Consider the following 72,089-nt stretch of genomic DNA (forward strand, 5'->3'; position numbering starts at 1 on the left):
TGGCATCGGTGAGATATGTGATTCGTGTAAGACCATAGCTGGGCTATGGCATCGATATGTGATATGTGATCCGTGTAAGACCATAGCTGGGCTATGGCATCGATATGTGATATGTGATTACGTGTAAGACCATAGCTGGGCTATGGCATCGATATGTAAATATGTGTAAGACCATAGCTGGGCTATGGTGTCATTATGTGAAGATGTGTAAGACCATAGTTGAACTATGGCATCGAGAAAATGAAGTACTCAATTCCGTAAGACGTTCACTAATTTGACAAAGTTTTGGTAAGTGTTACATGGAACTATGTGATATAAGGAAGTACAAGTTGATATGACATGAGTATAGAACTTGGTTGATGAATGAATTCATTTGTGATTATATAATTGTTCATCTTGAGTGTACTCTCCATATGTATTGATATTTCAAATGATTTAATGAATAAATTTTCGACATGGAAGAACTGAACACGAGACAAATAATTATGAAATTGAACTCGAAATTCATGAAAATGACGGTTATTGATATATGGAGACATGAGACATTGATATATGAATATGGAATATGTTTGATAAATGTGTTCATTCATAATTATGGAATTATGTATCTCATGTGTACCATTTGAATAAAGATGATATTTCAAATACTTTGGTTATTTAATCTCAAATATGAAATAGTATGAAATCAAAATAAGTTGTTATGAAAGTATATTTAAATTACAGAGATATGGCTGATATATATTAATTGATTAGTCAATGTCAGCTATAAATGATATAACTGTAACTAGCAATTGGTATGGCTTGTATTTAGTAAGTTTAAGATTCAAATTATTATGATTTTATCATGATTGATATGGCTATGAAATGAACAAACGATGATAATTATAAGGCTTGGTTGAATACCTTAAATTGATTCATAAATGTATTAAAATGATGGTGAAGATAAATGGTTAAATGGGTGAGAAATATGGCTTGGAAAATAACTTAAGTGTTAGCCACACAGGTTGAGACACGGTCGTGTGTTTCAACCGTGTAAAGGACACGGCTTGGAGACACGGGCTTGTGGCCCGACCGTGTGGTTCGATTTGGATGCTGATGTCATAAACAGAAAGTTACATATCCTGAGGACACGGGCGTGTCAAAGACACACGGGCGTGTGACTTGTTTTTTTGGAAAAATTTCCTAAGTTTTTCCCGAATCTTCTCAGAGCTCTTAATTTAGTCCCAAATTAGTTCCGATGCATGTTTTGGGCTTCGTAGATCCAATTAAGGGACGACATGTATGTGTTTGAAAAGTATAAATTAAAAGAATTTTTATGGCTCGATTTTGCATGTATGTGTATGTTTAGGTCCACTACTGCCTCGTACCTTGTCCCGACATCAGATACGGGAAAGGATGTTACACCAATACCCTGAGGGTCGAGGACAATATTGATGATCATCAGTGCCGAGCAACCCGGGACGACGTTCTGTGGTGTATAAGGTTGGATGGGATTTTTGAGGTCATGTTCGGAGTGCAGGGATGGGTGGGTCGATTAAATCCCCACAGGATGTGTAGGGTTGGATGGAGATGGTGTGTTGGTTGGATGGGTGGGTTCTTTTATAACTCATTTGCACTCATATGCATCTGTGTGATTCTGTGACTACAATATCTGTTTGACTATTTGACTAAAATATTTGACTGTCTGATTGACTAAGAAGTCTGATTGTATTATTTGACTGAAAGACACTCGTGTCTAAAGGAACCTTATGTGATAGGCTAAGGCCCAACCGATTCTGATTCTGGTGACTACTGAAAATTACCGTTATTGGGTCTAACAGAGCCATATGACTGTAAAGTTACATATGGTCTATTTTGTTATAGTCGCTCTGTAAGTATGGTCCGCTGCTGAACTGTTTTCAGGTTTACTATATATGTTTATACCTCGGTAGCTAGGTTGTTTAATCTCACACTGATCTCGTATAGCTTAGCCCCTCTTCTATTTCCCCTTTCAGGTACACTTCAGAATTTTGGATGCTGGGCTCGGTATGCGAAGGACTTAGGTAGTATAAACCATTAGTTTGTGATTTTGAATTTTTATTTTGTTATTCAGTTGAAATGTAAAGTTTTAATTCTGTGGTACTATTTTGGCTTTAAGACTTAATTGTTTTATTATTCCGGTTTTAAATACTTGATATTAATGTTTTCAAAAAATTGAATTAAGAGTGACTGGTCTTTGTAAGATTTTCTCACGATCACTTCGGTGATCAATGTAGCATTCCGAAATCGGTCTAAACTTATAGGTTAGGTTTGGGGTGTTACATACATATCTGTCAGATTTCACAAAAACGAATTTAAATTATTCAGGGTGTTACACAGAGTGTATAAAATTGGTTAGTGAATATAAAAGTTTTTAGGGTTTTTGTATCAGAGAAAACACAAAAAGAGCAATTTCATCATCATCATCATCATCATCATCATAATCTTCTTCTTCTTCTTCTTCTTCTTCTACCCAGCCTAACTAGGGTTTCTAAATTGAGGTCATTTCCACCGTAAGATGCCAACGTAACAAGTTAACATGATAAGTTTTGTTATTTTAATCAAAATCGAGTGACAGTTGGTGTAGTTTACCCTTTCTTTTATTAGTTAAATGGCCTGTACTTAGTTTAATAGAGTCCTTTTGTATTTTGTTATGTTTGGAATGTTTGATTTGGAAGCTGATTAATGTTTATAATTATGTGTACGTAAGATTGGTATTGAAATATGGTATAAGTTGATGCATAGTTAGAGATGGTATGTTTTGGTAATGGTTGGAATGCATATAAGATATGTGAATTGGTATTTGATATTTGAATTGGTATGGAACTATCTATTAGTTGATTAATTTCCAACATGTATTCTTGATAAGGAATTGATTGGTTAAATGAATGATCGAATGTTGAAGTTGGTATTGTAGGTGAATGTAGTCATTTTTTATTATTTTGGATATGTTTTGGTATGTTTGTTGTAGGTAAGACAAATTATTTAGGTATTTGTGATGAAAGGTTGTGATGGTTTAGCATTTGGTACCATTTAGTACATTTTTTTTTCCAAAATAGTATGTTATGTTGCTACATCAAGTGATGGTCATTGCGATGAGCTTGAACTTCAGGCCACGGTGCGACAAGGAACCCCATCGTCGCAACAATGCCAAGTCAATAAGTCACGTCGTGACAAGGAACTCCCTCATTGTCGATCTTGTATTTTGAATTCTTTTCAAAATAGTCCTTTTTCAATCTCAGGTTAAATTTTAGGGCATTCATATGCTTGTATTGTTGGAAAAATTTCAGTTCAAAAACAATTTTCTTGCATAACAAAAAATTAAAATTTTAAACGTCGACCCAAATTGTAATATTTAAAGCAATAAACACTAGACCAAATTTATATTTATCTTTTCAGCTAGACTGATGTTTGCTGTTCCCGACTTTCAACCCTCTACTATTCTCGTACCACGAACTATTTTGAGTGTGGGCTCAAACTATTCGAATCAAAACACAGAACTAGAAATAATTTTCTAATTCTTTTAGGGTGAAAACGAAAATTCTCTTCTTAAATAGAAATCATCAGAATCTTTATTCTGGAAAATATGTTTAAATCTAAGAGAATCTTAGTCTCTCTATTTTTGGCCAAAATAATATTATTTGACAATAACCCTTGTTAGAATGTAGAAATTTATTTTAACGGAAAAACCAACTCTTAGTCTAACTAGGATAATTGGTGACAATAACCCTAGTTAATTTTACTAGGCTTTGTCATTCACCCCATTAACACAATGGGCTTTTAGGCCTCTTCCTTATCAGGTGCAATTATAAGTACTTTTTGATCTTTTAACTCAATACTTTAAAATTCAATCTAACCCAATATTTACTTTTTATATTACCCAAAATAAAATTCAATATTTATTTTCAAATGAATAATTTTTTATCCCAATTTTATCCTCGTTAAAAGTATAACGATTTCACCCTAGTAAAATTTTGAGAAAACATATTTAATATTTCACAATTCAACTTGCTCATTATGATCAAATGACTTATTTTAATTTTGGGGGTTTAAAATAGCTCAAAAACATAAACTCATTCTTCCGATCATTTTTTAGTAATCCATCTTCATTTTCAAATGAATTATTTCTCATTTTCAATTCCCTTTCCATTTTGAGAAACCCGCATTTACTTCCAAATGAATCAATTTCTCCATTTTGGAGAAAATCATAATCATTTCTGAATTTTTTCATTTTTATTCATTCTGTTCATTTTGATTTATCATACAATTCATTTCTAGTTTCAGCAAGCTAACAGAGGGACCGAGTGCACATATGTAATTAAGGCTCAAATGATTTATAATTAATTTCTAACTTTTCACTTATTAATTATAAACTCATTTAGTCTTAAAGTCATTCCGCTATAATATCGTGACTGAGCTATCCCTAACGACATATCATTATAAAAACAACTCGATTAGTGCTCATCTAATGACCTTATCATAAGTGTGTTACCCTCATAAGATATCATTAATCTCTTTGGGATAATATCTACTCTCCCAATACGATTTTATTTTATCTCATGGTAACCATTATATCTTCCTTCATGAAAAGTCAATTACTATCAAATAGTAATCAAGTCATTCGTTACAAAGATGAACGACCCATGGCCACGTTTACTTTCATCAACCATGTAATGCAAATGAGAGGATATCATTTACCCATGTCTAGGCCTATGAATTTCACTATTGTGAATGACGCTACATACTACAGAAGTCGTACACCTAATGCACCAATTTTCGGTTCTTTATCTATTTGAACTTACACTTTTACTTACATCAAAGTGTATAAGTCATGCATACATAGTCAGCCATCCACTCAAGATTTAGGTATGCCACACTATGAAAGTCACAAGTGGATAAATTCATAAACGAATTTAGGATCTATTCTTCTTAGGTCCAGTCCGATATAGTGTTAGTCCAACCAACCACATCTATGTCTCTATCTTTTGGGAGTCATCTGCTTCGATGCTCAAGACAGAGCATTTCTCCAATTGGACTTGATAGATGCCATTTAGTCTTTCGATTAGTTTTCTAATTTCCGAATAAACTAATGACATGTTTAATTCATCTACTAATTCAAGTTATCTTTCTGTATTATGATCCTGCAACGTAATATATTGGGAAATGTGCCCATATTGTAGTAAATATGTAATCTTTTTCAATGTATTTGAACGATGAATAAATAAATAAACTTAATTTCACATTTCACTATTATGTCTTTTGTGTTTTTGTCTTTCGTGTTTTCCATGCATAGCGAAATTGTGACAAGAAAATATTAGATCATTGATTCTCTAAGTTCAAATTGATGATAAGTGGCACTATAAGAATGTTTACATTACAAGTAAGACAACTTACTTCATTAGATAATCCTGTAAAAGAATCAAAGTGAGCATTTGATTCAAATACTTAGAAGGATTATTCTGTCGTCTAAAATTCCAATTGGCTATCGGAGTAGTTAACTCTACGGGTAGAGAGACATAGATGTATTAGTTGGAAGAATGATACATAAGATTGGACCCAAGATAAATTAATTCTGAATTTGTTTTTGAATTAATTCACTTGTGACATTTATGGTGTGATTTACCTAAATCCTGAATTAGTCACTAACCATGTGTATGTAACTCATGTGCTTTGATATAAGTGGAGACTTATGGTTTAAAGATGATCGAACTCATAGTCGATATATTGGGTACATGACTTGTGTATGGCATGACTTTACTTGCAACAATGGAATTCATAGCTCGATTAAAGAGTTAACGATAACCTCTCATTAACATTGTGTGGATTAATAAATATAGAATGTGGCCACGGGTTATTTGTTCTGAACGAGTAATTTATCGTAGTCATTGGTTGATAGTGATCATCTTAATCATTAAAAACATACAATGGTAACAATGAAATAAAATAGGGTTGTATTGAGTGAACGAATTTAACTAAAAAGAATCAATGATATCATATGAGGGTAACACACACATGACGAGGTCATTGGAAAAAGCAGTTGGATGAATTGCTTTCGTAAAAAGTATACAATAATGATTTTTTAATCATGTTACTTCCTTTAAACTGACTCGTAATTAAGTAAATTGCAAATTATCAGAATGATGCTTTTAGGTATAAGTACAATTACTAGAGTCTAATTGTATATGTTCAATTAGTCCCTCTGTTAGCTCAACAAAAGCTTGATCGGACTGCATTTGAATCAGATGAGAATTCTACGACTTTGGAAATAATTTAATTGAGTTGATTTATTCAATGTGAAATTAAATTAGGTAGTCATGAGAATTGTTCAACTAGAAATTTTGATTAAAGAATTTTATTGAAAATTTAATTTGGAAAATCTTAATAATTTTTAGGAAAATTGACTTTGATCAGGTAAAATTAAATCAATTAAAATTAATATGATATTTTAAAAATTAATTTTCAAGTCGGAAAATTGGTCCAACAAATAATTGAAGATCGAAAATTGGACCTGAAATCGAAAATTGGGCACGTGAACCCAAAACCAAAATTGAGACCCAGAAATTGGTCGAACCAAGCCTAATATGTGAAACCGGGTCAATGGTCCAACCGATGGCTGTACCAACTGAACTGGCTCGGAGTGCCATGAAGGTGCCACACCTGTGATGACACAACTGGACATGACGGTGCCAATGGCGACAACAGCAGCATTCCAGTGGCCAACGAGTGGTCCTTCGGCGGTTGAGCAGTAGAGGGATCACACTCCTACTGGGACTCTACTGGATAATTTGATTTTAGATTAACTGTTCCAATAATAATATTATTTTAATATTTTTAGTATTAAATTTAATTTAATATTTATCTTGTAGATAAGTATTCTATTAATTTAATAAATTTATATTAAATTTAATCTAATATTTATCTTGATAAGTATTAAATTAATTTAATATTAAAGTGATTAAATTTAATTATAGTTGAACTCTCTAAACTCTCTAAACTCTCCCTATATTGAGAAAGGCTTGTGCCATTATTTTTCACACAACTGAATTCAAGAGAAAGTTGTAAAGAGAAAATTCTCTAACTAAATTATTTCAGAAAATTTATAAAGATATTTTTCATATTTACAACTTAGCCTCAAAATTTTAAAGAGATTACAAAATTGCCCCACAAGTAATTTTGTGAAAAATTTTCTAATTCTAAGTGAGCCCAAACCCGATAGACGTGAGCTTGAGGATAGCGAAGAAAACTACTTAGTCAAAGTGTTCATCCTAAATGAATTGAAAATGTACAGTTTTGATTAAGTGTTTATTACTTTAAATATCACAACCAAGTTCTAGTTTTGGATTTTTTTTAAAACTCTGATTTTTCATCAACTCTATTTTCTACCATATTTTCCAAACTTGTTGTTTCCAACATAATACTGCTTAGTATCATTTTTTACATTAAACAACCAATGAGCAATATTTGCTTCTATTTTACTTTGCTTGTAAAAACCATATGAGGACAATAATACAAAGTATATTAATTTTAGTCAATGAATTTGTTTTATTAACTAATCTGTTAAAAATATTACAAGTTTATAAACGAATATACTACACTCAGGGCACTGGATCCAAGACGTATAAGATCCAGAGAAGGTTGTTCATAATATTAAATGTGTATGTAATGTTGTTGTTTTCCTGGATGATTATTTTACTATGAATTTGACAGAAGTTGCTTTGACAAGGAATGTGACATCTCGTAACTCAGACCCGATGATTGGGTCGGGTATTGAGGTGTTTCATTTATCTATGCTTTAAGTTTAGCCGATTCTCCAACTAAATTGAGTTCAAAATTGTGTCTAAAGGAACATGACAGAGTCAACTTTGAGTCTGGATTTAGATGCTGGTTATAAAATTTTCTTTGTTTTATAGCTAAAGATATCTAGTGAATCTAGAAAAAATAATGTTGATAATGATGTGTATAGTAGCGGTCGTTTGGTTGAGAGTGAAAACATGATCAGATTTGAAGCACCTAGCATAGATTCAGTTGGTGCTCATCAGCCTAGAGTTGCTAGACATAGACCTAAAGGTCAAAGAGATAAAAATTTACTTCATGTTACAATAGAAGTCTTTCAGTGAGTCGAGAGGGATACTCATTTGATTGTATCGGTGCCTGTGGTCCAAAGAGCTTCGATAAATGAATTACAAAAATATGGTACCACTAAATTTATGGGATTAAAAGGGATCGATCCTTCTTCAGTTGAGACTTGGCTAGAATTAACGAATTGAGTACTAAAACAACTCGAATGTACTCTACATGAATGTGTTACATGTGTCGTTCCTCTTTGTTGAGACTTGGCTAGAATTAATGAATTGAGTACTAAAACAACTCGAATGTACTCTACATGAATGTGTTACATGTGTCGTTCCTCTTTTGCGAGGAGAGGCATACTTATGGTGGTAGGTTACTACCTGACATGTATCTGCTAACCAAATTGATTGGGATTTCTTCCCGTTTGAATTTCAAAAAATAGGATGTCGACTAGTTATATTTGGAAGATTGGAAGTAAGAATTTAGAATGTTAAGACAATGTGAGACGTTAGTGGTTGATTAGGAGTTTGGGTTTCTACGACTTAGTAAATACACTTTGAACTTGTATCGATATAGGAGGAAGGTTGTAAGGGATTCTTTCGGGGATTGCAAGATGAGCTTCGAGTTTAGCTGGTCTCTCACAGAATGAAAGAGTTTGTCAGCCTAATCAAACAAGCCAAAATGGTGGAACATGCCATAAGTTTTGATAAGAAATTTGAACCTTTCAGAGCTTTCGAGAAGTGTGTAGGGACCTTTATCTCGCATCCGTTACATAAGCGAGCTAGAGAGTCTCGGGAGTCTGGGAGGGCATCTTTAAGTTTTGTTAGAACAGAAAGAAATCGAGATCTTCAATCATCTATATCAGTGGGTAAGGTAAGAGGTCCCATAAAAAATCCCAATATTTCGAATTGTGATCATTGTGGGAAAAAACACCAAAGCAACTGTTGGAAAATAATGAATGCTTGTTTCTGTTGTAGATCTCTGGAGCACTTTGTTTGGGAATGCCCAAAGAATGTTAATGACCTACCTATTACCATTTAGAGATCTAGTCCTATTGTTAGGGCCAAGGGAATATTTTCAGTGGTTTTGTATCGATAAATGGTTTAAAAAGAGGGATTGAGGCATCTGCTCAACAATCTGAGGTTAGAGCTCCAACACGAGCTTATGTTGTTTGAACCCGTAAAGAGGGCGATGCTACAAATGTCGCAACAAGTATATTCCTTTTATATTTAACGTTTGTTTATGCTTTAATAGACCCTAGTTCCTTTCATTTTTATATAAATGTTGAATTGGTAAAATCAGGGAGTCTAAAATCCAAAATGTTGAAAGTAGTTATGGTTGTATCTAGTCCTTTAAGAAAATTTGTGTTCGTTGATAAGGTGTAGGAAGTGTCCATTAGAAATTCAGAACATATCATTCACTGTTGATTTGTTAATTATATCATTCGACGATTTCGATATGATTCTGGGAATAGATTGTTTAACCGAGCATAGAGTTGTTCCGAACTACTGTAAAAAGGATTTTTCTGTCCAAAGTCTTTATGGTGGAGTTGTTAATGTGAAATACATCAAATCAAGTTGTTTGACTCAAATCATTTCATTAGTTTGAGCTAATAAGCTCCCGAATCAAGGTTGTGAAGCTTTTCTAGCCTATGTTATTAAATCGAACTCGTATGGAAGTCAGATAAGCAAGATTCAAATCGTGTGAGTTTCTTGATGTGCTCCTTAAAGAATTGTTGGGATTGACACCTGATCAAGAAGTTGAGTTTGCAGTCGAAGTTTTCTATGGTACAACTTCTGTATCAATTGCTCTGTATCTAGTGGCACCGACAAAGTTAAAAAGATCATTAAAACTTTAATTGCAAGATTTGCTGGACCGCAACTTTATACACCCTAGTATATTGCCTTGGGTAACTCCAGTGTTATTTGTTATGAAAAAAAGATGGTTCAATGACGCTCTACATAGATTATCAATAATTGAATAAGCTGACATTAAAAAATCAATATCCCTTGCCGCGTATTGACAATTTTTTAATCAATTAAAGGGAGCTTGTGTAACACCCCTCGCTCGCATCCGACGCCGGGACGGGGTTTGAGGTGCTACCTGACTTTTACTAACACTTCCATACTAAACAGGGCCATGAAATCTCAAATAATTAAAAACTTTTATTTTCACATACAATCATCCCATATACGGGCTTACGAGGCCCAAAACATACATCCGGAGTGGTTCGGGACCCAACCGAGAACTCATGAAAAACTTAGAAAATCTCTTGCATCAAGGCTTCATACGCCCGTGTGGGTATAGAGCACACGCCCGTGTGCTAGGGACACGCCCGTGTCCCAAACCCGTGTCCAAAACCTGGACAAATACAAGGCTATTTTCCAAGCCATTTTGTCACACTCACAATAGATACACGCATACTTATACAATAACATACAACATGGAAAAATTAGGTACTTAAACATTCCTAACATGTCATGATTATGGCAATTTCACATGCAATAGATATCCTAGATTTTACTCACATCTTTACCACATTCATACTATAATCATTATAAACTCATCACATAATACCATAGCACATGCATGCATAATTAAATTAGATTTACAATCCCATAATCAAAATAGGCCAACACATATGGTTAAAGCCATATCACATACTCTAATATTTAAACTCCTATACATGCCATAGGCTCAAAGTACTTGAAATCACTACACCAATAGCGTTAGCTTGACAGTGTGATAATATCTCTGACGGCCTCCAACCCAAGCTAACCTGGAAACTCTAGAAAACATGGGAAAGAAGGGGGGTAAGCTTTCTCTTAGTAAGTTCATATGAAAACAATAAACAACTCATTAACTTGTTTTATCAATGTTTACAACATATTTTCAAATTCACTACAAGCTGTCTTTCTGAGCAACGGTCACTAAATTATTTATATCTGGAGCTACAAAACTCCGAAGTAAGTTCTGTTAATTTTTCCTGAAACTAGACTTATTTTCATTTCTTCCATAAAATTTCCAGAATTTTTGGTTAAGCCAAATAGTACAGTTTATTCCTCAAATTTACCCCTGATTCACTGTCTGACAGTTCCGACCCTTTTGTACTAAAGTTCAATTATCTCATAGTACAAGACTCGAATAATGTTCTCGTCTATTTCTCTTGAAACTATACTTATATGTATACTTAATAATTTTTTTTCTAGAATTTTTGGTTGGGCCAATTAGTACAGTTTATTAGTTAAAGTCTCCCCTATTTCAGGGTATGACCACTCTGACCCCTGTGCACTACAAACTGAATTTCTCCCTGTAAAAAATCCCAACGACCATGGCGTTTATTTCCCCTAAAAATAGACTCAATAAGGAATCCATGCATGTAAGGTATGACTCTTAATAATCTTTTTACAATTTTTGGTGAATTTCTAAAGTCAGAACAGGAGATCTCAAATTCATTCAGACCCTGTTTCACAAGAATTCAAATATCACACAATATGGAATTCTTTTTCTTCCTCTGTTTCTTTCATGTGAAAATAGACTCATTAAGCTTTAATCCCATATTTTATTCTGCCTCTAACTCATTTTCCACTATTTTTAGTGTATTTTCAAAGTTACACTACTGCAGTAACTCAAATCTGTCAAGGCTAAATTACTCATTCATGATCATTGTTCACAAAATTAATACAACATCGTTTGTATAATCATCACCGAGACATTCATATCACATTTTCATTTACCATCTTACCATATTGTTGTTATGTCGAGTTTTCAACCCGAGGGTTAAGTACATACCTGTTCAAAGTATCCATTTCACAACATTTACCAATACGTCCCTTTCATCTCGAGTATTCCTCCATTTGAGTAGAATTTTACTCGTTGAACACATCGGAATATAATTCGGATACATGAAAAGTTTGCACATAAGTGCCACATATGTAGCCAAGCTACCATGTAACCCACCCATAAGTGAACTCGGACTCAACTCAACGAGCTCAGGCGTTCGCATCCATAAGTGAACTCGGGCTCAACTCAACGAGCTCGGATGCCTAGTTACATCTCACGAACTCGGACTCAACTCAACGAGTTCGGATGCTCAACCATCCTAGTGACATGTCACTTGTATCCTAATCTATTCCTAAGGTTCAAACGGGATTTTCCTCGAACACATATCCTTGCCATCTTCCGTAAAATACCGAAACCAATACTCGGTAGCACTTTATATTTAACAGATAATACACATAACTTGCATTTTATTCGAAAATAACCACAAAGCATATGTTTCATGATAAAAATCAGCATATCATATATTTAACATCAATAACTTAAAAATAACAATTGTGCTACATTATTTACACATGAACTCACCTCGATACCACAAAGGTGAAGAAAAAGACGTAATTATCCCTTAATCGATTTCTTTCCGTTCTAGGTCCAAATCTCGATTTTCATCATCTAAAATATCACATTCAACTTATTAAAACAATGTACTGATCAAATTAGTCCATTGACACACTTGGGCAATTTTTACAATTTTGCCCCTATATTTTGCCAAAATTACCAAATTACCCCTAGGCTCGTAAAGTAATTTTTATCACATTTCTTTACTCCTTGAGTCTAGATGAACCATTTTCATAACTATAGCAACTCATAATTTCAACTATTTCACACATTTACAACTCATTTTACAACTTAGCAATCTAGCCCTTTTTAAGGTGTTTTCATGCAATTTCTTTCACAAAAGTTGTTTATTAGACAACTAGGACTCATAATCTTCCATAAAAACACAGCAAACAACACATTTACTCTCATGTAAAAACCCTAGACTCTTCATCATTTTGCAAAATAGACCCCTCATATGAAAGCTCATGCTTTAGGGGTTCCAAAAATGTAAAAATCATCAAGAAAAAGCATTAAAATCACTTACTATAAAGGGAGTTTCTTTGCTGAAAGTTTCTAGCTTCTAAACCCTTTCTTTGCTTCCATTTTTTCGGTGGAGAGAAGATGAAGAAAAGATGATATTTTATTTTCTTTATTTTATTACTTATTTGTCAAATAAGTCACCCAACACTTACCTAACATGTTTGACCATTTCATTCCTTGTCTCATGGCGGCCATCACTCTTTAAATGGCCTAATTTCACTTTAAAGACCCCAATTTAAGATACAAGGCAATTTAACACCTTTAGGTATTAAAACTCAACTTTTACCTTTTACGCGATTTAGTCCTTTTTCGAAATTGGACTAGAAATCGCTAAAATTAACTTACCAAAATTTACATGCACTTATAAAATTATATTATAACACAAAATAATACTAAAATAATTTTCTCTGGCCTCAAAATAGTGGTCCCGAAATTATTTATTACGACTAGGCCCAAAATCGGTACATTACTTCAGATCTCTTCCAAAATTGACTTAAGGTCGAGATATTATTGTTAAAAGTAAATGATAGTGCCGTATTAAAATTAGCATTTTGGAATATAATTTTTGTATTAATGATATATTACCTACAAATTATTATGTTCAATTTATTGATCGCTAAGATTATAAAATGAATAGTGAATAGTTTAATTAAAAATATATAATTTTTTATAATTTTTAATGATGTTGTAATAAGGTTTAGAAATTTTATTAATACTATATTTAAATTATCAAAATAATTTTATATATTAATTATTTTAATTAGTTATCATTTTGAATAATATTGCTTTGTATTAATTATATGGAGTAAAATTATATTGTATAATGAATACAATAAAATTGCTTTAATTATGATTGATTTTTATTATAATATATGAATTCTTAAATAAATTAATATATTTTAATTATATTCAAAAATTCTAATAAATAATTTTATTTTACATTAATTGTTGTAATTAAAAATACAATATTTAAAAAATATTAAAATTTAACATGTAAATTCACATAAAATGCATGTGACATAAGAAATTAATTAATTAAAATTCATAACACATGACTACTTGTATCAAGAATATAAGCTATCCACCTAAGATTTCTTACCATATTTGTATGTACCTTACTTTATAATACATAAAATTACAAAATTAATCATTTATATTAGGTTAAAATATGATCAAGGATTCTATACTCTTCACAAATTTAGATTTTAATCTTTGTATTTTTATTGTCAAGAATTTAATCTTACTTTTTAGATTTCAAAATTTAGGTTTAATTGTTACCATAATTAAGATTTTTTGTTAAATTTTTTAGTGTGATATTATGAAATTTTAAAAAAATCATCTAGTAGCAATGTAATTAAAAAATGACATTGTAATGAATTTAAATTTAACAAAATAATTTTAACAATGTTAAAATTTAACATAAATTTTGAAATCTACAAAACAGAGGAATATATTTCTAAAATAAAAGTAAATGAACTAAATTCTAAATTTACAAAGAATAAATAACCTAATAAGTAATAAAATGAAATACAACCGTCTATCGTCCAAAAAGGTAAGAAATCATAAAAGAATAAAAGCACAGATTTTGAGTAAGTTTGAGATTATCACCATTGTTTTTCTATGCATTAATTATCACCATCTCCATGAATTATGTAAGTAGAATGAAAAATAATGAAGAGAAGTCTGACCTTAAAAAATATCTACAACATTTTATTCTTGCTTGAAAACCTCCTATAAATAGGATGCATTTCTTTATTTTTGAACAAATTAAAATACATAATTAAAAGCATTAAGAGGGAGAGAATGGCAAAACAAGAAGTTGCATATATTATGGTTCAACAAATTTTGAGCATAATATGCTTGATTTTAATATCGAATTTAGGTAAACACTGATCTCTTTATCATTTATATATTTCTCTTGAGTCTTGAAATATTTTTTGTGTATATATATAATGATTGATGAAATATTGTATGATGAATTGCAGGGGCAATGGCAGTGGATCCTTCAAATATACCACATTGCTTGGGACCTTGTTCAACAATTGAAAACTGTTTCCATGACTGTGTTGCCCAAGGTTTCTCCAAGGGAGGTACCTGCATAGGAATTAGGCTAGCATATATGGATTGTTGTTGCAAATGGAGTTGAAATCCACCCTTTTTCCCATTAATGTCTTATCTCCATCTTCATAACTTGTTCTTGAGATTTTATCAATTAATAAAGTGATCTACATTATATTTGTTTATCATTCTCCTTATTACTCTTCTTTTTTTTCCCTTTATATTTTACAGAATAATTTCTTCAAATTCAAAGTGTTTTTATTGCATATTAATATATTTTTAAATATGATATTTGTCAAACAACACAATAAATGTCGATCTATATCAGTTCACCACATATTTAAAAAGAATAAATCATATCAAATTATTTGATGGAATTAATAAAAATAGATTCATCTTGAATAAAGATACACATTTAAAAATAAAAAGGACTATAATTATCATATTATATTAGAAAAATAAATTTATCAAAAACATGTAATATATGAGAACATATTATAATATAAACAAGTATTAGATTTAGTGGTAAAACATATTGCACCCTAAGAAAATAATATAGGTTAAAATCTTGAAGACGATATTGTTGAGAGATATAACCAATGAATCATGAACCCTGAATATAAACAGTAAAACAGAAATAAAACATTTAAAAACATATAATACATGGGTAAAACGACCTCTTTGGTCCCTTATATTTTCAAATTTAAGCAAATTGGTTCCTCTAAAAAAATCAGAGCAACTTAATCATGTCAATTTTGAAAGCAAGCAATTCTGGACAAGTACTCACAATGTTGATGCTTTTCGTCAATTGTACATAATTTTAATTTGTATAATAACAATTTTAGCCCTATATGTTTACATATTTTGTTAATATGGTTTTTTTCTGAACAAAAATCAACAAATTTAACATCAACATTCGCACAAATAATACAGGCTAAATTTGTTAAATCATGACCAAATTAATAAAATGTGTAATTATGAGAGCTAAATTTATTATTATACCAATCAAATTTGTGTAAATTTGACAAAAAATATTAACGTCATGAGTAATTGTCCTTAGTTGCATACTTCTGAAAATGATATAGATTAAATTGCTTCAATTTTTTTTTAGAGAGACCAATTTACTTAATATCAAAATTGACTTTGAATTGGGTTGATTCATGTTATTATACATATGAAATGACTATCTGGTTGATGGATTGAATATGGTGAATTGTGTTATTGAACTATATTTGGAATTGAATGGCTATTACCCTATTAACTATTTGGGCAGGGTCGGATATAATTGGCATGCCATTGGATATCAACTATGGGTTACTTTGACCACGTGTTGATGAGTGTTGGGCACAATTTTTACTTCGATTATACCAATGAGAACTGGGCACAATTTATTTACTTCGAAATTGTCCGATAAAGCATTGAGTGCCAAACTGGTTTGTTGGTTGGATCCGCGTATCCGTTCGAGTCTGAGTCAAGTTAATAGGGACTTTAAATGTAAAGTCTAAAAATGGTGTTTGAAATGAGCTTTTTTGATGAAATATTTTGTAAAACGAATTATAAGCTCGGAAGATTGATATGAATTTGGACGAATCAAATGATTCGATTTGGAATATGATATGCTAATATGATTCCTCCTAATTTAATTTTTTTAACATGATAGATTGAATCATATGGCATAAATGGTGCATGTAGTAATATGCTTTGCATTTGATAAAATGACATGATTATTGATTTGTATACATTAGCTTAATTGCAATTGTTATTTGAATTGTAGAAATACTATTGAGTTTATCACTTAGTATACGATTTTGTTAATTTCCAATGCACAAGTTAAATTAAATATAACATCCCTAGCATTGACTCCGGCATCCAAAAAGAATCCAGAACTCAACAAAGTTGGTGAATTTCTTTTAGGTAAATTATACCAACAGTCACTCAACTTTGAGAAAATAACAAGACAGTCACTCAATTTTCAACTCAATCACTTAACTTTAAGAAAATAACAAACTAGACACTTAAATTTCTTTTAGGGTGAATTTCTTGACTCATGTTGCAATAATAATTAGAACTTTTTATTAATACTATATTCAAATTATCAAAATAATTTACATATTAATTATGTTAATTAGTTTTCATTTTAAATAATATTGCTTTACATTAAATACATTGAGTAAATTTATATTGTATAATCATTACGTTAAAAATGTTTTAATAATGATTAATTTTTAATTATAATATATGAATTCTTAAATAAGTTGATATATTTTAATTATATTCAAGAATTCTAATAAATAATTTTATTTTAAATTAGTTATGGTAATTAAAATAGAATATTTTAAAAAATATTAAAAATTGAACATGTAAACTCAAGTACATGTGACATAAGAAATTAAATAATTAAAATGCATGATTACTTGTATCAAGAATATAGGCTATCCACCTAAGGTTACTTACCATATTTGTATGTACCATACTTTATAATACATAAAATTACAAAATTAATAATTTATATTAGGTTAAAATATGATATAGGATTTTGTACTCTTTACTGATTTAGAATTTAATCTCTATACTTTTATTTTTAAGAATTGAGTCTTATTTTAGATTTTAAAATTCAAGTCCAATTGTTACCATAATTAAGTTTTTTTGTTAAATTTGTTAGTGTGGCATTTTGGAATTTTGAAAAAGAATCACCTAGTAGCAATGTAATTTAAAAAATGATGTTGTAATGAATTTAAATTTAACAAAATAATTTTAACCGTGTTAATAGTTTGACCTAAATTTTAAAATCTAAAAATAGAGTGAATAAATTTCTAAAATAAAAATGAACGAACTAAATTCTAAATTCTGAAGAATAGATGAACTTAATAAATACTAAATAGGTAATACATCTGTCTATCTTCCAAAAAGGTAAAAATCATAAAAGAATAAAAGCACATATTTGGAGTAAGTATGAGATTATCACCATTTTTTTTCTATACATTAACTATCACCATCTCCATGAACTATGTAAGTCATACTTTGCAATTAAATTTATACCGAATAGAAATAGAATAACAAATAATGAAGTGCAGTTTGACCTTAAAAAATATCTATAACATTTTATTCTTGCTTGAAAACCTCCTATAAAAAGGATGCACTTCTTTATTTTTGAACAAATTAAAATACATAATTAAAAGCATTAAGAGAGAATGGCAAAACCAAAAGTTGCATATCTTATGGTTCAACAAATTTTGAGTATAATATGCTTGATTTTAATATCAAATTTAGGTAAACACTGATCTCATTATCATCTTTATATTTCCATTGAATCTTGAAATATTCTCTGTTTATATATATATATATATATATATATTGTGGTTGGTGAAATATTGTATGATTGAATTGCAGGAGCAATGGCAATGGATCCTTTAAATATGCCACATTGCTTGGGGTCTTGTTCAACGATTGAAAACTGTTTCCATGACTGTGTTGCCCAAGGTTTCCCTAAAGGAGGTACCTGCATAGGAATTAGGCTAGCACATATGGATTGTTGTTGCAAATGGAGCTAAAATCCACCATTTTTCTCATTAATGTTCTATCTCCATCTTCATAACTTTGTTCTTGAGATTTTATCAATTAATAAATTAATTTACATTATATTTGTTTATCATTCTCCTTATTACTCTTTTTTTTTTCTTTATATTTAGCAGAATAATTTCTTCAAATTCAAAGTGTTTTTATTGCATATTTATCTATATTTTTAAAATATAATATTTGCCAAATAACATAACAAATGTCGATGTATATATGTCAGTTCACCACATATTTAAAAAGAATAAATCATATCAAATTATTTGATGGAATTAATAAAAACAGATTCATCTTGAACTAAAGATACACATTTCAAATATATATATATATATATATATATATATATATATAGACTAAAAATATTATATTATATTAGAAAAACTAAATTCATCAAAAACATGTAATACATGAGAATTAATTATAATAGATAAAAAAGTGTTGGATTTAATGGTAAAAGGCATTGCACCCTAAGAAAATAATAAAAGTTTAAATCTTAAAGACAATATTATTGAGAGAGACAGCCAGTAAACTACTAACCTTAAATATAAGCTGTAAATCGAAAATAAAATATTTAAAAAGCATATAATACATTAGTAAAAGGACATTTTTGGTCCCTAATAATTTCAAATTTAAGTAAATTGGTCCCTCTAAAAAATTCAGAGTAATTTAATCCCGTCAATTTTGAAAGTAAGCAATTCAGGACAACTAATCATGGTGTTAATGCATTTCATCAATTGTACATAATTTTGATTTGTATAACAACAATTTTAGTCCTATATGTTTACATATTTTGTTAATCTAATCTTTATTCTGAAAAAATCAACAAATTTAACCTCAACATTCACACAAATAATACAGATTAAATTTGTTAAATCATGACCAAATTAATAGAATTTGTAAATTATGGGAGCTAAATTTGTTATTATACCAATTAAATTTATGTAAATTTGTTATTAATAGAACTTAGGGTCCATTTGTTTGCACGTAAAATATTTTCAGTGAAACATTTTCATTGTTTTACGGTTTTTGTTTGATGGAAAATGAATTACGAAAGGAAATTATTCTCTAAAAAAAAAGGAAAAAAAAGGGTAAGATCCAGACTTTTTTTAAAGAAAATGTCTTTACCAATTTTTTTTCTTTAAGATATTTTTTGAACTGATAAGACTCTGTTTATTGTCTTCATTGTCGAAGAAATAAAAATGAGAAGCTCTCTTCACTGTCGAAGAAAATAGTCCCTTATGATTTAGTCCTTGAAATCTTAATTTTTACTATTCTACAATTTAATTCCTCAAAAATATATTTTCTTTGAATATTATTCTACAGTTCAGTCCTAAACCTCGTTTTGTATAGTTTTGCAAAATAGTCCATTTTCTAAAATTTCCAAATTTTTTAATTTAGCCCTTACAATTAAATTGTCAAAATTTCCAAAAATTAGTCCTTGATTTTTGAACAGTTAAACTTTCATATTCTATTTTCAGAATTGTAAATTCTCAAATAATGTAAATTGATCCTAAAAATCAAGTTTTGAAATCTTTACAATTTAACCCCTATAGTTTCAAACTTTACTATTTTATGCTCAACTTTCCAAATTTTTATATTCCATAATCATATAATTTAATTACTACATCAATGTTTCACATTTCACTACTCAAACCCTTAAAATTCAAAAATCTATAAATTTTACAATTTAATCCTTACTTCAATTTTATTAAATTAAATCATTTTTCAACTTACTCACCTAACTAATATTCAAAATAAATATTTATCCCTTTCAACTTAATATACGAAATTAACAATTAAGTCTTAAACATATGTTCATATTTTCCGGAAGGTATTTTCAGACAACAGCCTTGACCCTTTTTTTCTTTTGTTGGGCCAATTATGGTCTTCCTTTCGTTTCTTTGTCTGGCCTTGTTTAACATTTCCTCTCTTCTTCCTCTGCGAATTTGTAACCTTGTTTGTTCGTCCATGGAGGAAGGCTTTAATTTAACTCTTCCCTAACTCTCTCTCCTTATGCACAAATAAAATGGCGCAATCACCGTTCACTCTGCTTCTCCTAAAACGCCTTACTCTCTCTTCTAAAACCCCACTTAAATCCCATAACACTTTTCCCCTTCCAATTTTCACTTTCATTAAGCCAAAGCTCTTCTCTTCCTTTTCCCCACGACCTGAGGGCACCGCCAGTCACGAGCCACTTAAACCAACCTCTCTCTCTGCTCGTTTGAACTTTGTGTTCGACCAAATTGATCAAATTGAGAATCGACAACAACAACAATCGCCCGAAAACGACGCCACCCTCCAACGTATCCGAGCTTGGCGTCAATCAAGGAATGAATCTCATGCAATCCAACAGCAATTTCAACCCAAAGACCCTGATTCTGGAATTGCTGAAAATAGTGTTAATGCTACTGAGTTTAGATTGCCTTACACGCCCAAGTTACCCGAGCCACAAAACGGGGATGCCCTCCGGCGAATTCGTGGTTGGAGGGAGTCCAAGTTTGGGGAGAATAAAGAGTGCATAAAAGGTGAAGTTGCTGAAAATGAGTCTAATGCTAGTGTTTTCACTATTGATTCAGTGACTGAGCTAGAGCTGGGGAGGCAGAAGGGAAAGGACGTGGAGGTGGTGCATCCATGGCCGGAGTGGATAGAGTTGATGGAGAGATTAGTGCAGCAAAATTACTTTGACCATAAAAGGAGAGACGAGGGAAAGATGGTGGAAGAGTTAGGATTTGATATGAGTGATGTTGTTGAGGAAGTAAAGGATGATGCTGGAATTGATTTCAAGGACTTCAAGATTGTGCAAACTGCTTGTCTTAATTTCGGGAAGGACCGGTTTGATATATTGAGGTTTGTAAATAATGATTGCCATTGTTTTTTTTCAAACAAGATGGATTGATTTAGTTACATATATGTATATTGTTACATACAAATCGATATAAAGAAGTGATAGAGCTTTGTATGAATGCTGGAATGCTCCTATGTTGCTACTGAATTGCAACAAATTGCATGATTTCATATTTTGATGCTCCTAATAGAAATGTTATTTAATCTTTATCCTTTGTTTCTTCTGTAATTGATATAATGGTGCTTGAGCTCACAGTGGGTTTTTCTAAGGATTTTTCTTGCTAACATGGATAGTAAGGGAATCACTCTTCAAGCTTTGCCGAGACTATAGTGATTATTCCTTATGCCAAAGATGGGCAATGCCTGAGAAAATCCTACGTGATTAATGTTTCTGATTGTCTTGGCTTCATGCTTTAGCTGTTTCAGTCGTTGGTTTCTTATGTTGTTTAATGACTTCGATCTCTGCCCTTCCTCAGGCAGTTTGTTTTGTCTGTCGCTGTCTTCTGCTTCTTTGGATGACTTAATGAATTCAATTACCCCAAAAATAAGGCTTATAGGAGTTATTTGGAACATTGTTTGATTAATGCTACTTTGCTGAAACAGAAAATTATTTCAGGTCATTGTTGAGACAGGATATCCAAAATCTGGTTGGTTTTGGATGTCCAAGTGCAGACAAGAAGGTGGTTTTCTCTGCAAAACTCTTGAGGAAACATGTCCACCTTGATGAAGGAGATGTAAGTATTAATCTCGATTTCTGCTTTTTTGTTTGCTCATATTGAACAAGCATCTACTGTTGTTTCTTCTTTTACTTTTGGCTGTTTAATTATTCACGGTTGATGTTCTTCATCATGTATCACTTTTCTGCACAGAATATTATCTGTTTTTTTTTCTCTTTTTCATGTACATATATAGTGAACAGTTCAAGGAATTTGTGTATCAGGTTTGTAGTTCTTGCAGTTTGAGGAATTCTTGTGAGAAAGCATATCTTCTAACGAACAAAGAGGATGAAGCGCGAACTGTTGATGTTATGCGTGTCCTATTGGCCTATGCTTTCCATTACATGGACGGTTCTGCAGTAAATGAATCTGTTTTGAAACAGAAGTCTGGAAAGACTGTTATCCGTAAGTTGCTTTATGAGGTTGTTAAGTTGAGTGCTGTTCCTATAGACCCGAATCTTCCCCCTCCTGTAATAAAGAAACCTCCACCAAAAGTGAAGCAACCTCCTCCTCCTCCAAAGAAGCGAGTAGGACGGGATGATGTTGAGATGAAAAAGGGCGATTGGCTTTGTCCCAAGTATGTTGGTTCCGTAAGAGTTCTGAGTTTCAAGAACCATATGGAACCTAGTTTAATGCTTCAGATTCATCCTTTTAGAAATTTAAACACGCTTTAATCTCTTACATCATTGAACGTTTTGGTCTCAGGTGCGACTTCATGAATTTTGCAAAGAATACGATCTGTCTACAGTGTGATGCTAAGCGTCCAAAGAGAGAGCTGCTTCCTGGGGAATGGGAATGCCCCGAGTAAGTTTACTTTTCTTTCCCTTGCAAAATCCATTATAGATTTTAAGGTAAATCACATTTGCAAAAGTTCATTTATTGTGTATGATTTCTGATCCTCTATTGTAGTTTAATATGTTTAATTGTCTGCGTTGCTTCTTGTTGTTATTGTGCTATGGCAGGTGCAATTTCTTAAATTACAGGAGAAATATGGCATGTTTTCACTGTGATTGCAAGCGTCCCCCTGATGCATACATGGAGAGTAAACTACAAGAAATTCAACCTGGTCCAAGAACAAGGTTGGAAAAGGTTGCTCGGCAATTGGAGGTCTCTAATGGTTGGAATTTTGATTTTGACGATGATGAATCAGATGGGGCAGATGTTGCTGTTTTTGAGTTCGCAGATTCTTCTGTAAAGGGTGAAGCTTCTCCCTTGGGCACTCAGACCCGTCGAGGGAAGTTTAGAGGGCCTGAAGATGATTTCAATACAGCTGACCGGGCCTCAAGCGTCCATAAAAGAATGTATTCGGACATTGATAGCAGCAAACCTGGCATCGGGTTTGATGATTTTGACGATGAAGATGATATTGACAGTTATGAGATAGATACTCCACGAAATAATCCCAGGCAGAAAGCTTCTTCGAGTGTTTACTCCGATAGTGAGGTGTTTTCTGAATTAAAAGGTAGTGATGGTTCCGATGATAGTTCTGCTGCTGGTCGAAGAACAAGGTTTCCATCTTATGATAAGCCATCTAAGCACGCGCATAAAAAAGTAGCGTTATTTGACTCTGAGGATGAATTAGATTTTGATTCAGACGAAGACCTTCTGAACTGGAAACCGAGGCATGTAACTGACGCTAAGCTCAGGGGTAGAGGTGTGTCAAAGGACTTAAGTTTTGACTCTGAGGACCTTGATTTGGATTCCAATGATGACGATGATTTTGACAGTTCCGGATCCAAACGGAGAAAAGAGAACAAAGGGAGTTATGGTAGAGGCAATTTTCGTAACCGAAGTTCTGGTTTCCGAGGTGGTTCCTTCTCTGGTTCAGACCATGAAAAAGATGGCCCACATTCCAGGAAAAATGAGTTGAGACAGAGTAAAGTAGGATCTAGCAGACGAGGAAACAATATTGGTGGCTATGGTGATTATAACTTCAGAAACAATTCACGAGCTAGACTGAACACCAAGATGGATGGTGAGAGAAACAACTCAGATAATTTCAATAGATCATATCGAGGGTCCCGAGGTGATAAGAGGTTTGGAGATGGTGACTATGGAAAGCAGAGAACGAATAATATGGAGAAATTGAAGGGAGGCAAGAAGGATGGAGCATTTGGAAATGGGTACCGTGGTAAATCTCGTGAATATAGTAGGGAGATGGATGATGATGCTAGTGAATTTAGAAATAGCAGGCGTGTTATTGAAAGATAATGCCATATTTTCCTCTCTTTTTTTTTTCTTTTTATGGCAATTCTATAGAAAAAATTGTATTTAAGTACATTCAAATTTGCTTATTGAGTCTTAGCTCGACTGGTATCGGCATTGTTGTCAGTGTAGTAGTACGTGGGTTCGAGTGTATTGAATCGCATTATTCTCTTATTTAAAAATTAGGGAGAGCTTATAGATACTTCTAGTTATTGTTCAAAAAAAACAAATATAATAAGAATTTATAATGAGATTAATGTTAAAAAAAACTATTTAACAATTAAAGAATCCAAGCTCTGCCTCCGAAGCTATAATAAAGCTTTCTTGATAGCATAAATTTCTGCTAAACGATGATCCCACACATTATTTACATGGCCCGACAAACGTCTGCATTCCATACAAGTAAATTACGATGAAACCAAAGGCTCCAAAGAAACAATGAGTTGATACAAGCTCGAAGGGGACTGCAGATAGCCCATTTGCTGCCAAACTGCTTGAGCAATAGTACACGACACTAAAACATGATCCAAACCCTCCACACCGAGGACAAGTAGTAGCAACATTAACCCCTTTATCAACAAGCCTACCATTCGTCGGGACAGAGTTTTTCGGACATCACCAAATGAGATCTTTAATTTTTGGCGGTAGCTGTCTATTCCAATCCGCAGCTAAGGACCTTCCTCCTCTAACTGAGCTATATTAGTGTACAAATCTGTACCTCGATTTCAGCGAATAAATGCCATTAGAAGGCCAATGGCACATTGATTGATCAGATCGTGTCTGTAAACTAATTGGTACTTTGTAAACCCTACTAGAATCCTGAAGGGTTAAGATGCCCTCAACCAAAGTAGATCCTTCTTCACTCGACAAAGCCAGAACCTTACAATTCTCCATCTCCGACCAAGGAGTAGAATCAACATAGAAATTATCATCATCCCCTAGTATAGATTCACCATCTCCCATGCACCATCTAAAAGCCTTTATTAATAAGATGCTTAGTACTTAGTAGCATGAACAAAAGAAGAATTATTATCTTTTCATCACAAAATATTTAAAAATTATTTGATAAATTTATTAAGGTTGATAAAAATTTGAATTGTCACTAATTTTATGTACCATTATTAGTTAATCAACTTCTATAATCTACAAAAATATTTTATTTTATGATTTTGATTTTTAAAAAGCACGATGACAAATAAATAATTATAATTTTATTAGTTAGGTGATATGGCAAAGGTCTCTCATATCTTAATAAATGATGAAGGGTTTGATCCTCTGCACCTACCTCTTAATGAGCCTACAAAACGCAAAATATTAATTCTTGGGCTCGCTCCTATAGATACCTTGAGAAATAAAAAAAACAAACTATTTTCATATTATTTATAAGGTTAATTTTAGTATTTAGAAAAAAGTAAATATTATCTAAAGCAGTTTAATTTAATTTTCATTATACATTTCCTCTTATTAAAAGCATAATTTTTCAATAATTAATTTTTAAAATTATTGTCAACATTGATTTCTATCTAAAAAGATTACTGACTATTAAGTATAATATTTAAAGCTATTTAAGAAATTATTCAGAATCACTAATCTATGTAATATGCTTCTATTCTTTTTATTTAACGAATAAAAAGCGTTTGAATTATATATTTAACTTTACCCAATAATTTAATTTATTACTTTTAAAAAGAAATCATGATATAATATGTTTATAGTTAATTGTTTATTTTTTTCATAAAATTATTAAAAATTACTAAACATATAAATTAATATGTACAACTAATTCGTGTACTGTAACATCCCTAACCCGTATCCGACGCCGAAACAGAATTACGGAGCATTACGGACTTATATCTTAATCAATCAAATATTTCATATATATTTCTTATTTTAAATCTAAAAGCATTCAAATTCATCCATATAGTCCCTAATACGAGCCCTTGAAACCCTAAATAGACATTAAAAGTGGTTCGGGACTAAACCGAGTACTTAAGGAATTTTTAGGAAAACATGGAAAATTTTCAAAGTGTAGGGGACACACACCCGTATGGCTAGGTCGTATGTCTCACACGACCAAGGGACACGCTCGTGTCTCAAGCTATGTGGGCATTCGAAATGGGATCATATCGTCGTGTCCAAGCTCGTGTCCGACCCCGTGTAACTCACTGACTTGCGTCATACGGCTAGACCACATGCCCATGTGCCAGGCCGTGTACCCTTCGAAATGGCCTCACACGCCGGTGTGTCTGGCCGTATGCTAGGCCATGTGAAAACTAGAAGGTATATTGACTTCTGCCACACGGCCAAGCCACATGCCCGTGTGTTAAGCTGTGTGAAGCTACTGACTTTGTTTCCAAATAAGTATTAGGGGACACATAGCCGTGTCATTTGGTAGTGTGTCACACACGGTTGAGACACACGCCCGTGTCTTTACCCGTGTGGACAAAAATAGGCTATTTTCCAAGTCATTTTTCTCACCCAAAATGATGTCAACCTAGGCTCAACAATGCACATACAACCATGGCATAAATAAGCACTTAAACCCAACCAATATCAAGTTTGTATCATGCACTAACCACCCATACAACATGATATCCGTATATACATTCAATTGCTCACTTTAAATCATACCAAATATATATCCCAAAATAGACCTAAATGGTCAACCTCACATATGAGACCTTGTGCCTAAATTCAACATGCATACCACATTTCAACTTCAATCATTTGGTACCCAAAATACCGACTCATACCAAGGCATTCATATAGCAACCATATAACACATACCATAAGGTCATATATACACATTTACATGACCAAACACCAATCATATTCAAGCCAAATTAAATGGCCAAAACACAACAAAACATATAGGCTACATTAGCCAAAACACCTATACATGCCATTTAACCCAAAATATACAAAATCCAAAGTACCAAAATAAGAGTTTCATAGTGCGATGCGATCTCCGACAACTTCCAAACCGAGCGAGCTTCCGAATCACTATAAACACAGAAATTAAAACGGAGTAAGCAATTAAGCTTAGTAAGTTCGTATAACTAATAAATACATCTTACCAATTCATCTAGAATTTAGATAAGCATAATTAAAATATAGGTAAATTCCAATTCGGCCCAAAGCCTAACACATAATCACAATCATGTTAGCCATGTATAAATACATCAACTATGACTTACTTCCCATATTCTACATGAATACCTGTATTGGTTCGTATCAACAACCTTGTATCATTATCTGTGCCTATTGAACCATTTGGAATACTATCGGATAGTCGGGTATCTTGCACACTAAGTGCCAATACGTGGTCAAAACCACATCTATCTCATATCTCATATAGATGCTCACTCTTGAGCCATCAATAGGTCTGGTCACACAAGCTGTCAGTCAAGATACAACTACACAGTGCTGCTCACACAAGCTGTAAAGTAACCGCAACACATGCCAGAAACTCAGCAACTGGTAGGACGTACGAGACTAGCACCCAAAACACAGTAACACCTAATGACATGTCATTCGTATCCTATCTATTCCTAAGGTTTAACCGGGATCCATACTTTGCCTAATATTCGTCGAATAATTTTGTGGATCATACTGTCACAAACATAATAATAAAGCATTTAAATACATCTAATTTAATTCTTATCAACATACAAACTTACCTCGTATTTATACGAAGACAATCGACCGATCAATCTACTATTTTATTTTTGCCTCAATCTAAATCCGAACGTGGTTTTTCTTGATCTAAATCATCAAATTTAACTAATTCAATACGTATTCTATTCAATTCAATCCAATTTCATGTTATGGCAAAATTATCATTTTGCCCCTATACTTTTGACTTTTTTACAATTAGTCCCTATGCTCGTAAAAATGAAATTCATGAAAATTTCTCTACACCCAAGCCTAGCCAAATTTTTTAGGTGCTCATAGCATCCCATATATTCTACAATTTCATACATTTAACACCAAATTTTCATATTTCTCAATTTAATTCCTAATTCACATTTTCATTAAAAATCACTTAACAAAAGTTGTTTAATTAACAACAAGAATTTATTTTCATCCATTAAATTTCAAAAACAACTAACATGCTCTCATGGTAAAACCCTAAGTTTCCATCATTTTACTCTTACCTAACTTTAAAATTTTCACAAATATCATGCCATGCACATCCACTAACTCAATTAGTGGTCTAATCACCACATAAGGACTTCCACTTTAAATTTCTATAGCTATTTAACACCTTTAGCTAATAGAACACAACTTTTGCACTTTACGTGATTTAGTCCTTTTTCACAAATTAAGCATACAAACGGTAACATTTCTTAACGAAATTTTTATACCATAATTCTAACATGCTGTAGACCATAAAATAATATTAAAATAAATTTTACGATATCAAATTTGTGGTCCCGAAATTACTGTTCCGATTTCATTGAAAATAGGCCGTTACATGCACTACGTAAGTATGTAAACTATCATTGATATATTATCAGGTTAAATCATATTTAATTAATATTAAATCTATTATTATCATATAATAATAAATATTAATATATTAAATATATATAATCTTGAAGTATTTATGAAAAATATAAAAACTTATGAGATATTTTAACTTTTATATGATAATTACAAATTTAGTAAATACTAAATAGGTAATACAAATTGTCTATATCTCAAAAAAAAAAAAGGAAGAAATTATAAAAAAAAAGAATAAAAGTAAAGATTTGGAGTATTAATGTATGTAATTATAGTAGTATGAGATTTGCTCTATTAATTTTTATACATTAATTACCATCATCCATATTTATAATATCTATCTATGAATTATGTAAGTCATACCTCAGGATCCAAATAATAATAAAATAAAATAAAAAATAATGAATAGATATTTGACCTTATAAAAAGTCTATGAAGAAAATTTACAACATTTTATTTTGGTTGATCTTCAGTAAAAACCTCTTATGTATAGATTGTATTTTTTTTTTGAAGAAGTTAGAATACATAATTGAAAGCAATAAGAGAGAGAATGACAAAAGGAAAAGCTACATATATTATGGTTCAACAAATTTTGACTTTGATTTTAATATCGAATTTAGATAAACACTGATCTTTTTATAGCTTATATATCTCGCTTGAATCTTGAAGTATTATATATATATATATATATATATATATAGATAGATAGATAGATATATGACTATTTTCCTTTGTTTTGATTGATAAAATATTGTATGTATGAGGGTTTTTACTAAAAAATATAAAAAAATAAAAAATTCAAAAATAATACAAAAAAAAAAAGTAAATCTGAAAATGGTATAGTCGGGGTGGTCACGCCCTTGTGACAACGGCACTTTCCTACGACACACAGACCCAAACAAGTAAAAAAAAACTCGAAAAAAAAAGCTGAAAAAAAAAAAAAGGGACATGTTGGTGCAGGCGGCGGCACGGTGTTGCCTCTGGCAGAGGCGGCACCAGTTGTGGGTCCCACAGTGCACCTAAGCACTATAAAACCAAGCGAGAACCAAAGAACCCGGAGCAAGATTCAAAGATGAAGGAGAAGAAAATAAAAGGAAAGAAAGGAGAAGAGAAGGAAGAAAAGAAGGAGAAGAAAAAAGAAGGTATAATTTTTTTAAATAATGAATTTTATATTGTTAATGTGCTTTTCTGTTATTATTATTGTTGATTTTATTATTTTTTGTTGTCGATTATGAATATTGTTATTATTGTTAGTAAAAACCATAATTATTGTTAGTTATTATTATTGTTAAAAAACCTAAAAAGCCTATTTATGTAATGTAAAGAATATATTATTTTCTTATATGTGTTTTAGGTAGATTTTTTACCCATATTATATAAAAATAAAAAAATAGCGAAATAAGTTGTTTGAAAGATTAAGTACCATTTTTGGCACTTTTGGCACTTAATCTTTCAAACAACCTATTTTAGTATTTTATTTTATTTTTTATATTATTAGGGTAAAAAACTCGTTTTAGGTTGATTTTAAATGATTAAATGTAAAGATAAATGTTATTTATGTATAAAATGAGAACTGAAAAACTATGAGCTTATGAATGACAAAAATTGCATATTGAGTAATTAAATTTTTTATTTAAGTAGTTTATTTGGTGTTCGAAATTATTTTGAGAAAGTTTATTTATTTTTTAACAGATTGAGCATTGAAGATGGATAATCAGTTTTTCGTATGCGTTTATTTCGATGGAATTATCTTGACAACAACTGTTGGATGTATATTTGAATGTCGGCAACAAATAGCAATGAGATTTAATAGAAATGTCTCGTTGGATGATATGAAGGGAAGAATTAATGTAAAAATTGTCAGACGTTGTGGGAGAAGGATCTCGAAACTTTTCTACAAGTTTCCAGTTTCGACAGATCCAATCAAATTCACCGAAATGGAACTTGTAGCGGCGAAGACGTGGAGACAATGATCGCTCTTTACTGTGGGAATGGGAGTGACAAAAATGCACCGATTCACTTATTTGCTGAGTTAGCCGGTATGGAGGAAAATGAAAATCTCACTGCATATGGTGAAGAACATAGAGCTCAAGAACCGTGCATGGTGGCTCCAATATCGTACGTTGATAGTGAATCGACTATAGGTGGGATCGATATCGATCTTAATGTTACACCCGATATGGATGTGGTTGGTGATGATGGTTACGATAGTAGTGATCCTTGTTATCAAGAAGTCGATAGTGATAGTGATCCCGATGTTGACGATGTCCCCGATGATATTGATGATGAAGACGTGAATGACGATAGAAACATTAACGCGTCTTCGGTCGGGAACCAGATGCGACGTGTTGTGATTCACAATAATCCTGGGCCACACATGTCGCTCATAGACCCCGACGCGGCGCATGTAGCCGAGTTTCCAAAGTACCCTGAAATACTTCCTGCTAACCGACTGGCCGTAAATTCTGATCCTGAGGAGTTATTCGTCGGCCAGAGATTCGAAAGTAAAGAAGAGTGTGTATTTGCTATTAAGCGGTATAGCATGAATATATCGATGAGATTATAAAGTTGCGATGTCGAAACCGACATTATATATTGGGAGTGTTAGAAGTCGGGAAAGGCGCAATTGGCGGTACGAGTGCATTTATTCAAAATTCGCAGATGTGGGAGATACGCAAATTTGTTGGGCCTCACATGCACATCAACACGTATGATGAAGATCATCGAAAACTTGATTCTAAAACTATCATGTACGTGTATCATGCCAATAGTGAAGGACATGCCGACCATTAAAGTTTGATGATGATTGTCTTAAATACAAGCACGATTCGATGTCGAGTGTCATATCGAAGGCATGGATAGCAAAACAGATGGCAATGGAGCAATTGTATGGGGATTTCGATCGTCGTATAACGAGCTACTGAGGATGGATAGCGCTATGCGGAGTATGTACCGAGGACCGTTATTGAGTTCTGAACCGACCTTATTACGGCCGGATGACCAACTACGTTGGGAAAACGAATTTTCCATCGGATGTTTTGGACGTTTGCTCCATGTGTGCGCGCATTTCCCACTTCAAGCCATTTGTGCAAGTGGATGGGACTTGGCTATATGGAAAATATACACAGATCTTACTTATTGCGGTTGCTCAAGACGGCAATAGGGCGTGCTCGATAGCATTTGCCATTGTAGATAAGGAGAACATGGAATCGTGGAATTCTTCCTTACCAACCTGCGGAGGTATGTTATTAGCAACGATAATATTTGTATTATCTCTGATAGAGGGAAAGGATTAATTGCCGCCATTAGACGTTCCGGTGTACCATGGAGATCCGTTTACTGCATCCGTCACATCGCAGCTAACTTCATTAGAGATTATAAAAATGCAAACTGGAAAAGACAATTTGTGAAAATAGGTAAACGATTGCCTTATCCTTTCAATATAAGTTTTTAGGGCAATACTGTAACTTATCTATTCTTAATACATATACAGCGTACGAGCTAGAGCCACACATTTTTCGCCAAATGATGACTCGACTTGAGAGTGACATGGAGGGTCAAACAAATACATCTTTCCGACAGTGGTTGGGAACTATGGAGCCGTGGCAATGGGCTCAAAGTTTTGACGAGGGCTTTCGTTATGGTCAAATGACCACAAACTTAGTTGAGGGGGTCAACGCTATATTGTTGAAAACACGACACCTTCCGATTTCAACAGTCTTCTCGTCTACATTCTACAGGTTGGCTACCTTGATGCCAAGAATGGGTCAGCAACAAGTTAACCAGATTGAGGCGGGACACATATTTGTCGAAGATATTAGGGATGCAATGGTTGCAAACCGTCGGATGGTGAGGTCGATGAATGTAGAAATATATTCACGACGCTTTGAAACGTTTCGAGTTACGGAGACCATTGGTCGTCGACCCGGTCTACCACCTAGGTCCTACAGAGTTGATCTCTGGAATAGACAATGCGATTGTAGGAGATTCCAAACACTTCATTACCCGTGTGCGCATGTCGTTGCAGCGTGTGCTAAAGTGAACCTTAATGTTGAACAATTTGTCGAAGATGTGTACACACTCAATCGCACGTTACGTGTATGGGAAAACGAATTCCCTGTCCTGCCCAACCTGTCTACATGGGAAGTGCCTCCGATAACTTTCGAACTTGTCCCAGACAGAGGGCTACGCAGGAATCCAAGAGGTCGTCCGCAATCAACTAGAATCCGTAATGAAATGGACATTAGGGAGAAATCCGACGGTACGCGTTGTGGATTATGCAGGTTAGCTGGTCATAATCGGAGTAAATGCCCGCAGCGAAACTATCATGTCGGACAATCGTCACGATCAGGTAGGAATTGAACTTATGTTGTAATGTATTTATTTTATATGAAAAAAATTATATTGTAAATATTCCTCTATTTGTTAAAAATCTATCAAGCTATTTTTTGGAGTTGCAGTTACGAATTTATTTATATCTGGAGCTACAGAACTCCAAATTAAGATCCGTTAATTTTTCTAGAAACTAAGCTAACATATCTTTTTACCATAAAATTTTTAGAATTTTTTATTTAGCCAATTATTACAATTTATTCTTTAAAGTTACCCTTGCTTTGCTGTTCCACAGCTCCGACCCTTATTAACTAAAAACAAATTATATTATAGTACGGGATTTGGATAATGATATTTATCATAATATCATTTACAACTAATCATGAACTCACCATTTCATGGATCCCATGGTCAATTACACAATAAAACTTAATATAATCATCATTTAATTCTCATGAAGCACACATAACCAAACATTTTTACCAATTACCTACACTCAATCAACAAATTGACGTATACAAACAAGGTACTGGTTGAGTTTACATTTACTCAACTTGCATATATAACCAAACCGAAGAAACCCCTAAAATTGATGGTTCGATGGTGTGGTCTTAGGGGTATATTTCTGCGGAGGTCGACGTTCACGTTGTGGGTGATCGCGACGACCAACATCCTCTTCAATCGCGGTGAGGGTGTCGATACATAGAAGAAAAATCATATGGCTCGAATGGCATCGATGAACTTGAGCCGGGAGGAGTGCCATCTTTGCGGTGGATACAACCCGGTGGGAGTGGAGTACTTGCGGTGGATACGGTAGGGGCGATGCTATAATGCGGTGGATATGGGCGGGAGAGGTGCTATCTTTGCGGTGTGTCGACGACCCAAACATATCAAATCAGAATGGTATCCGCCCCGATGAGCCCGAAATTGTCATTGCTGCAAAATCCGGATGATAAGAAGTATCACCGAAAGTGAATCGATGACGAGCCCGGAAATAGTCATTGCTCGCCAAATCCGGATGATAAAAGTATCGATCGAATGTGAATCGATCGCTCGGACTCGGCCTCGGTACATACCTCGGCTCCGGATCCGGGTCATGCTCGGCATCTGGCTGTGGATCGGGCTCTATATCGGCCACTGGCTCGTATGCCCTAGATCGCTGCACGTCCGGGGGGACTATAGTCGACTGCCCACCAAGTAAATATGGCTTCCCCATACTAAAGTACCATTGTATGTACTCTAACGATGGGCGCAAATCGGAAGACATATCCATCTGAGGTCTTCGAGCCATCCGACTCTCCCACACCGCAATATATCTCCGGTGCGTAACCCCCAATGCTGTCCATGTCTCCTCTCTTGTTCTTCTGTGAACCTCCTCCCCACCGCATTGGCGGATCCGGGATGTCTTGGATGCAACCAAGCGTCGTAGTACTCGATCTCCGTGGTACCACTCGACTACATTGAAACTAATAATTGGTGCGTTTGTGCACCACAACCGAGAATCAACGTGGCGACGAGGTATAATAGCCGCAATTTACGGTCTACGGTATGGCATCCATATAAACCGCACGATTAATACCATGATTAAAATTTAACACGGTTGGAGTAAGATATAAAAAGCAATTACATGTCACGAATATTTGAATAGCTTACCCTTCCCGGCATGTTGTTCAATCATCGACGATATATCGAACGATTATACGACCTCCGATGCCGGATAAATACTCCATCTACGAAAACAATTTTCAAGTAAATATAGTTTCATTAGAATAGTATTATTATAAAGAAATTGCCAATTACTAACAAGTTAAATTTTATCACCGTTAACTAGCGGATATACGTATGGTTGGTGACTAACCGATGCCAAGAATGGCATCCGATAAAGAGCCCATGATTGCAACAATATAAGGCATCCGCCCATGTTCTGACATTAGGCTTTGTCGTCCGACAAAGCTCACGATACAACATTGCCGAATCTGCGGAACCCCAACTATAGGAGCGAACACTACGCGGATCGCTTAACGAGGTAAATCTGGATATGAACCTTGTTGTTGTTCGAATTGGGCATCAATACACCCCTATGATATGCATAATGTACGCCGAGCTGCGCACCAACCGTTCTTCGGTGGCATTATCGATAAATGTTGAAAATTGGCTTTTAGCCATGTAAATTTCAACTCAGAAAAAGTAGACTCAAGATCGCCGGGCGAGGCTCCTAGTAGGTCAGAACAAAGTGCAGTAGGCTCATCTATCGCACTTACGCCGTGGCGGCATCCCGTCGATTGAAGCCCAAACGCAATGCAACATCCTCCGAGTAATGCACTCCCCACGGTAAATGAAAAGTGTGGGTTTCGGTCATAACGCTCGACCAATGCGGATATTAAATCGTATCGCAAATCGAACTTCCGGTCAATCTTTGCTGATCCGAATCCAATAGCTCTAAGTACGGCATCGATCGTGCATCCGGAATATCCTACACCATTCACCCTACCCTTAATATGCGGTACGAGTCTGACGATGTAATTACAAAAATAGTTATAATAACATAATTTATTTTCTTAAATTACGTAAATTTTTTTAATGAAACCCTTGCGTAACAAATAACAATATATTACCGTATTATTAAGCATGTCACATATGTGAGAAAGTTTCTTATTGATCAATGAAGCCATTGCGATGCTCGCAATTTCAAAATAAATTTCGGTTATTAATTTTATTGTTTGATAGATTTTAAATATTTATTAGAATAACTTAATAAAAAATAGCAAATAATTTTTCTACAACATTTTCTTTTGCTATACTACATTAAAAATTAAATATATCCAATTTAAATACAAATATTATTATTATTTTAAAATGATAATAAGTAAAATATTTTCAGATATATTATTTTTATATTATTTTAGCAAAATGTTTTAAATGTATTATTATGTAAGTATTTTTTTATATTAATTTAATAATAACACTGATTTTGACACTTTTTCGTATTTTTTTCAGTATCTTTTTTTAAATATATTACTTTCAGATTATTTAATTTTAAAACCATTATTTTAGTACATAATGTTTTAAATATATTATTTAAGTGTTTTAAATATTTTTTAATAAATAACCCAGATTTTAGCACTTTATTCATATTTTTTCAGATATTATTTTTAAAATATATTATTTTCCTATTTTATTTTTTATATTATTTTAGCAAAAATGTTTCAAATGTATTATGTATATTATGTAAGTGTTTTTTATACTAATTTAATAAATAACCCTGATTTTGACACTTTTTTCGTATTTTTTGTATCTTATTTTTAAAATATATTATTTTCGTATTTTATTTCTTCATATTATTTTAGTACATAATGTTTCAAATGTATTGTTTCAATATTTTTATATTAATTTAATAAATAACACTGATTTTGACACTTTTTCGTATTTTTTCGTATCTTTTTTAAATATATTACTTTCAGATTATTTAATTTTAAAACCCTTATTTTAGTACATAATGTTTTAAATATATTATTTAAGGGTTTTAAATATTTTTTAATAAATAACCCTAATTTTAGCACTTTATTCATATTTTTTCGTATATTATTTTTAAAATATATTATTTTCCTATTTTATTTTTTATATTATTTTAGCAAAAATGTTTCAAATGTATTATGTATATTATGTAAGTGTTTTTATACTAATTTAATAAATAACCCTGATTTTAACACTTTTTTCGTATTTTTTGTATCTTATTTTTAAAATATATTATTTTCGTATTTTATTTCTTCATATTATTTTAGTACATAATGTTTCAAATGTATTATTTCAATATTTTTATATTTTTCAATAAATATCCCTGATTTTAGCACTTTATTCGTATTTTTTCATATATTATTTTTTAAAATATATTTTTTCTTATTTTATTTTTATATTATTTTAGCAAAAAAATTCAAATGTATTAATTAACTGTTTCTTTATATTAAGGGTTTTTACTAAATAACCTGATTTTGATACTTTCTTCGTAATTTTTTATTTTCGTATATTATTTTTTAATATATATTATTTTCGTTTTTATTTCTTTATATTATTTTAGTACATAATGCTTCAAATGTATTATTTAAGTATTTTTTATATTTTTTTAATAAATAACCCTGATTTTAGCACTTTATTTGTATTTTTTTCAGTATATTATTTTTTAAAATATATTATTTTGGTATTTTATTTTAGCATAAAATCATTCAAATGTATTATTTAAGTTTTTTATATTAATTTAATAAGTAACTGACTTTGGCACCTTGTTCGTATTTTTTATTTTCAAATTTTATTTTTTAATTATACTATTTTCATATTTTATTTTTTATATTATTTTAACAAAAACTCGTCACCACCACTTTCCCCAATAAAGTTTTTTTAGTATTTTATTTCTTCTCGTATTTTTTCATTAATATATTTTTAATTTTTAAATTTTTACTATTTTTTGTAAAAAGTTTAAAACTCCGATCACATAAAATTAAAAAATAAAAATTCTATAATAAATCAAATAAATTAAAAAATCTTTTAAACAACCTAAAACACACACTTAACAAATAAATTACATAAAATAATAACAAAAAATATTCTTTACACATAAATGCTTAATACTTCAATGAAAATATAAAATAAATACGAACATACCTTAATATCTCTTCTTAACCAAATAACACCTTAGAAAAAAATAAAAATAAAAATTATATCTGATTTAAATCTAAAACGTTATTAAACTAACATTAATTACTCAAATTTATAAAAAAAATTACCTTTTTCTTTCCTTCTTTTTCCTTCCCTCTTCTTCTTCTCCTTCTCTTTTTCTTTTTCTTTTTTCTTCTCTCAGCCGTAGGCCTCCTTCTCCTCCTCTCCTTCTTTTTCTTTCTTCTTCTTCTCTTCTTCCCTTCTTCCCTTCTTCTCTCTTTTTCTTTGCTGAAAATGAAGCTTGGGGACCATAATATATGGTCCCCCAAACAAAATAACAAAACCCTCTGCATGAGGGGTCAATCGACCAAAAGCAGACACCTGTCGCCGCCTCCAGAGGCAACACTCGTGCCGCCTCTAACACCAACATGTCCCCTTTTTTTTTTTTTCGTTTTTAGCTTTTTTTTTTTTTTTTTTTTGTTTGGAGTCTTGTGTGTCGGGGTAGTGCTTGCTTTGTCACGATGGGGTGACCACCCTGACTATACCATTTTCGTATTTACTTTTTTTACTGTATTATTTTTGAATTTTTTTATTTTTTTTATATTTTTTTAGTAAAAAACCCTATGTATGATTAGTTGTAGGCGCAATAGCAGTGGATGGTACAAACTTGCTAACTTGCTTGGCACCTTGTTCAAAAATTCCGGACTGCAGCCTAGCCTGTAAAACCCAAGGTTTCCCCAAGGGAGGCTTAGCCTTGGAATTTCCCTATCAGCTTTGCAATGTTGCTACATTCATTTAAAGCTGATATTTATAGTCAAAATGTCTTCTGTTGAGAAAGGTGTCTAGGTGGTCGAAGATGTGTCTAAGGAGTTAATTGATACTTTTGAACAAAAAAATGCATCAGGTGTTTTTGTACATTTTAATTTGTTAAAATACTCTTATGTTATTTTCGGAAAAAAATAATAATAATCATGGACTAATAAAAGTGTTCTATATTTATTATATTTCTCTCATGTGTTTACCATTTTCCTTCTTTTCTTTTCTTTTCTTAATAATTATATCTTTTTCCAAGTCCATTTTATAAATATTAATTTTTATAAAGATTGAAAAGGTTATTTAATTCTTTTAAAATTTCAAAAACAATATATAAAATATTGTTTAAAATATATAAATTTGAAATTTTAAAAAATAGAAAATGTAAATTTAATTTTTTTCAAAAATAAGAAGTAAAAATTATTGAAACTTATAAAAAAAATTCTACAAACAATTTGTTTAAATTGACCAGCGATCGAAAATGAATTTTGAAAATTGGTCAACATTAGTAAATGCTAGTCAAATCCGATCGAAGTCAGTAATTTGTTGAATTTATATATATTTTTTATTTTTTTCTTGTAACTCAATAATTTTTACTTCCTTTTAATTTTTTTTAAATTTAGCTAAAGTTTTATTTTTATTTTTAAATTTTAGTTGTAACTTAAATGAAACAATGCGTTTAATAAACAAACTTATAAATATTTTCACTTCTTTTTTTCATTTGCCCGTAATTGTTGCTTCATATTTTTTCTCGTCATCGGCAACCATATTGCTTCTTTTTCATTCGATCGGCAACCTCCATTTGTTGGAATCTTTTCGCATAATATGAAACATTCACTCTTTTAAGGTTTCCTAAATATAAATACATTTTTCTCTTTTTTTTTTCACATTATCTTTTTTCCATGCAATTAATAAAACGTTTCAAACCATAAAAAGAAGGTACAACCCAACATCCTTTCCTACACCTAATGTCATTTTTAACAAACTTCTAATAGCTACAATATTTGTTAACAAGTTTCACGTTAACGGTACAATTTTTTTAATTTATGACATGGTTTGATCTAATAGCTACAATATTCTATTTTGTGTCTTGCAACCACAACTATTGATTTAAATTGAATCTCACTTATATCGCCCCAAAGAAAGATCCTATCTTAAACATTAGTGGCATGTATAAGAAAATTGTCATTGCTAATAAAGCTTTGATAGTGTTAGTAAAAATTGAAGTTTTGAGATCTTTAAATTCAAAAATTCAATTTTCACTATAACTATTTATGCATATATGGACTCTCAATCTCATATTATCAATCACATAAGCTTTTATTTAGAGTACATCATTTGTTAAGAGTGTGCAAAACTCGATTTAATTTGAAAATTTAAAAAAAATTTAATTTTTGAGTTAATCAAATTGAGTTATTCAAGTCAACTTGAATAAGTAATTTGAATTTCTAGTTCAAGTCGAGTTGAATTTTACAATTCGAATAAGAAATTAGTATAAATACCCTTTTAGTCCCTGTCAATTTTGAAAATGAATAAATTGGTCTCTCTCCCAACAAAAATTACAAAAAATTTCAAACTAATTTTTAAACTTAAAAATATTTTTAAAAATTTCAAGTTTTACATTTTAAAAAAAATATAAAAATCTAAAAAATATATAAAGAAAGTTAAAATTTTCGAATTTTTTTCACTCGATTCAATCGAATACTCACTCCATTACTTTCCATCACATCATATCATCTCTTGCCACACTCAAGCTTTCCCTTGGATTTTAGGAATAGATTAATTCAATAGGACAATTGTTCCAAGGGGATCACATTACTCTCTTCCTTCTTAGGGGTGAATGTTCGATTGGATCGAATCTAATGAAAATTTTTCGAATTAATCAAGTTGATGAATCCTATTTTATCATCCTAACTCGATTTGAAATTTTCTGAAATCGAGCCGAATGAGATGGAATTTAAATCCAATTGAATCAAATATATTTGTTCGAGTTAAATTAAAAAAATAATTTTGGTGTTTTATATTTTTATGTAATCCTTTTTGAAAACATTTTTCTTTAAAGTTTTTAAATATGATATTACAAACAAAAAATTAGATTAAATAAATGAACAAATAAAAGCAAGTGATGAAGAAGAACAGGAGGATTTTGATTTTTGGGGATACGGGGAAATAAAGGGATAGTTTGGTATTCAGTTTATATTCTAATTATTCAAATTTAAAAACTCAACTTAACTTGAGCTTGAAATTCAAAAAAAAAACTTGAATTTACTCGATAAACTTAATTTGAATAATTTAAAATTTAATTTTTTTTTAATAATCGAATTTACTTCACTTTATCTTTTACCAAACATGATTATAAAAAAACTCAAAAGACTCCACCGGTGACTTCTGCCAACAAAGTCTGTATCAATGATATCATCATCGCTAATTTTCCACGACTTTTCTTCATTAATTGCTTAAAAACTGACCATGAAAGTTCTATCGGACCATAAAAAAAGTTATGCACTTCGAAGAAACTTCAAATAAAGTTATACTCGCTTTATCTTTGTTAATGGACCTTCATTAAGGCAATTTTTTCAGTCATTCAACTTCCAAATATTTTCTCTTCAGTTTCTTTGCATTCCCCACAACAAACCATTTACTTCACCATCACGTATAATTAATATATATTTATGTATGCTCTAAACTCTAAAACCACGCTAGTCCCTCGAGAATCTCAGCTTTTTCACCTACTTAAAACTGTTTCGATTCAAAAACAATGCAGGCAACGAATCATGAAATCCGCATATTTCTTCTTTCAGCCATCTATCTCTCATCCTACAGCCTCTTCCCAATCTACCAAGCCTACACTCATGGTGACTTCTCCATGGTGGCTTTCACAGTATTCGTTTACATTGGTTCTTTCTGTCTCATCTATTGCATTAAACAACTCCAAGATTCACCTCCCATGGACACTTCACTAAGGAAACGTTTCTTGAAATCTGTCATCTGGTTTTTAATCAGTGTTATCTCATTCGGATTTGCTTATCGATTCTCCACCTTTGCTCATCCTGTTGCAGCTGTTTTTGTCTTTGCTCTTGCAGTTTCTGCCAGTTCTTTCCTCTTCTTCTTTTATTTTGTCCGACCCAATTGCAAGAGCGGAACTCTAACAACTGAGCTATATCCTACGAGTCAAGTGGAGAATGCATGAAGGAGTCCAATGCTTCTTCTATTCTTTTCCTTGGCGCAGCTGGACCATCCTACACCAGTTCTTTCCTCTGCAGCTTATTTTATTATTATTTTTAAAGTATTCATCCTTGTTACCATTCATTCAATTTAAAGAGTGAAAAACCAGTAAAACCAAAATCTTGAGAGTTGCAGACTTGCACTGGTTTTCACAGTGGACTTGTTTATAGCTTATGACAGTTAAATGACAATTTTAAATATAAATACCATTTGATTCTTTTCTATTGAACAAAAATAATAAAGATGAGGTGATTTTGGAATTATATCCACTTATTATATATATATATATATCCATCAGCAGCCCTCTTATCCTTCCCTTTAATATAAAACAAAGTTTTCAGAGCGAAAATGAAGCAGAACTAGAGCTCAGAGGACCCAAAAATGGAAAAATAAAACTAACCAAGCAAAAGAACAGGGAGGGTCCTGTAAAATATGGAGATGCGGGGTATCGATCCCCGTGCCTCTCGCATGCTAAGCGAGCGCTCTACCATCTGAGCTACATCCCCCTTGCGACCTTACTGTTCCATTAGTCTATATGTCGTGAAATATGAATTAAAGATGCGATTATGCAGCACTTTTTCAAGTATATAAAAATCACTTACTTTCCCCGAGTATGGTTTAAACTTTGTAGGCCTATTTTTTCAAACATAAAACCCAAAGTGTTATATATAATTGAAATATTGTTCAAATAATTTATTAAATTATGAGCAATTTAAATGAAAAATATATCAATAATTATAAAATGATTGTTGATACAAGGATTAGAAAATGGTTAGAATGGTAAGCTTACCTTCGTTAGAATGGTTAGCAGATTGTATGTATTCCTCCCCTCATCCTTCCTTAGGTTCGGGCAGGATTATTTGGACACACATATCTTCAGGGTCCTTTTTGGTTTGCAGTGCCTTTTGGTCTCTTAAGGAGAATTTTTGAAATTCTGGGGATACCTTCTGGAAGAACAGTTGGATATATCTGGGATCGTAAAAAATTAATTTTTTCCTATGGTGTTAGCATCTAAACAACAGCTTCTGACCAATCTGGAGCGTACTAGGCAGGGAATTGGTCACAATAGCTATTGTCCTGTTTGCAATTGCAAAATAGAGGATACTCTCCATGTGTTTCGAGATTGTTCGGCAGCGAAGAAAGTTCAAAGGCATGTTATACCAATTGATAGGCAATGCCAATTTTTCTACGAGTTTCTTCAAGATTGGTTGATTTCTAATCTTGGATGTCATGCGAGGTTGTCTGGACGAGAGGTAAATTGGTCTTATTTTTTCGGACTAATTGCTTGGTGTATCTAGAAGAACAGAAGCCTGTTCATCTTTCAAGGCATTACTGGGACGACTCTTGAGACTATTAAGGTTTCCTTTAGTTGGGCCCTGCAGTTTGAATTAAGTCATAAATGTTACCAACACATCCCTCAATCTAATGCTTCTCAGGCCTCCATGGCAAATCATGGGTACTGTAACACCCATAACCCGTATCCGTCACCGGATTAAGGTTACGAGGCATTACCAAACATAAGCACAATTCATCACAATCACTTATTACAAATCATGCACAAATTTATATTTACTTCGTTATAATAATTTTGTACTCAATTAGCAACCAACCACTCATCCATATAAGTCAAGTCTGCATATACAAACCACATGAGCAATATAAATCGAACATACATTATTAATCATATTACAAAATTAATCCATGCTACAAAATTTAACCATATCAATATCATTATCTTTTGTCAAATTAAAATTTCAATTCAATTAATATGTATCAAACCTTACCACATGTGTCTTGTCGAAACCATTTTGTTTGAAAACGGGAAACGACTTTGTTCGAAAGTGAAAATTAAAACGGGAGTCGCCACCGATCTTTATTAGGTGTGATCGGATCACCTTTGTTTTAATAAAACATTTTAGTTTACTAAAACGGTGTTTTTGGTCTACGAAACTCGAGAGAAAAGGATTCGGGAGTCGGTTACGTGTGAGGAAGGATTAGCACCCCCGACACGCCCAAAAATTGGTGCCGAATTGATTAGTTAGTGTCTTAATGTCAAAAGTTAAAAAATCGGGAATGGATTTGAAATACGATCCTTTTTTATTAACATTGATCTTAAAAATGCTTGAATTAGCTCAAAACGATTGTTAAAGATTTCCTTATCTCGAGATATCGGAGTATCACATCCCGTAAGTTAGGACACAATACCATGAACTCCCGAGCGCAAAGTCGTCTTTCATTTTAATTGGAATTTCGGGTATTTTGAAACTCAAAAGGGTATTTGGCTATTTAGAATCAACGAGAAAATCAAAACCCCGTAAGTTAGGGCACAATTCCTCGACGTTCCAAAACGCGAAACATTGCCTTATTTTGAAATTTTTGCTTTTGAATAATAGCGAGTATAATATTTAAACGACGTGCGTTATTTGTTTTGATTAAAAATAAACGATTTATTGGATAAACGCAACGAGGTTTGATTCATGAGGCGATGATATGAAATAGAAATATAGTAATAAGCCTAGAGCAAGGATACATGAACACAACATTATACGAATGAATAACAATAATGCAAAAATATGAAATGGGCGAATTGAAATACACAATGGTGACAATCACACAACATACATTATTTAAATACTAATCATTAATAGTAAAGAAATGAAATAAATAATATAAGCGGTTTAGAATAAATAATAAGACAATTCTAAACAAATAATACATAAAAAACAAGCAAAAATATGAAATGAGCGAATTGAAATACACAATGGTGACAATCACACAACATACATTATTTAAATACTAATCATTAATAGTAAAGAAATGAAATAAATAATATAAACGATTTAGAATAAATAATAAGAAAATTCTAAACAAATAATACATAAAAAACAAGTTTAAAATAGGTATTACGAAAGCAATTTTAAATAAGTAAAAACAATATACAAAGCAATTTAGAATAAAATAATATATAGACAATCTAAAATAACTAATTTAGAAAAATAATCTAAAATGACATATAAAAGTTTAAACTAAATAATATAAAAAGAAATTTAGAATACATAATATATAAAAAATATATAACAGTTTAAAAATAATAATGTAAAAGAAATTTAAAGTAAATAACATATAAAATAATTTGAACCGAGTAATATATATAAAACCTTAAAATAGACATGCATAATAGTTTAAAGTAAACAATATGTATAAAATTTAAAATGAATGATGATTCAAAAATGTAAAAAAAACTTAATATACATAATAATAAAATGACTTTTAAAATGAATAATGTAAGACTACAAACTTAAAATAAATAATAAAAATAGTCCCAAAAAACTGAATAAATAAATAAATTAATTAATTAATAGACTAGGACTAGGCTGAAATTAAATAGAAACTTAGAGGTAAAAATTATAAATAAAAAAAAGGCATTAAGGACCAAAGTGAAGCGCACATAAAAGAACAAGGGATTGATTAGGAACTTATTCCCAACCCTCTATGCGCAGTGTTTCAAAGGACTAAGGTGTATCAAAAATAAAATTGTTTGGCTAAAATCTAAAAAATTAAAAGAAACAAACAAGGGTCCGATTGCGGTGCACCCCAAAAGTGGAGGGACCACGCGTGAAATAAACCCCAAAAGGATGAAACACGCGGATCCCCTTAATGGCGGGGCGGGTCGCGCACGGGTGGTCCAAAACGGTGCCGTTTTGGCTCCTGGACACACACCCAAAAACGGCGCCGTTTCATGGGTTGTATTTAAACCCAAATTTTTTTACAAAATTCATTTTCAGCCTCAGTTTTTTTAAAAACAGAAAGCTTCTTTGCTCTCTCTCCCTTCCTCTTTTCCTCTGGTCAATGAGGATGCGGTTCACCTCCGCGTCGGCCGCCATAAGCGGTGGTCGGAAGTGTGATAATGGGCCCTTTAGCCCCCTTTTTAAACGCGCCTAAAGGCCCCTCCCTTTTTTAGCCCCAAAAGGATCGAGAAGAGAAAACCCCTCTCTCCCTTTTAGACTCAAGTCCAGTGACAGAGAATGAGGCTCTGATGGCCGACCACGGAGTAAATCTGTAAGTTCCCTTTCCTTCTTTTTACTTTTAGTTATTTTTGTATAAAAAATAAATAAAAAATAGAATAAATGAACTCAGAACTTAAAACGAAAATGGAAATAAAATCAACCTTTTTTGGTTTTTTGCTATTTTGATTGCTTAATGCGTGTAAAAAAAATACAAATGGAATGAAAATGGCTTTTATAGTCGAATACATGCTCGTTCAATTTATATTCTTTGTCTATTTCTTCGTTGTTTTTTCTTTTGTTTGCTATCGTTTTTGTCCTCTTGTTCGTTGTTTCTTTTTGTTTGGGTGTGAATCCTTCTTTGTAGGTGTCAGACACGCGTGGTGGCCAGCGATGGCGGTGGTGGCATGCGTAAGGGGGCTGAGCGGCGGCTACAGTGCTAGGGTTCTTTGTTTTCTGAAAGTGTTGTTGGGTTAGGGTTAGAAATGGGCCTAGGTAGTTTGGGTTTGTATTTGGTTTTAAAATTTGGGCTGGTTTGGTTTGTATGGGTTTGGGTATTGTATTATTGGGCTGATTTGATTTGTAAAATGGACTTTTATTTGGTTATTTGGATTTTATTTTTTATTTATTTGCCTAGGCCAAAAATTGGCCATTACAGCTACCCCTCTTTGCTCATTGTCGTATAACGAGAATGGAGCAAAGACTCCAAAATGACCAATTTTGCCTAGTCTCGCCGAATCTTAACTTCTTTGATAGCCTCGTTCCAGTCCACTAAAACTTCAAGGAGATAAGATTCACCATGATAAATTTGATCCGACCTACTGCAACTTCAGAGGTATAGGACCTGTAACTCATAGCTTTAATTCGTTCCACTGCAACTTCAGGGAAATAAGATTCACTAACTTCAGTCTGCTCCACTGCAACTTCAGGGAAATAAGACTTGTAATTTCAACCTGCTCCACTGCATCTTCAGGGAGATGAGGTTTGTGACTTTAATCTAATCCACTGTAACTTCAGGGAGATGAGATTCGCCATGGTAACTTGATTCAACCTACTGCAACTTCAGAGGTATAGGATTTATAGATTTAATCTACTCTACTGCAACTTCAAAGAGATAAGATTTGCTATATTGAGTCTGCTCCACTGCAACTTTAGGGAGATAAGACTCTGTGACTTTAATCTGCTCCACTGTAACTTCAAGGAGATGAGATTCGCCATGGTAACTTGATCCAACCTACTGTAACTTCAGAGGTATAGGATTTATAGCTTTAATTTGCTCTACTGCAACTTCAGAGAGATAAGACTCTGTAATCTGTAGCTTTGATCTACTCTACTATAACTTCAGAGAGATAAGATTCGTGACTTCAATCTGCTCCACTACAACTTCAGATAGACAAGATTCGCCACTTCAATCTACTCCACTAAAACTTCAGGGAGACAAAATTCGTCATGGTGATTTCAATCCGTCCCACTGCATCTTCAGGGATGTAGGATTTTGATTTTTTTTGGTCTGTTACACCATTCTTGGAGAACATGACCTATTGAATCTATTTCATGGGCCTATTTATGCCAAATGATTAGAATGTCATGATCAGAATGAATCAAATGCTCCTAGCTAAATGTGTATGAATGATGTTTGCATGAATACAAAAATGTCATTTTTTAATGCTTAATTTGATATCACTTGTCATTCATCGAGGCTTTATCATTGACATATTACTCTATCTTTTTCTTCAACTGGTATCTTTGGCAGAAAACCCGAAGAAATAATCACAATTTGGGCTATTCTTTCCCCAACGTTTCCAACCTTTGAATACAAGGTGATTCAAACTAATTAATCCCGTTTCAGGTCCTTGTATCATTTAAAAGCATATCAGAGTAATAGATAAAACTCTTTTTTTGAATATTATTAGTCCATTAATCATCATTTCAACGAAAAACGCTTGAAAAAGATTATCGCATTAGACAAAATGGAATTTTATTGAGAGCAAAGCTCAAAATGAATAGGGTAATCGAGATAGCAAATTTACTAAGATACAAAATGAGAATTAATAAATTAATCAAGATAGCATATTCTGCCAAAAAATACAAAATGAATGAGATAAGAATAAGTGCTCCAGATATCGTAGTATGAGCTTCGTAACATAAATCCTCTTGAGGAACTTTTAAAACTTGGTATGTGTTTGGATGACCAAGGGTAGTTTGTTGATGCCCCAATATATAGCATCCCTCCTTCTTGTTAATTCAGAGAAGACAAGACTACCGCATGTCCCATCTTCGATCAAAATTTGAATTGCTCATTCCTGGGTTTTCAATTCAACCCCTTTGGTTTCAAACTGCCCTTTTACGAGTTTTCGCCTTGGCCTCTCTATTTTTTTTTTAAGGTAAAGTACCTCTTGACTGAATCCAAATTCACAGGATTAGGCAGGCTTTTTCCATCCATCTCGGCCAAAATCAGGACTCCTCTAGAGAAAGCCTTTTTTACCACATAAGGTCCCTCCCAATTTGGCATCCATTTCTCTCTGAAGTCCTTTTGTATGGGGAGGATCTTTTTCAAAACAAAGCCTCCCTATGGAATTCTCTAGGGCGAACCCTCTTATTATAAGCCCGCGTCATTCTCTTTTGGTACATTTGACCATGACGGATAGCTTTTAGTCTCTTTTCTTCAATTAAGTTCAGCTGATCATATCGAGACTGGACCCATTCTGCCTTATCTAACTTTAGTTCTGAAAGCACACGTAAAGAGGGAATCTCGACCTCAATAGGCAGAATTGCCTCCATTCCATAAACTAAAGAGAAAGGCGTCGCCTCGGTATAGGTTCTGACTGACGTCCGGTAGGCATAAAGGGCAAATGGTAATTTCTAGTGCCAATCTTTATAGGTCTCGGTCATTTTTCCTATGATCTTCTTGATGTTCTTATTGGCCACTTCCACTGTAACATTCATCTTTGGGCGATACGGTGACGAGTTATGATGTTTGATCTTGAATTGGCTATAGACTACCACTATCGTGCTGTTGTTCAAGTTCAGTGCATTGTCTGATATGATCCTTTCAGGCATCCCATATCGACATATGATTTCTTTCTTTAAGAACTTGCTGACTGCTGACTTTGTGACGTTGGCGTAAGAAGTAGCCTCTACCCACTTGGTGAAGTAATCTATAACTACAAAGATGAATCAATGTCCATTAGATGCTTTCGGTGAGATCGGTCCTATGACATCCATGCCTCACATGGAGAAAGGCCATGGAGAAGTCATGACATGAAGGGGTGAAGGAGATACATGAATTTTATCTCCATAAATTTGGCATTTATGGAACTTCTTGGCATAGTTGATACAATCTCCTTCCATAGTGGACCAATAATATCCTAATCTCATGATCTGTCTGGCCATTGTGAAATCATTAGCGTGCGTTCCGAAAACACCCTCATGAACCTCTTCTAAGATTTGCTTAGCCTCAATAGCGTCCACACATCTTAGGAGTACCTGATCCTTCCTTCTTTTATATAGGATCTCTCCATCTAAGACATAGTCACTGGCCAACCTTCTTAATGTCCTCTTATCATTTTCGGTCGTTTGGTCTGGGTATTCACTATTCCTCATATATCGCAAAATATCTTGATACCAAGGACGATCATCTTTTTCTTCTTCTTCGTCGATGTTGCAGCAATGAGCGGAGCCTCATAAATACTCATTTAGATGGGCTTTATATCCTCTTGCTTGTTCACTTTAATCATAGAAGCTAAGGTTGCTAAGGCATCAGCCATCTGATTTTCATCTCATGGGAGGTAGCAGAAAGTGATATCATCAAAATCCTCAATTAACTCAAGAACCAGCCTTCAGTGATTGATCAACTTAGGGTCTCTTGTCTTCCATTCACCTTTAAGCTGATAGATCACTAATGCAGAATCTCCGTATACTTCTAATACCTTGATCTAGTGTTCTATGGCTGCACGGATGCCCATGACGCATGCCTTGTATTTCGCCATGTTATTTGTGCAGTCAAAATCCAATTTACTAGTGAAAGGATAATGATCTCCATTTGGGGAAACCAAAACTGCCCTGATTCTGTTACCCACAATATTTGAAGCTCCGTTAAAATTTAGCTTCCAAGGATGGCCTTCTTGAGAGTCCTCTTCCATGGTCACAATATACATTAGATTCTCATTCGGAAAATCAAACCTCAACTGCTCATAATCTTCTAGAGCTCTACTGGCCAGAAATTCTGCTATTGCACTCCCCTTTACAGCTTTTTGGTTTACGTAGACTATATCAAACTCAGAAAGAAAAATTTTTCAACGAGCCGTCCTTCCGTTCAAAGCATTTGACTCCATCATGTACTTCAGAGGGTCTACTTTTGAGATAAGCCAAGTCGTGTGGTATAACATGTATTGTCTCAGTCTTCGGGTTGTCCAAATCAAAGCACAACACAACTTTTCGATTGATGAATATCCCGTCCCACATTCCGTGAATTTCTTACTGAGATAGTATATCGCTTTTTCTTTTCTTCCCGACTCGTCATGTTGGCCTAGCACACATCCCATGGAGTTTTTGAACACTGCCAAGTACAGTATCAATGGTTTATCCAGGCAAAGTGGCATCAGTACTGGGGCATTGGACAAATAATGCTTGACTTTGCCAAAAGTTTTCTGGCACTCCTCATCCCAAACACCTGGGTTATGCTTCCTAAGGAGACGGAATATCGGGTCACATTTCTTCGTTAGTTGTGAGATGAACCGAGCAATGTAATTCAGTCTTCCTAGGAAACCTTGAACTTCTTTTTGAGTGCGTGGCAGAGGTAATTCTTGTATGGCCCTGACTTTATCTGGGTCAATCTCAATCCCCTTTTCACTGACTACGAATCCTAACAGTTTTCCTAACCGGGCCCCAAAGGTACACTTTGCGGGATTAAGTTTTAGCTGAAACTTCCTCAACCTTAAAAATAATTTTCTCAGGACTTGCACATGCTTCTTTTCTATTTTGGATTTTGCAATCATGTCGTCAACGTAAACTTCGATCTCCTTGTGCATCATGTCATGGAACAAAGTTACCATGGCTATCTGATATGTTGCTCCTGCATTTTTTAGTCCAAATGGCATCACCTTATAACAAAACGTTCCCCACATGGTTACAAATGTCTTTTTTTCCATGTCTTCAGGATGCATTTTTATCTGGTTGTATCTCGAGAAGTCGTCCATGAAAGAGAAAAGTGAGTAACCTATCGTGTTATCTACTAGTGTATCAATGTGAGGCAATGGGAAATTGTCTTTTGGGCTGGCTTTGTTCAAATCCCGATAGTCCACGCACATTCGTACCTTCCCATCTTTCTTAGGAACTGGGACTATGTTGGCTACCCATTCTGAGTACTTGACCACTTGTAAGAAACCGGCATCGAATTACTTCTTGACCTCTTCCTTTATCTTCAACAAAACATCAGGTCTCATCCTCCAGAGTTTCTGTTGAATCGGCCTGCATTCTTCTTTTATAGGGAGTCGATGTACCACGATATCAATGTTCAAACCGGGCATGTCTTAATATGACCATTCGAAACCATCTTTGAATTCTCAGAGTAACTCCATGAGGTTTCACTTTGTTTTTGCAGTGATACTAACTCCAATCTTCACCTCTTTTCCTTCTCCTAAGCTACCAATTTCCACCGACTCTTTGTGAGGTAGGATTTGTTTCTCCTCTTGTTCTACCATCCTTAACAAATCAGGAGATAGGTTACAATTTTGGTCATCCTCAAAATCCTTAGTGTCATTCATACACAAATCTTGCTCGAAAGGAGTCTCTGAGTCAGTGGCAACGTTACTCATATCATTGATATCTGGAGACCTGTTATGGATGAAGAAAGAAATCCAAAAAACAAAAGAATCTAAGAATATTTGATTTGTGTGGTATGATTATGAATGAAGTAGAAAGAATAAAAGAATATTTGCTTACGATGATACGCAAAAATGTATTTTTTATTGAAATAACGATATTTGGACATATGCCTATTTCATAAAAGAATTCTTATTGCCCCTAGGCTTAGAGCAATAAGCTTGTTTTGAATATTACTCTAAATTAATCCTAAAAGTTACAGGGATCTCTTCCGCGGTCCAATTGCTCAAAACACTTCCAAGGATGAAAGGTGAATTCCAGATAAATTCTCTTCAGTTTTCCCTTCGGATATGGCATTAATGCTCAACTATTTAACATTTCTTCAGAAGACTCTTTCTTTGTTGATATTTTTTTGGAGTAAATAGTCCTTCCTAACACAAATGTTCTAGATAAATGAGGAAAGGTCATCGGCTCCCATTTGACCTCCTCACCACGCAGACGCGCTCTTCTCATCTCTTGCCTTTTCTCCAGCTCTTTCTTCTTTTGCTTCACATCTGGCTTAAATCTTAAGCCAAGGCAGTCTCATTTTTCCCTTAGCACTGGTACCTCTATCCTTCCTTGGAGGCATCTTCCAAGTCCTCTTCCTGGCAGGGCTCATTTTTCGACCGTTAATCGCAGGCCCGTCCTTGTAGTTTTGGATATTTTGGGCATTGGAATCTTGTTCCTTTCGACAATAAATGCAGCATTGACAAATTCTAGTGATCGAAAAGAACACTCTATCGCCTCATCGTCTATACCCATGTATGGTGCGTTACTGGTAACGGATGCAATGATGTCTTCCTCCGTGTTTATCGTTACTAGCCTACCGTAAGTTACCAATTTCAACTTTTGGTGTTGTGACGACGGCACTGCCCCCGCCGAGTGAATTCACGGCCTCCCCAACGGGCAATTATACAAAGGCTTGATATCCATTACCAAGAAGTCCACCTCGTATGTATTTGGGACAATCAAGAGAGGTATCTCGATTCTTCCCATCACTTTTTTTTCAGTACCGTCAAATGCTCTTACTATGTTTTGACATGTCTTCATGTTAGAGCTGTCCACTGGCAATCTATTTAATGTGGATAAGGGCAGGACATTCAACGCTGATCCATTATCAATCAGTGCCCCCGGAAACACGTGTCCTTTGCAACGAGTGGTGATATGCAGGGCCTTTGTAGATCTCATACCTCCCGGTGGTATTTCATCATCATTAAAGAAAATAAAATTATCAGCACTGATGTTATTGACCAGACGATCGAGTTTGTTAATAGAGATATCATCCGCAACATATGTTTCATTTAACACTTTCATCAATGCACTGCGGTATGTTTCTGAGCTTAAGAGCAAGGCTAGTACCGATATGTGAGCTGGCTGTTTGTGCAACTGTTCCACAACGCTATGCTCACTGTGCTTCAAGAATTTTAAGAATTCCTTAGCCTCTTTTTCAGTCACAGGCTCATTGACAGGTGATTCTGGTCTGGTTGTCTTTTCCCTTCTTTGTTCAACAACCACGGATTTTCCTTTAACTGATTCTGCTTTTGTATTCGGGGTATAATGCCTTCCACTTCGTGTATAGAAACCTTCATCTTGACCTTCCTCTGAAGTGCCAACTGGGTTTTTCTTTTCCGGGATTGTCACGTTACAGTCATAGTTCCAATGCACATTCTTGCTATCTTTATAAGGGAAAGCAATGGGCTTTTGGATTATGACCTTTGGCACAGTCGGTACTTCCACTTCACTGATTCTTGGTCATCATATGATTACCACTGGGCGATTGCCCCCGGGGACTTTATTGGTTTACCCTCCTTCTGAAACGCATACATCTTCTCCTTCTAGGCTCTCAGTATACTCAAAGAATCCAATCTCTTTATTTTCCATTAATCTCTGTACCAGTGCCCTGAATTCATTGCACTTTTGGATCTCATGCCCCTCCTCGTCGTGGAATTCATAGTAGTACTTTGCTCCTTTAGGCTTTTCCCCTAAATCTTGTGTAACTAAACCTTCTTCCACCATTTTCTTCCAAACCCATCTCAACGAAGTCTTCACCTCTGCTACGTCTATCTTGGCTCTCTTCCTTCCATTTTCAATTATCGCGTTTATCGCTTTGTCTGAATGATTGGGTAACGGATTCCCTGCCACATTAGGTCCTGTGGGATCATCGAACTTTACAATGCCCATCTTTATGAACCTTTCAACTAATTTTTTGAAAGCAGTGCAGTTCTCAATCATGTGTCCCGAGATTCCTGCATGGTATTCGCATTGCGCGTTTGCGTCATACCACTTGGAAAATGGAGGTTGCATGGGTTTTAGGTAAAATGGGAACACAACATGTGCATCGAACAGATTCTGGTAAAGCTCCCTATACGTCATTGGGATTGGTGTAAACTGAACTCTTTCTGTGTTAGGCCTCAGGTTGGAGTCTTGTCTTGCGGAGCCCTAATGGTTAGTAGTTACTGCCCTCGGCTGGCTCACTATGACTCGCTTAGAATAACCTTTATTGTATACGCTCGCATTGTTCATCTCGTTTTCTTTCCTTCTTGGAGCCGATCTCTTAGCGCTTTCCTCTACTTCAATATTCCCACATCTTAACCCATTTTCTATCATCTTCCCAGATATCACTATGTCTGAGAAGCTCTTAGTAGCGCTTCCCAACATATGGTTAATGAATGAGGCTTTCAGGGTATTGATAAAAAGCATGGTTGTTTCCTTTTCCAAGAGAGGTGGTTGGACTTGCATCGTTACTCCCTCTATCGTTGGCCATACTGCCTGAAGCTCTCACTTGGCTTCTTTTCCATATTTTGTAATGTAATTCTGTCGGGTGCTATGTTTGTCACGTGACCATATTGTCTCATGAAAGCTTGAGCCAAGTCCTTCCACAAACTAATTTGAGTACGACTTAGCTGGTTATACCACTTGGCCGCTGACCCGATCAGACTGTCTTAGAAACAGTGAATTAATAACTTATCATTATTAACAAATCCTGTTATTCTTCGACAGAACATCGTTATGTGAGCTTCAGGGCATCTAGTCCCGTTGTACTTTTCAAACTCAGGGGTTTTAAATTTTGGTGGGAGCACCAGATCTGGGACCAAGCTTAAGTCCTTAGCATCGATCCCACTACGATAATCAGCAATCTGCATTGCTTTAAATTTCTCTTCAAGCCATTTACACCAGTCATTAAGTTGTTTTGCCAGTTCTACTTTTCATTTCTCCATTTTTGCCATATCATCAAGGTCCGGGACAAATGGATTAGCTGGATTATCTTCGGGATTAGAGCCCGAACCTGTAGGAATATTCATCAATGTCGAGGCACCGGCCTGGTATTGCTGGGGCCTAATAGTGATAGGTACTGTTCGTGGGTGCTCCTCTGGTTGTGGTTGAGTGTTTACCGGAGCAAAGCTTGGAGGATAGATAGGGTCTTCATTATCGTTCCCTGAATTGATCGCATTGCTTTTCCCTTTTTCACGTTCTTTTGTTAGCAACTGTGCCAACTGACTTATCATGTTATTCTGGGATTCTTGCATTTTTTCCCTCATGTCGTGTTGGATTCTTACTAATTGCTCTTGCATTTTTACTTGTAATTGCTCTTGCATAGCCCTTTGCATTTGTTCTAATCTTTCTAATCTCTGTCCATTATTTTAGTTTTACGACGGGTATTGTAGCTGTGTTTGGTTGGTTGATTCTTGCTGGTTTCCAGATTAACTGAAATAATTTTGTTTAATCAGGGTCTTTTCATGAAATTTAATGCATATGATGAAATGTAATGAAAATGAATGAATGCAAAAAGAGGCGTTGATTCTGATTCAATTTCATTAGAAGAACTTTACTAGAAGAAAAAATTCTTTACATAGAACGAATGATTACATATACGACTTTGCCCTAATGCCCAAAGCCTTAACCTTCCTAAGAAGCCAAGCTAAGCTTCAGCCTCGATCTGATTCTGACTCGTACTTTAAGCTAATACATCAGCCTGAACTGCCAAGGTTTGCAAGTGATCGGCCACCTCCCGAACCTGAGCCACAGCTTCGCCCATGACATAGTCTCTATCTCTAATCTGGTCTTGAGAACGGTGAAGCTATTCCCTGTAATGGTCGTTGTTTGCCTCAAGAAGTTCCACTCAAATTTTGCTATCTCGTAGTGCAGTCTCGAGTTCCTCTACTTTCCCTTTCAACTCTTCGATCCTGCTCAGACTAGCCTTCAGCTCAATTACGGAATTACGGCTACGATGTTGATGTAGTGATCTTTCCAATTCAGCCACCCGAGCTCGTAAATTCTCCTTTTCGTTTTGGCTTTCTAACAAACTCTTTTTCAGAGTGTCTTTTCGTACTCAGGCATCTTGAAACCTTTTCTCCCAATGGTTGGCTCTAGTCTTTTCCTCTTTAATCTTTTGACGCCATTGCTCCGACGTTTTACCTAAACCGGCTGTTCTTATCGACATACGCAGCTTCTTGTAATCAGTTTTCAGACTATCCAAATCTTCATCGGCCTTGTTCTTTCCGTTCCACAATTTCTTGGCCTCTAGCTTGTGGATATCGACGTCTAATCCCAACTTTATTTTCTCTTCTTCTAGTTGCTCTCTCTTCTTCCCCAACTTCGAGTTCCTTTTCTCGAAGTCTTACTTAATAATCTTTAACTCGGATGGGATGACTGGTAAATGCTCCTCTATTGGTTGAGTGTTCCCTTGATTCGGCCTAGGGATATTGTTGTTGACTCTCCTACCCCACCACCATTCATACCCGGGGGTCGTCATCGAACCCGTGGTGAATCCTTTCATTCTTCGAGTTCAGTTCCAAGCATCTAATATCTCACGAACCTTCCTCTTATAATTGTTGTCTTTATAGGGAAACTCACATTGTGCCAACCCTTGTGCCACTGGTATAAACTGCCTTGATCGATACTGCCTTAACACCATCAGTGGAGCGTATCTAACGGCTTACCATATTCCAGCCAGAGGGACCTAGTCAAAATCACCGCACCGATATAAGATCTCGTCAGGGATCAACCACGGAGCCCTCCATTCAACATCTTTAGCTCACAAATTCTGGAGAATATTTATCCATTTCTCTTCTGAGATGTCGTCTCGCCTCGCTGTGGCCATTAATTCCTTTAGTGGGAAATAGTCATTGGAGAAAACCCGATAGGAGACCTTTTCCACCTTCCAAAAATGGCTATGGAACCAAGCTAATAGAAGTTGTGCACAACCAATAAATCTTTTTTCGCCCACTCTCCGACATGCATTCAAGGATCTGAAAGTTTCTGCTAGGATTGCCGAGACCTGTGTGGTACCTTTATCAAGTCGATCGAATAAATCTGAGACAGCTTCATCTATGTGTCCTAGCGCTTTAGGAAAGATGATCAAACCGTAGAGGCTTAAGGCAAAAATGTCAACCCTTTTCTTCGAATCCGGGTGTGCAAGGATCAAGTCCCTCAAATTCCTCCAAGGAATACACTTACTATCCCCTTTTTGCTTGATGCGAGCAGCAACTCATTACTCGCTCATCCCCATGATATTCATCAATTTCTTCGAAAAGGGAGGGACGTTGACAGGTCTTGAATAGGCCCTGTCGGCCTGAATCTTTGGGCAATTAAGTAACGCCATGTATTCTTCCACAGTAGGTACTAAATCGACTCTTTCGAAGGTGAAGCAACTGTAAGCGGGGTTCTAAAACTGCGCGAGGGCCCGGAACAAGTACTTGTCCACTTTTACATCGAGCAAATAGGGTAGGTCGCCGTAGTTACAGTAAAAAAGTTACTTGACCTCGCTATTCCAACTATTCCATATATCCCTTAATTCTTGCAGGTCGTTCTGAGTCACACTGATGCAAGTGAAATCCCACAACTCCGATTCATATCCCTCGGTCAAACTATCTCCTTTCTCTTGTTGCATTCTCTTGGACCACACTCGGACGGCCGCATTATCCTCCACTCTATCAAGAAATCATTTTTCCATGCTAAGCTTTTCTATCTAGTAACTGAACGTGAATCAACACATTTTTATGATGAGATGTCATGCAATAACAACAAAACACAACAAGTCAGTATTAAAACAAAGAATAAAACTCAAAGCAAACAGGAAATAATTAAGCACCTATTCGGGTAACCACTAAGGTTTGGTGTGGTTCTACCTAGGGTAGGCTCTTAAAGCTCATTACATGTGGTTCGGTTCTAAAGTAAAGGTACCTGAACCGGCAGATTCCTCGATCCTTACCCATTATAGGCTCATACGGACTGAGTTCAATTCAGGGGAATACATTTCCCTACGACTATACGGAGATGAAAACCTCACAAAGACGTAGGTACGGAAGTATCCCGAAAGCGATCCACTATCCTATATGGAGGTGAAGACCTCACGAAGGAGTAGTTTCTTACTCCTACTTAAAGGGGTAAAATTGACCAATTATGCAGTATGATGTGCAAAAGTATACTTAAAAGAGTCAAACAAAAAGCCAATCATATAAAGAGACAAAAACCACACAGAGGAAATGCACAGAAATGATGCAATGAAATGATCGTAAGTTTAAAACGAATTTTTAATTTTCGACGAAGGACAAAAACTAATCAATTTATGGCTCGACTCTCAACATTCCCCAGTGGAGTCGCCAAGCTATTGAAACCATTTTGTTTGAAAACGGGAAACGACTTTGTTCGAAAGTGAAAATTAAAACGGAAGTCACCACCGATCTTTATTAGGTGTGATCGGATCACCTTTGTTTTAATAAAACATTTTAGTTTACTAAAACGGTGTTTTTGGTCTACAAAACTCTAGAGAAAAGGATTCGGGAGTCAGTTACATGTGAGGAAGGATTAACACTTCTGCCACGCCCAAAAATTGGTGCCGAATTGATTAGTTAGTGTCTTAATGTCAAAAGTTAAAAAATGAGGAATGGATTTGAAATACGATCCTTTTTTTATTAACATTGATCTTAAAAATACTTGAATTAGCTCAAAACGATTGTTAAAGATTTTCTTATCTCGAGATATCGGAGTATCACATCCCGTAAGTTAGGACACAATACCTTGAACTCCCGAGCGCAAAGTCGTCTTTAATTTTAATTGGAATTTTGGGTATTTTGAAACTCAAAAGGGTATTTGGCTATTTAGAATCAACGAGAAAATCGAAACCCCGTAAGTTAAGGCACAATTCCTCGACGTTCCAAAACGCGAAACATTGCCTTATTTTAAAATTTTTACTTTTGAATAATAGCGAGTACAATATTTAAACGACGTGCGTTATTTGTTTGGATTAAAATTAAATGATTAATTGGATAAACGCAACGAGGTTTGATTCATGAGGCGATGATATGAAATAGAAATATACTAATAAGCCTAAAGCAAGGATACATGAACACAACATTATACGAATGAATAACAATAATGCAAAAATATGAAATGGGCGAATTGAAATACACAATGGCGACAATCACACAACATACATTTTTAAATACTAATCATTAATAATAAAGAAATGAAATAAATAATATAAACGATTTAGAATAAATAATAAGACAATTCTAAACAAATAATACATAAAAAAACAAGTTTAAAATAGGTATTACGAAAGCAATTTTAAATAAGTAAAAACAATATACAAAGCAATTTAGAATAAAATAATATATAGACAATCTAAAATAACTAATTTAAAAAAAAATCTAAAATGACATATAAAAGTTTAAACTAAATAATATAAAAAGAAATTTAGAATACATAATATATAAAAATATATAATAGTTTAAAAATAATAATGTAAAAGAAATTTAAAGTAAATAACATATAAAATAATTTGAACAGAGTAATATATATAAAACCTTAAAATAGATATGCATAATAGTTTAAAGTAAACAATATATATAAAATTTAAAATGAATGATGATTCAAAAATGTAAAAGAAAACTTAATATACATAATAATAAAATGACTTTTAAAATGAATAATGTAAGACTACAAACTTAAAATAAATAATAAAAAATAGTTCAAAAAAAATTGAATAAATAAATAAATTAATTAATTAATAGACTAGGACTAGGCTGAAATTAAATAGAAACTTAGAGGTAAAAATTATAAATAAAAAAAAGGCATTAAGGACCAAAGTGAAGCGCGCATAAAAGAACGAGGGACTGATTAGGAAAATATTCTCAGCCCTCTATGCGCAGCGTTTCAAAGGACTAAGGTGTATCAAAAATGAAATTGTGTGGCTAAAATCTAAAAAATTAAAAGAAACAAACAAGGGTCTGATTGCGGTGCACCCCAAAAGTGGAGGGACCACGCGCGAAATAAACCCCAAAAGGATGAAACACGCGAATACCCTTAGTGGCGGGTCGGGTTGGACACGGGTGGTCCAAAACGTTGCCGTTTTGGCGCCTGGACACACCCAAAAACGGCGTCGTTCCATGGGTTGTATTTAAACCCAAATTTTTTTACAAAATTCATTTTCAGCCTTAGTTTTTTTAAAAACAAAGAGCTTCTTTGCTCTCTCTCTCTCTCTTCCCTTTTTCCTCTGGTCACCGAGGATACGGTTCACCTCCGCACCGGCCGCCATAAGCAGTGGTCGGAGGTGCGATAATGGGCCCTTTAGCCCTTGTTTAAACGCGCCTAAAGGCCCCTCTCTTTTTTAGCCCCAAAAGGATCGAGAAGAGAAGACCCCTCTCCCCTTTTTGGACTCGAGTCCGGCGACAGAGAAGGAGGCTCTGATGGCGCGACCACGGAGTAAATCGGCAAGTTCCCTTTCCTTCTTTTTACTTTTATCTATTTTCGTATAAAAAATAAATAAATAAATAGAATAAATGAACTCAGAACTTAAAACAAAAATGGAAATAAAATCAACCTTTTTTGGTTTTTTGCTATTTTGATTGCTTAATGCGCGTAAAAAAATACAAAGGGAACGAAAATGGCTTTTATAGCCGAATACATGCTCGTTCTATTTCTATTCTTTGTCTGTTTCTTCGTTGTTTTTTCTTTTGTTTGCTATCGTTTTTTTCCTCTTGTTCGTTATTTCTTTTTGTTTGCGTGTGAATCCTTCTTTGCAGGTGTCAGACACGCGTGGTGGCCAGCGATGGCGGTGGTGGCACGCGTGGGGGGGGGAGGGGCTGAGCGGCGGCTGCAGTGCTAGGTAGGGTTCTTTGTTTTCTGAAAGTGTTGTTGGGTTAGGGTTAGAAATGGACCTGGGTAGTTTGGGTTTGTATTTGGTTTTAAAATTTGGGCTGGTTTGGTTTGTATGGGTTTGGGTATTGTATTATTGGGCTGATTTGGTTTGTAAAATAGACTTTTATTTGGTTATTTAGATTTTATTTTTTGTTTATTTGCCTAGGCCAAAAATTGACCATTACATGTCTCATAAAATATTCAGGCATAAGACATTTTTAAACATTACCTATTAATCAAATATAATTATGTGCATTACTAATTCAAGTGCAATCCACTATAATATCTTTAATCGTTTTCGAACATCAAAGACATTTCATAGCATACCTAATCCGAATGCTCAAAAACCAATGTAAACCAAATATGCCTAGTCATTTTAGCTCATCACAAGACTATGCGCATAAGACCATATTAATTTAAATCATATAGTTCTCAACTTATAATATTCACACATTTGCATTACTTCACCAAAAAAAACCAACATGATTTTTACCATTTATAAAACATATAATCATGTTTTAGAAATTAAACATATCAATAATATTTATTTCATCATTTTACCGATCTCATTAACATAAAACATATCATATCACATATACTTTATATTTCTATTAGCGAACATATTAACTAAATAACATGGCAATTGAACTCTTAAAATAATCATTAATCATAATTCATTTTCACGTGCTCAACTTACAACAATACATTCATTTATAAGCTTTCCCACATGCGCATATTCGCCTAAGTTGAACTATACCTCATGGTTAACTAAGCAAAATTTTACAAACACATACAAGCATATCTAAATAACCAAATTTCACTTGCAACATAACCAATTCATACATTGCTCACTTGACTAACATTAATGATTTTTCATGTAGTTTAGCCAAATCAAAACTTATCAATTTCATATGCTATAAATCATACTGAAATTTTATATACACAACTAAATCAATTTATATATATTTGGTCATTTAATATGACTTCCATATAACAGATTAAAACATATTCATTCTTGCCATCGTAAACCAAACATAAATAGTCAAATATCATAGCCGAACATACAATAACATATATATATATATATATATATATATATATATATATATATATATATATATATATAAAAACAATTTGACTTTTACATCCCAAATCACCAAAATTCATGGCATAGGTACATATGTATTCATTTATCTATCATTAACCAAATATAATAGCTCATCACTGCCATTTCCCAAACTAATAAATAAACAAATTAGAGTCAAAATGTAATTCAATAATAAACCATACCCAAAACACATCCAACAACCATACTTAATTCACTTGAGCCAAATTATAACAACCACAAATGCATATCATACCAATTAACAATCTTACCAAGATGAACTAATTATAAACCATACTTATCATTACTTCATACCAAATCATATATCAAGCACACCACAAACATATTTCATGAAACATAATTCCCAACATGAACTTATACCATGACTGAAAATGTATAAACATAAGCATCATTACTAGCCATTTTCGCATGGCTTTACATTTACAATTTCAAAACTAACCAAAACACAAGCTAGCCTATACATGCCATAGATTCAAAGTTCAACTTTAAAAAAAAAAACCGAAATAGCGATCGATAGTGCGACGAATTTCTCTGACGATCCCCGAGCTTGTAACTAGCTTTCAAAAAATCTATAAAACAATGAACAAACACTCACACAATAAGCTTAAATAGCTTAGTAAGTCATAAGCAAATAATTTATTTTAATGATATACATAATTTAATTAAACTAGACCGAACCAAACAAATTTTAACCAAATGTACATGTATTATGCTTACAAACTCAATCATTGTGTCATAAACATTAACATTATAATATTAATGGCCGAATGTACATATACTGACAAACATATATAATTCTCACTTTTATAATGCATATTTCATATATAAATCACAGGTGCACATTTACCTTATTTTCCCAATCATTTAACTTAGCACATACCTGACTTCTTAGCTCAATTTCACATTCGATCATTACTCAATATTGCCCGTGGAACCTTTCGAAATTAATAAGGATACTCGGATAGTCGAAAAGCTCGTACAATGCCAACATCCCAGACGTGGTCTTACATGAAATCAAATACGATATCGATGTCCCAGACATGATCTTACACATAAATCACAAATCGATGCCAACGTCCCAGACGTGGTCTTACATGAAAACACATATCGGAATCCTATGTCATGACATATGTATCCTAACTATTCCTGAGGTTCATATGGGGCTTTCGGACGTTGTAACTCGATCAATTCAGACTCGTAAATACTTCTCCCATACTTATACAAATTCGGCTTGAACATATATATACAAGTAATAATTCAATTCGACACAAATAAAACATACACAATCTAATTTAACGACATTTATTTACTCATGAACTTACCTCAGACAACGACGAAAGAACCGGGACGATTATTCGACAACTTTAGATTTCTCCCGATCCAATTCCGATTTCCTTTTTTCTTGATCTAAATTAATAAAAATTTAACTTTTTTATTAACATATTCATTCAATTTGGTCCGAAAACACATAAATGGCAATTTGTACTTTTTCCCATGACATTTCACATTTTTCACAATTTAGTCCCTATTTCACAAAACACAAAATATTCAAAATTTCACCACACCCATGCTTGGCCGAATTTCACTAAGGTCCCTAGCAGCCCATATCTTTCATTTATTTCAAATTTTGACCACTCAATTTACAAAATTCATAGTTTAATCCCAAATATGCATTTTTACTAAAAAATCATTTAATTAAACATGAAAATCTATTAACACATATTTATTTTTCATCATCAAACACAAAAATCATCAAGTTTTCAACAATGGTAAAACACAAAATCATCATCAAATTCAAAAATTCAAGCATCGGTTAGCTAGTATTCAAAGCAACGATCTCAAAAACATAAAAATTATCAAAAACTGAGTAAAAACAAACCTTGAATCAAGATTCAAGAGTGCCGAATATTCAAAGCTCAAGAACCCTATTCTCTTTTCTAATTTTCTGTGAGAAGATGATGAATAATGGCTTTCATTTCTTTTGTTTTAATTTTATTAACTTATATTTCTAATTTACAATTAACCTTGCTTAAAACATTATAAAATCACATATATTAAGCCCGTTACCGTCCACTAACCTTAATAGTGGCCTAATTTCATTTTAAGGACTTTACAATTAATAAACCATAGCAAATAAGTACTTTAACAAATAGAAAGTCACTTTTACATTTTACGCGATTAAGTCCTTTTTATTAAATTGAGAGCGCAAACGATTAAATTTTCACATGAAACTTTCACACATATCAATTCACATACTATAAACACAAAAAATAATTTTAAAATACTTTTCTGACTCGGATTTGTGGTCTCGAAACTACTATTTCAAATAAGGTCTAAACCGGGCTATTACAGATGCATTTGTTCACTGGCGATGCAGTAGCTAATGGTAATGGGAGTGCTTCTACTGGGGGTGTGTTGCAGGATCAACATGGGAATTGGATCTTGGGGTTTAACCACTTTTTAGAGCGATGCTCAATTTTCGAAGCTGAGTTATGGGGAATTTTAGATGGTTTAATCGTACTGGTTAGTAAAACGTTTAAAAGAGCTACTATTCAGACAAATAATCCGGAGGTTGTAAAGGCTTTACAAGAAAATTTGCTGGCAGACTCTAGTATTACACTGCTTAAGAGGGTCCAAAGGATAAAGGACAGTGATGCATTAGATATGTACCTAAAGAAATCAATCAAGTTGCTAATTGTTTGGTTAAGCTGAGTTTAACGAAAAAGACAAGTCCTCAAATTTTGAATAATGTCCCGAATGAAGTTTTAGAGTTTTTTCAACAAGATAAGGCTAGTGATATTTTTGCCCAATTTAATTTGATGTATTTTTGTTTTCTTGTTTATTAGATAAAAATAAAATAAATAAATAAATTAAAAAAAAAAAAAAGCAAAGTAGTAAGAGGAAGATACGGGAGTTGTGGTGCGAAGGAGCAAGGCAGTGGATTGCAACCTCCTCAAGTGCACAACATTATACATACAAGTCATCTCCTGTCTAGTAGTAAATCAATGGTTAGTAGTCAGACGCTACAAGGCTAGGTAAGCTGGTTCTACCGTGCTTTAATTGATGTAAGCTGGTTCTACCGTGCTTTAATTGATCATTTTCAATCTCAATTTTAATCATGACAAATAGTATGATTAAATTCAATTTCGATTTTCAAAATAAAGGTAAATATCGTATTTTTACATTAATTTTAATTTAATGTATAATTTAATATATAAATTTGAGTTTAATAAATATTATACACGTAAAACTTTAATAACAATTCAAATATATATAATTTTAATTTTAATTCACTTAAACACATTTAAAAAATAAATACATAAATTTATTTTTATAAAAATATATATAATTTTTGCATATGTTTCGAAATTAAAATAAAACAATATGCTATTGTAAAATGGTGTTATGTTTGTGTTAGTGATTTATGAGAATAAAAAATTAATTTTAATGCATAAAATTACACAAAATAAAAATTCATGTACAACTTTAAATATTACCCCTTCAAAATATGGTGCAACAAACATATAATTGTAGGCTGTTATTTCCACGTCACTAAATAGGCTGTTATTTCCACGTCACTAAAAAACTAGTTAATAGATTCAATGAATGATTGTTGTTTAAAGTAAGATCGAAATTTTGAAATTCATTTAAAGAATATAAACTAAATCTACAACTTTACACATAATACAAAAAATTTCAAAAATTCATAAAATGCAAAGACTAAAATTGGTAAAATTAAAAACCAAGAACTAAATCTATAAGTACAGGTCAAACAACAGAATTTGACCATTCAAAATATTTTACCACCTTGCGAATATGTTTGAAGCACACTTTTTTAGTAAAACTTTCTTATTTCTTGCCCTCTCAGTTGTTCTTGTCATCAGGGATCAATAATCATACAAATCTGGGTGATTTCCTATTGAAGCTCAGTCAGAGATGAACAGGGAGAAGGTAACGCAGAGCTTAGCTTCAGCTATTCTTTTATAGTTTGTCTATAAACCAAAAGATGAGCCTAAATTAACTATTGTGCAGCAACCAGTGCTTAAGTTGTCTAAACCAATTCATATGTTGCATGATAAAACCAACCCTCGCAGACTGGACTTCTTGTGCATAGAAACATTTAGAGATACATCGAAAGCATCACAAATAGAAGAGAACAAATGCAACTCAAAACCATTACTTGCAGCAATAAAAATCCGTACTTGATGATTTAAAACCATCAAGCAACAACATCCGAATCAAATCCTTAAAACATACCAACAAAACTCACTTGTATCTATCTATCTATCTCTATATATGATGATCAAAACAAAAGGATGAGCCAAATTGACCCATTGTGAAACTCATTTTGACAAAAACCATATCAGTCACCCTTTTTCCTGAAAGAGCACCCCTCGGTGAGTCTAGCTTTACCTCCTGTAGGCTGGCAGAGAACAGTCTGGCAATTGCCACACACCACCACAGTTTGAGAGTGGCTAAACACAGTTGTTCTGTCCCCAAACCACAATCACAAGTATGTCAGGAATCATCAAATGGATACCATACATAGCTCAATACATAAAACGTAAATTTAGAGACCCAAAGACAACTTACATGTTGAAGCAGCCTTGACATTTCACATCCTTCACCAAACAAAAGCCAACGCCCAAAGAAAAAAAGTTAATCCCAACACATACATATACCTATATATGTACAGAGAAATGGGTTTTTTGAATATTACCATGAAGAAGGAATTGGGAGTCTGGACTAGACGCTTGAGTTTGTGCTTCTTCTTCTCAAGTTCTGCTGGAGGATTGAGCAAATCGATGTCGTTTTGGAGACCCTAATAATTTCCAAGTAATAAACAAAACTCAAATCTATCAGGTTCAGTAATAAATAAATAAAAACCGACATAAAAAGAAAACAATAACAGAACAGAACAAAGAGCAACTTCAACGCACCATTTTCGGTTTGGCGGCTTGGGTATTTCAACAGTAACTTATAAACCCTCGAAATCTTGAAAGGCGGCAGAGGTGAAGATGGGAGAAAGCAATGACAATGTAATCTTTTATATCTAGAGGAGAAGGAGACTGCCCTAAGTCGGGTTCTTTCTTTTCTTTTTTTTTTCGGCCAGGCCCTAAGTCGGTTTAGACTTATAACCAGTATCATATTTGGTTTATTCGAACTTTTAATATGATTTTTTATGGTGTATTTTTATGCTAAATAAATTTATGTATTAAAATTTGATATTTACATTAAGGATATTTTTAAATGTGTTATATTTTTCTAAAATGATAAAGTAATTTTCAAAATAATATAATATATTTTTTAAATTAAGGATATTTTTTGTTATCTATATTTTTTAACAATCTCATTATACATTCTAATCGTATTTGTTTTTTTTATACAATGTTTAGTACTACTCATAAATAGGAGGATAATACTTTTCAGCGCACTCAAACCCACGTCTTCCTATATTGGCAACAATAGCTATGCCAATCGAGCTAAAAGCCAAACGGTCTTTTGTTATCTAATTAAGTTAGAGTTTAGTTGACTCGTGACATCAATTTAGTTAAATGTTTAACATATAATATAAACTAGATTTATGGCACATCCACAATGTAGTGAAAATTTATGTAATATATGTTCAAAAAATTCATATAAAAACTAATTGATGTTTTGGTCATGACAATAGAAGTAAATGTTTATTATGTAATATTTTGAATTCAAATGATAAAAACTTTATTGATTTAATATATATAAAAAACATTCATAAAAATATAATATAATTTTTGTACATGATAATATTTTGATAATTTTACAATTTGATTGACCCGTAAGACTATTTCAATAAAAACTTTAACATGTAAGTGTAGATAATATATGTTAAAAGTGTAGATAATATATGTTAAAGTGTAGATAATATATGATATATACAAAGAGGTAATAGATTTACAAATACAAGATTAAATCCTCAACCTCGTATCAATTAACTGAACTTACAAAAAATTGGTGAATCATTGACATGATCTAGAGTAAACAGATATCATATACATATAATATATAAATCAAATATTCAAAAGTATAAAGCAAATCAATAGGAAAGTTTTATTAATTAGATTTAGTAATTTAATTCATTGGATAATATTTTAGAAATTACTTGTATTGCTATCTTGTATGGATATAAAAGCTTTTGGTTTCACTAACAAGGATTAAAACAAACTTAAAAGACTAACAATCAACTCTGAACTTTCTCAATTAAAATGCAAGACATCATTTATTCAATATCTGCAGAATGTAGTTTGCACCAGAATATACATATATATATATATAGAAATATTTATAGATATATTGCTTAGCCAAATATAAAAACATAATTGGATCAATAACAAGCAAATAATGCAGCATCACCAAATTCTTTTAATCTTTTTTTTCCTCAGGAAAAAAGACTATAATGTATATGACGAATGAAAATAACCACCCATTTTATAAATACATCCCAACAACATACCCCCATACACTTTAGCCCCTCCCTTTTTTTTCTTTTTTCTTTTTTTTTCTTTTTTTGTCCCATTTTTTTCCCCTGTTAGCAGAGATTCACGAATGGGAGCTGCTCCAGCAGCAATTGTTGAGTCGACAACAATTAGGGTCATGGAAATGAGGGGGGGAAATTGAAAGACTCACAATTTACAGATCTTTCCTTGCTCTTTGAAACTTCTATCCTAAAAATGGTGGGGCTTTAGAGTGATGAAGCCCCCCACCAATCAAACGACAAAGAGTAAAAACTAAGACCACTCAGCAAGGGAGCACCGGACGAAGGAGCAGAAAACAGAATTCACAGAAATAGTAAAGCCCTCTTCAGAGAATTACAGCTAGACCTTTTCGAGCTAAACACCAAGCAAGAACCTAAACACATCACTCAATGAAATGATTCCTTCTACTCGCTTGCTGCCGGCTTCCACAATCACAAGTCTCCTAACCCCTGTGAGAATACAAGCAACAATGCAGTATAGATTGTATTGGAAAAAAAGATGAAAAGGAAGCTTCCTTCTTCAAAGTAATTATAAGAGAAAAAAAAAGAAGAAAAAAAAAGAGAGAAAGAACAGATAAAATGGATACCAGGACTCGCCAACCGCTCCATCACTTTGTGCAGAGTATCTGACCGTAGACACATCTGACATCTTTGTCCATTGATAGAATTTGCATCTTGACACAGTTGCAATGCCTGCGAGGTTCAAGTATCACAAATTTCTTTCAAGGTATCTGACATTATCACCAGTAAGAAAAACTCTTTCTCTACTTAGATTTAACCTTACAGGCGGTCTGCATGCATAAACAACGTTTTCCAATTACCTGATGAATACTCATTTCGTCAAGACGAATTTGTGCGTAAGCTTTATCCTTTGCCAAAGCAGTTATATCACTGTCAAGCAAACAACCAGAGAAAAACTTTTGTAAGGAACATAAATTATTAATTTGGCTCCAACAGTTTCTTCTTTTATAGTTCTCATTTCCCACTTGAAAAAGAAACAGAATACCTCCGTGAATATACGTCAAGCAATGAGTCATTTTCATCCACTATTGGTATGGAACTTACATTGGCTGCAAAAGAAGATGTGATCTTGTAAGATGATTACCAACAACAAATGAGAAATGGTAAAGAGAGGATAGAAAGACCGGCGCCAAAGAGACAAAGACCACAAGCACTCAACAGTCACTAATAACTCTAACAGCATTAAGTCATTCGCTTGCTAAAGAACATAAAGAGAAAAGGAGGGAAGAATGCTTCTAAAACAAAAAGGACTAGTAATAATGCAATAACTTTTCAACAATACCAGTCCTTGATACTTCCAATGAACTTATATCAGTAGTCAAATGTAACATATAAGCGTTAACCAAGAAGCTAAATAACAAGTTTGGCATGCAATGACAAGATGTAGGTGCAAAAAGTAACGTTACTTATTCAACATTATAAGAAAGCATGCTTAAAAATTCTATTCTTTTCCATTTGTCCACAATGTTATAATTTCTATCTTATTGTAGAGACAGCAGCAGCAGCTTGAAGCCTTAAGCATAAAGGCTTCAGGTTACCTTGAACTAACAGTGATAAGGCAGCACCAAGAGAGGCATTTGGTCGCAGCATTGCCAACAACTGACCATTTGATTCCCCAATTTTCGGTACCCAAGTACCCAAGGGAATTGAACAAACTGGTTGTTGAAGAATGGGCAAGGAACTAGATGAATGTTTAAAATGTCTCAATATACCTGAAAATTAAGCTCCAGTTAGAAAGAATTCATGCATCCTAAACAAACAAAGTAAAAGATCAAGTACCATCGGCCAACAACAAAAAACATACATTTTAGTACTTCCGACAAGGTGGCAAGATTTAGCAGTTGTGGAAATGAACCATCCTGTGAAGCAGAATGAATGATGGGAACCATTGCCACCTTACTTCTTAAAATCTTCAGCACAACATCCTTCAACGAATCATAAGGCCCAGCCTGCATACGATGGTACAAAATGTTATCATAGCGATTCAAAAGTAACCTAACCTTCTAAAAGTTGGCTCTAACTTCAGTTAAGACCATTGTTCTGGCAAATATTAGCAAAAGAAGTATTCTAGCTACAACAAATATTACCTTAAACAAACAGGTACGAGTTGATATATGATAAATAAAAGTACAATGAAGATTCTTTGGAAACGTGGGCTATAAATGCCCCAAGAGCTTAAAAATAGGTAACTCATTCTATAATAAATTCTGGGAGAAACATCAAGATTGAGTGACCTCAGTATCATGAATACAAATAATATCATTCAAAATCTGGAATTGCACCCTAAGAAATCACTCTTTTTTCACGATAGATGCCAGAATAGTCTAATATAGAAAAGCAATAGGTAAAGATTGCAGAGTCAAAAACAGCTCATCCTAATAATTTCAACAGTTAACAACTCATCTTTCTAACCAAAAGCAGTAGGTGTTTCATTTAACATACGAGCAGCGAATTAAGTACTAATGAGGCAACTTTTCCACCTTCATGTCCAAAAAAAAAAAAATGTAAAATGTAAAGTAAATCAAAAGCAAACCCAAATGATTTAGAGATGCTAGATAATACTGGAAATGAAGCACTTACATGAACAAGACATCTAGGGTATGATCTTGCATTGCCATCAATTTGTCTGCTGAGATGCACCTTTCCCTCTTTCCAAGCTGATATTGTGTGTGTCTCTAATTCTTCCTCTGTCAAATTCGAACCATGATTCCCCAACTGTCCCTCAGAGGGTTATACATGTTAAATGTACTCAAGCTTATTACAAGTTAAGGAAAAATACCATGTATTTCCACATTTCAACTAGTATGTATCAGAAAGCTTAAAAACTCATGAATACTCCTAAAATATATGTTACCTTAACTATTGAATTACACTTATTTGAAACATACAGTTAGACACAGAAAAAAAATTTAAAAAATTACCGATAGTCTGATAGAAACATGTATTCAAGGTTAAAAAACTTTAGACATTTAAAATCTCACCAATATTTTTAGAATGAAAAACTTTAATTGATTCTCAAACCATTATCTATCAGATATGGGTAACATTTAGTCCATCATTGTTAGGTGTATTATGTAAGGAGGCTCGTATGGTGATTTGTATGTTGCAGTTAGGTGGCTCTCCAGTTTTCTGTTTCTATCTCTTGCCAATCTTGGTCACCCACTAAGTTCAGCATAATAAGAAAGAAGCATGGTTAATTTCATGCTAGAATCCCATTAAACGTAACAGCAACTCATCTATTTCATGAAGGTACATTTCTCTTGATAAAGTTGCTAACCTGTATTCCAATTGGAAATAAAGTTTTCTGAAATTTTATCACAGTTTCGATTTGACATGTGAATGAAAAACTGATCTTTTGCTCCCAAACTCACCTCTCTTAGGATAAGAATGAAGTCCAGCGCACTAAGAACTCCAACAAACTGGCCCTTGAAAGAATCCCAGAGAGGAGCCATGGGGATTCCCTGAACGTAGCATAAATCAACAAAGATAATAAC

At 33.5% G+C, this 72,089-nt stretch overlaps 4 protein-coding genes, 3 long non-coding RNA genes and 1 other non-coding gene across 8 annotated transcripts in view; 3 read left to right on the plus strand and 5 right to left on the minus strand.

Moving 5' to 3' along the window:
- Window positions 1-10,606: 10,606 nt before the first annotated feature.
- LOC128284330 (uncharacterized) lies at window positions 10,607-13,142 on the minus strand. The gene is made up of 3 exons (XR_008274737.1): window positions 13,013-13,142; window positions 12,454-12,540; window positions 10,607-10,876 (listed from the first exon to the last, which is right to left on the minus strand). It is a non-coding gene; the product is annotated as an uncharacterized LOC128284330 (long non-coding RNA).
- Window positions 13,143-14,659: 1,517 nt separating this feature from the next.
- On the plus strand, window positions 14,660-15,254 carry LOC108473289 (uncharacterized). The gene is made up of 2 exons (XR_001869719.2): window positions 14,660-14,890; window positions 14,994-15,254. It is a non-coding gene; the product is annotated as an uncharacterized LOC108473289 (long non-coding RNA).
- A 2,964-nt stretch (window positions 15,255-18,218) lies between these two features.
- Window positions 18,219-18,718, plus strand: LOC128283754 (uncharacterized). Its single transcript, XR_008274164.1, has 2 exons — window positions 18,219-18,336; window positions 18,457-18,718. It is a non-coding gene; the product is annotated as an uncharacterized LOC128283754 (long non-coding RNA).
- Window positions 18,719-20,418: 1,700 nt separating this feature from the next.
- LOC108470915 (uncharacterized) lies at window positions 20,419-24,692 on the plus strand. Its single transcript, XM_017772439.2, has 5 exons — window positions 20,419-21,486; window positions 22,100-22,217; window positions 22,424-22,776; window positions 22,905-23,003; window positions 23,162-24,692. The coding sequence occupies exons 1-5, from the start codon at window positions 20,666-20,668 to the stop codon at window positions 24,408-24,410; spliced, it is 2,640 nt and encodes an 879-aa protein (XP_017627928.1). The 5' UTR covers window positions 20,419-20,665; the 3' UTR covers window positions 24,411-24,692.
- Window positions 24,693-42,363: 17,671 nt separating this feature from the next.
- Window positions 42,364-42,436, minus strand: TRNAA-AGC (transfer RNA alanine (anticodon AGC)). The gene has a single exon. It is a non-coding gene; the product is annotated as a tRNA-Ala (tRNA).
- A 10,248-nt stretch (window positions 42,437-52,684) lies between these two features.
- Window positions 52,685-54,169, minus strand: LOC108471701 (uncharacterized). Its single transcript, XM_017773278.1, has 2 exons — window positions 53,601-54,169; window positions 52,685-53,543 (listed from the first exon to the last, which is right to left on the minus strand). Exons 1-2 carry the CDS (start codon window positions 54,167-54,169, stop codon window positions 52,685-52,687), a joined length of 1,428 nt encoding a protein of 475 aa, XP_017628767.1.
- Window positions 54,170-66,224: 12,055 nt separating this feature from the next.
- LOC108472435 (40S ribosomal protein S27-2-like) lies at window positions 66,225-67,196 on the minus strand. The gene is made up of 4 exons (XM_017773958.2): window positions 67,004-67,196; window positions 66,784-66,885; window positions 66,657-66,685; window positions 66,225-66,553 (listed from the first exon to the last, which is right to left on the minus strand). The coding sequence occupies exons 1-4, from the start codon at window positions 67,004-67,006 to the stop codon at window positions 66,427-66,429; spliced, it is 261 nt and encodes an 86-aa protein (XP_017629447.1). The 5' UTR covers window positions 67,007-67,196; the 3' UTR covers window positions 66,225-66,426.
- Window positions 67,197-68,457: 1,261 nt separating this feature from the next.
- Window positions 68,458-72,089, minus strand: part of LOC108473765 (sucrose nonfermenting 4-like protein) — a 6,591-nt gene continuing 2,959 nt past the window's right edge. Inside the window, exons 6-13 of the mRNA XM_017775508.2 lie at window positions 71,967-72,056; window positions 71,176-71,310; window positions 70,400-70,544; window positions 70,134-70,307; window positions 69,581-69,644; window positions 69,396-69,465; window positions 69,162-69,267; window positions 68,458-69,024 (exon numbers count right to left, since the gene is read on the minus strand). Of these exons, the coding sequence (XP_017630997.1) occupies window positions 68,930-69,024; window positions 69,162-69,267; window positions 69,396-69,465; window positions 69,581-69,644; window positions 70,134-70,307; window positions 70,400-70,544; window positions 71,176-71,310; window positions 71,967-72,056 (879 nt within the window). The 3' untranslated portion in view covers window positions 68,458-68,929. The remainder of the gene's footprint in view (window positions 69,025-69,161; window positions 69,268-69,395; window positions 69,466-69,580; window positions 69,645-70,133; window positions 70,308-70,399; window positions 70,545-71,175; window positions 71,311-71,966; window positions 72,057-72,089) is intronic.

The sequence above is a fragment of the Gossypium arboreum genome, chromosome 11 (assembly GCF_025698485.1).
Source record: "Gossypium arboreum isolate Shixiya-1 chromosome 11, ASM2569848v2, whole genome shotgun sequence".
Taxonomy (NCBI): Eukaryota; Viridiplantae; Streptophyta; class Magnoliopsida; order Malvales; family Malvaceae; genus Gossypium; species Gossypium arboreum.

Coding starts and splice junctions, on each gene's coding strand:
- LOC108470915 (XM_017772439.2), top strand. CDS start 20,666: ATGGCGCAATCACCGTTCACTCTGCTTCTCCTAAAACGCCTTACTCTC. Junction 21,487..22,099: donor GACCGGTTTGATATATTGAG/GTTTGTAAATAA, acceptor AAATTATTTCAG/GTCATTGTTGAGACAGGATA. Junction 23,004..23,161: donor GGGGAATGGGAATGCCCCGA/GTAAGTTTACTT, acceptor GTGCTATGGCAG/GTGCAATTTCTTAAATTACA.
- LOC108471701 (XM_017773278.1), bottom strand. CDS start 54,169: ATGACGTATAGGGAGCTTTACCAGAATCTGTTCGATGCACATGTTGTG. Junction 53,544..53,600: donor GTATGCGTTTCAGAAGGAGG/GTAAACCAATAA, acceptor ATGATGACCAAG/AATCAGTGAAGTGGAAGTAC.
- LOC108472435 (XM_017773958.2), bottom strand. Junction 66,686..66,783: donor CTCCCAATTCCTTCTTCATG/GTAATATTCAAA, acceptor TGTTTGGTGAAG/GATGTGAAATGTCAAGGCTG. Junction 66,554..66,656: donor TGTCAAGGCTGCTTCAACAT/GTAAGTTGTCTT, acceptor GTTTGGGGACAG/AACAACTGTGTTTAGCCACT.